General features: G+C 46.6%; 1 long non-coding RNA gene across 1 annotated transcript; it reads right to left on the bottom strand.

Moving 5' to 3' along the window:
* Positions 1 to 40267: 40267 nt before the first annotated feature.
* On the bottom strand, positions 40268 to 54432 carry LOC121003507. Its single transcript, XR_005779492.1, has 3 exons — positions 54419 to 54432; positions 47639 to 47644; positions 40268 to 40379 (listed from the first exon to the last, which is right to left on the bottom strand). It is a non-coding gene; the product is annotated as an uncharacterized LOC121003507 (long non-coding RNA).
* Between the last annotated feature and the right edge of the window lie 17657 nt (positions 54433 to 72089).

Below are 72089 nucleotides of genomic sequence, written 5' to 3'. Positions count from 1 at the left end.
TTTGCGGATCCGATCCATCTATCAGTGGATCCGTAAAAATCATGCGGACATCTGAATGGAGCTTTACAGGGGGTTGATCAATGACAGGGGTGTAATCAATGACAGGGGGGTGATCAGGGAGTCTATATGGGGTGATAACCACAGTCATTGATCACGCCCCTGTAAGGCTTCATTCAGACGTCCGTATGCGTTTTGCGGATGCGATCCATCTATCAGTGGATCCGTAAAAATCATGCGGACATCTGAATGGAGCTTTACAGGGGGTTGATCAATGACAGGGGTGTAATCAATGACAGGGGGGTGATCAGGGAGTCTATATGGGGTGATCACCACAGTCATTGATCATGCCCCTGTAAGGCTTTATTCAGACGTCCGTATGCGTTTTGCGGATCCGATCCATCTATCAGTGGATCCGTAAAAATCATGCGGACATCTGAATGGAGCTTTACAGGGGGTTGATCAATGACAGGGGTGTAATCAATGACAGGGGGGTGATCAGGGAGTCTATATGGGGTGATCAGGGGCTAATAAGGGGTTAATAAGTGACGGGGGGGGTGTAGTGTAGTGTAGTGGTGCTTGGTGGGACTTTACTGAGCTACCTGTGTCCTCTGGTGGTCGATCCAAACAAAGGGGACCACCAGAGGACCAGGTAGCAGGTATATTAGACGCTGTTATCAAAACAGCGTCTAAAATACCTGTTAGGGGTTAAAAAAAACACATCTCCAGCCTGCCAGCGAACGATCGCCGCTGGCAGGCTGGAGATCCACTCTCTTACCTTCCGTTCCTGTGAGCGCGCGCGTTCACTGGAAATCCCGGCTCACGCGAGATGACGCGTATATGCGTCGCTGAGCGCAGGGCTGCCACCTCCGGAACGCGAATCTGCGTACAGCGGTCTGGAGGTGGTTAAGGCCTCTCGTCTCATCAGGACTTTCCATAGGTCCCATCCTGAGAAGGTGGGCTCTGAGTGTCCGGATTCCACTCCTAGAGGGAGGGGTACTGTCACAGCCAGACAGCTGAGAAACGCTCACAGGAGCTTTTCAGATCCTCCTCCTTGAATTTCTTTGTTTTGGTTTAGTTTCTCATCTCGTTAGTCTATCTCAGCTGTCATGCAGTCGGATTGATTGCTGCCCTTTAAATGCCTCCCCATAATGCAGTAGTGTGCGGCTGATACAACTTCCTGAAGTGTGTGCGCATGCTGTCCTCAGTCCTCAGTCCTCAGTCCTCAGTCCTCAGTCCTCAGTCCTCAGTCCTCAGTCCTCAGTCCTCAGTCCTCAGTCCTCAGTCCTCAGTCCTCAGTCCTCAGTCCTCAGTCCTCAGTCCTCAGTCCGTTAAGTGCTGGTTATGTATTTATGATTTTGTCTTTTCTGGATCCAGGAGACCCTGACTCCCTCCGTGTCAGTGTAGGGAGCCGGTGGTCATGTCCCTTCACTATTGTAGGGTCTTCAGGTAATAGATAGCCGAGGAACGTGGATATGCGGCCATCCACCTTTGGGGTGTTCGCATAGGCTGAGCAGTGAGGGAGAGCGGCAGGTCTATTGCAGGGGTCTCCCTTTGTTCCTTAGTTGTGGATCCAGAGAGACATTGTTTATTTGGTATTGTCTTGTCTCCTGTACACCATCCGTGACATTCTACAACTGAAAGTGAAAAATGTCATTTTTTTGCAAAGAAAATCGTTAAATTTAGATTAATAACAAAAAAAGTCAAAATGTCAACAGCAATGAAATACCACCAAATGAAAGCTCTATTAGTGAGAAGAAAAGGAGGTAAAATTCATTTGGGTGGTAAGTTGCATGACCGAGCAATAAACGGTGAAAGTAGTGTAGGTCAGAAGTGTAAAAAGTGGCCTGGTCATTAAGGGTGTTTAAGCTAAGGGGGCTGAGGTGGTTAAAAGGCCAAATCTGTGCAAAGATGTGGATTCATTGTAATTTTCTGTCAGGTAGTCATACGTTGTGATGGCAAAGGCAAAAAAACTCTCCCTTTTTGAACGTGGTCGGGTTGTTGAACTGCATAAGCAGGGTGTCACGGCATATGGTGTGGTTTGTGACACTTTCTTTACTTGCTGTTGCCCGTGGCAACGTGTGGTGTTGTGTGCATGTGGTGGCAGTGTCTCGGCCTTCTGGCTGTTTCCCAGGTCACAGTTGCCTCGCATGCCGTTGCCGGCGGTAACAGGTCGAGTGTGATAGTGGTTTGTACACTTCCCCTTTAAGTGGTTTCTAGCCCTTTCCTGGTGTTGGAAGGGTTAATTCCCTTTCTAGTGTGTGAACACTGGGTGTGTCTGTGTGTGGGTGTGGCTACTTGGGCTATTTAGCCCCTGCTGGATGCCTGAATCTGAGGTGTACTCCAGCCATGTGTTTATGCTGGAGTCATCCTCCTGGTATTTTACCATCTATCCAGTAAGGCCACCCTTGTGGTCATAAGATATGTTTAGACATTGTTGTTCTGTTGTTATTATATGTCTAGTGGTGTCTCTATGTTTATTGCAGCTTATGGTTCTCTGGGTTCCTGTGTGCTTTGTGTGTGTGCTGTGTCCTTTTGTGTTTGGTGTGGACATTAGCACTTGTGCACGGGTTCCAGTCTGTGTGTCTGTGGCAGGTAGGTGTGGTACTAGTTTCACTACCTGCCATTGACATATGTCTGTCACGGCTAGTGTTGAGCGCGAATATTCGAATTTCGAAATTTTTTCTCGAATATCGCAATTTCGAGATTTCGCGAATATTTAGAATATAGTTCCATATATTCGCGAAATCGAATATTCGTATATTTTTATTTTCTTATGCAGAAAAAAAATCGTACGATTAAAATAATCGTACGATTTTTTTTTATTTTTATTTTTTCCTGTATAAGGCAACGTTCCTATGACTATGGCCAGGCTAATATGTGTATTTGATGAAATTTCTTAATATTGCTCTAACTTCGTCTTTTAGAATATTCGTAATATTCTAAAAGACGGAGTTAGAGCAATATTACGAATATTCTAAAAGATGAAGTTTCCGAAACGGAAACAAAAAAAAACTGAAAAACGGATCAGTGAAAAACGGAACGCAAAACACTGAAATGGACATACTGTAGTGTGAAAGAGGCCTTAGGCCTATTGCACACGACCGTATGGCTTTTTCAGTGTTTTGCGGTCCGTTTTTTACGGATCCGTTGTTCCGTTTTTTGTTTACGTTGCGTTTCCGTTTTTCCGTTCCGTTTTTCCGTATGGCATATACAGTATACAGTAATTACATAGATAAAATTGGGCTGGGCATAGCATTTTCAATAGATGGTTCAGCAAAAAACGGAACGGAAACGGAAGACATACGGATGCATTTCCGTATGTGTTAAATTTTTTTTGCGGACCCATTGACTTGAATGGAGCCACGGAACGTGATTTGCGGGCAATAATAGGACATGTTCTATCTTTCAACGGAACGGAAAAACGGAAACGGAATGCATACGGAGTACATTCAGTTTTTTTTGCGGAACCATTGAAATTAATGGTTCCGTTTACGGACCGTATACGGAACTCAAACGGCCAGTAAACGTGAAATAAAAAAGGCCGTGTGCAGGAGGCCTAAAAAGGATTACTTAATACCTCCTGAATGGCATATCTGTTTATAATAGATCAGACTCAGCTATTATAAAGATATGTATGCCTATAAGCAGATATGCAATTCAGGAGCATGGAAAAGCTAGGTGAAAAAAAATCATCACCCAGCTTTTCCATGCTCCGGAATGACATGTATAAATTATACAGTATACAGTATAATAGGTGAGGTGAGCCAATGCTGATTTACTTACCGCCTATGAGTTGTTTTCTGGGCAGTACACTGAAGGCTGCTGAACGCGACTCACCGCTGGCAGCACCCCTGACTCCCCGCAGGAAGAATTTTGAACTTCCCACGCACAGCAGCCGTCACGGTCTTTCACTTTACGGCATTGCCTAGGCCCCAGGTGAGGAGTCTGACGTGACGACGCAGCGCGGCATGCACAGCTGACCTGTCACCTGAGCTGATCTGTCAGTGTCCTGGTGAGTTGTGTAAAGGGCCGGCCTGGGAGATTTCTCCTTGCGCACAGGCCCTGTCATCATCTGACAGTCGGCACGGTTTGGTCCTACTAAAGCGCCGCCAGGCAACCTCAGCGAGGCGGCCTATGCGGGCTGCTGGGCCTATTTTCATGCAGGGGCCTGGAGCTGCAGCTCCATCCGCCCCTACGTTAATCCGGCCCTGCCCCCTCAGCATGTACTTCAGCATGTAAACAAACAATGACAGAACCATGAAAAGGTTGACATATGTGTTTTAACTTGATGAAATCTAGTTTAACCAAATTATATCCTGATGGGTTTTAATATTTTTTTTTTTTTTTTTTTCATTAACTCGGATAACCCCTTTAACTTAAATCCTAACTGCCAACTGACGGGCGCTGTAGAGTTCACAGTTAAAGGGCCGGTCAACGTGAAATTTACTGTTAAAGGGGCGACCCTTGCAAAAGTCACTGTTATTTAATATATATTTGCAATAAATAAATACCCGAGCAACGCGGGGTCCACAGCTAGTTTATGTATTAAATAACAATATAAAAACATACGAAAGCAAGTGATTAAACCAAATAAAATATTTATTTTAAAATACAAAGTATGTAAAATATAAAAAAAAAACTAAGGCAAACTTTGAAGTTCATGCTGGATCTCCATCTCCTTCTGTATCCTCATCTGCTCCTCCAGCTTCTTGTAGGCATCATCCAGCTGACGCTGATGCCTTTGTAAGCGCCCCTGAAGAAGCCCTATATTTTTTTTTTCGGCTTTTATAGCCCGCATGGCCTTGCCTTGGGATTTCTGATGCTCAAGGAGCCGCTTTTTAAGTTTTCTAATAACTGTTAGGATAAAAAAAAATATTTCAATGACTTCCAATTATGATGAAGGCAGTTAGTGGTTTGTGTGGAGTTTTTGTTACAGTACTGTCCATTTATAGAACCAAATTTTTTTAAATTACAGTTTTGAAAATTATATAGTTGTTTATTTAGTATTTCAATATAGTATAATGTTATTTAGTGGGTTAATTAATGCAATATCATTACAGTATAATAGTATTTAGTGTTTTTTTTTAGATGAAAGAACAATCTACACTTTTGTGTAGCTAAGCATTTCTGTTGCCCATGGTCAATATGAATAACACATGAAAGTTCTCATCTTAAAAAATATCACTTCTAATACAAAAGAGCTATAAGATTTTATGAATGGAAAAAGAAAACAAAACTTTTTTAAAAGGGCTTTTGAACACACTACAAAATCTAAATAGTCTTCATATAGACATAGTCGCGGCACCAGGTCTCTGAGATGCCATCAATTTAAAGACAATAATATGTACTCAGCCCCTTATCTGCAAGATAATAACGGACTTATTATGATGGTCTTTGATATGTTTGTATCTTATATTTCAAATGTCCATTCATTCCATCATGTCTCCCTTCTTATTGTATATAAGACAGATGAAGGGACTGTTGAGTTCTTGGAAGCTCGCTATGTGACATGGTAATTATTATTTGTTGGCCATTAAAAGGTATCAAGCCAGCACAACTCTTATTTGGTATTTCTTAATGAGAGTACAGAATTACTTTGTTATAGTTATGTAATGTTTAATGTGAATTAGTTCGGTACTTTATGGTTTTAATATAAATTACAGACTTTTTTTATTTATTTATCTACTTTTCGCAAATTTCAAACATTTTAGGCCCTTTTTCTTATAAATATTGTATGGATATTGAATTATATAGCTGTGTGCACATATTTACCCTCCTGGTTGGGGGTGTAGACCTCCTTCTCGCCCTTTTCTGGAGGTGGGGGGGAGCAATCCTCTTGTTGGGATGGTCCAGGCTGCTCCTCCTCTGCCTGCTCAGCCGACTCTTTCTCCACACCCGTTGCGACCACCTTCTTTGATTTCCTGGGTCTAACAGAAGGAACAGCAACCCCTGTAATCACAGAATGTTAAGAATTTAGACAAACAACTCATAAATCATAACAAATGTAAATATTTTAAAAAAATCCTATATGGAGGGATCTGCATAGGATTCTGATTATCCACACGGTGGATTTGACTCATTTTGGTGTTATATAACATGCCAAAACCAGTTTTACAGATGGATAAAACTGGCCTAACTTAAAAGGTAGGGTGACGTAACAGGGGTTTTTTCTTTGATGGTATTATGTTGGGTATAATAATTTTTTGGGATGTCATCGTTATACTGTCTGCCCAGCCGCATTCTTAATACAATCTTACCTTTCATATAGCATTTAATTTGTGGTTTATGAGGTTAATTTACTGGGTGAGGTGTGTGTGTGTGTGTGTGTATATATATATATATATATATATATATATATATATAGTAGAAAGGCACAAGGGACTATAATAGATGGAAGATATGTGTCACCGAGGATCCTGGCCTCGGTGAAGTAGGAGCCACTAGTGCATATGTCCGCAGCAGTTGCTGACGGACACTTTGGTAGTTACTAGTTAGCATAGCTGTGAAAAGCTAACACGGGATGGCTCTTATTGGGAGTAGACATAGAGTTGAGCGGGTGACTACTCCACACAATCTAGGCCAGGTTTTGAATGGCTTACAAAAGTCAGCAAGAAGGGTCAGGTGGGGATGATTACATGGCTGACAATGGAGCTCTGGATGGCTGGGTGTTTGTGTTTGGAACTGAGTGAAAGACCAGAGGGTCTCTGCTTGGATACAGAGGACAATGCAAGATACTCTGTGGGATTTACGGTACTGTGCCTTACTTGTGTAATTGTTTTTTATTTAAGTGTCGGCTGGAGTAAGCCGATTAATGCTGCCTGTTGATTGCTTGTGTGCCAACAATAAAGGACACTTGTTATTTGAAGATTTCCATGGAAAAATCCTTCTGTGTATTTATCTGAAGGCTACCATTTGTGAATCCTTACAATATATATATACTAGTCAATGACCCGGCGTTGCTCTGGTATTTATTCATAGCAATTTTATATTAAATAACAGTGACTTTCACGTGACCGGCCCTTCACGTGACCGGCCCTTTAACAGTGACTGACGGTGACCGGCCCTTTAACACTCATTTTCATGGTGACCGGCCCTTTAAAAGTGAGTTTCACGGTGACCGGCCCTTTAAAAGTGAGTTTCACAGTGACCGGCCCTTTAACGTTGAACTCCGCAGCGCCCGTCAGTTTGCAGTTAGGATTTAAGTGAAAGGCTGGGAGGCTTGTATTGGCTAATGCAGTTCATTTTTTTTTATATATCTCGTGAACGGTACGTCCTAGAGAGCTGAGACCCCACAAGATTTCATTCCAGGTAGCAAGGAATGCGTATACCACGAATCATTGAAATTGATTGTTGCGTTTTTGAGCAACATACATAAATACATACATACATACATACGTATATATATATTCTTGAATCCCATGAAAATTGTAGGGGGGGATGTATGTAATGGTCGGGGACTTTGACCTGAATAGTTAATCATGTTTGCAGTTTATGTAGATATAAACAAAAATACCTATATATATTTATGCGTGTGAAACGTATGAAACGTATGAAATCATCCGGTGACATCATACATCAGTACCGCGCTGGTATAACAATAAATATACAATCTCAGCGAGGGAGAGATGTATGATGTAACCGGAAGATATTGTACATGTCACAACAGGTATTAAGTAATCATTTGAAAAGGGATGAAATACGGATGTAGTAGAGGTAACACACATGCTTTATGAGACGTGTTATGTAAACTTAATGCAATTAAATGTGTTACGCTATTTTTTAAAATGCCTTTTGTTTCAAGATTACGGGATGAATTAATAAATCTGAGAGGTTGTGTGTTAACCATGCTACATCTGTACGGATTAGCAGCATTACTGAATATATACATTACTGAGTGTGGTAGAGAGAGATACAAAATTCATGTAAGCATTGTACCTGGGCGCAATCGCTGACTGTACTCCTTTACTAGTTCCGGGTGAAGGCGTTTGAGGTCACAACATTTTTTCTGTATAGCTTCCTTCTCGACCTTTTTGCCGTGTTTGAGATAAAGCTCAGTCCGGACAGATGTTATAATTAGGTCTTTTTCCTTATGTTTCTTTGTCATGTGATAACCCCGCTCCAGAAATCGCTGAAGGATAAAGATGAAAGCATATTATCCCCATTGTTTTATTATACAAATCAAAAAAAATATATCCTCAACAAATACACAAAAATGAAGTTACGCCTTTGAAGGGGAAATATTATATTTATTGTTACGGTTATAAGATCGGATTGTATTGCGATTGTATGTGTGTGAGGTCTGAGCAATCAAATATTAGCCAGCTAAGCTGCGATGTACCTGTCTAGTAAGTGACGGTCCGGTATGGGGTGTAAAGCTGGTTTGCATCCCCGTGATGCTCCCTGGGTAACGCTAAATTAAAAAGCAAATACTTTTTGTCCAACAAAAAAACCTCATGGACATAAAATTCAATCTATATATATATATTGTGTGTATGGTATATAGTGTGTGGTATATATTGTATGGCAGGAAAACGGACGTGCTATGTGCATGTGATAGATATTTATCTTTTGTCCATGCATACATGCTACTGACATAGTGCTGCGAAGTAACAAGAATACTTAGGGTACTTTAACACTTGCGTTTTTCTTTTTCGGCATTGAGTTCCGTTACAGGGGCTCAATACCGGAAAAGAACTGATCAGGTATGTCCCCATGCATTCTGATTGGAGAGTAAACCGTTCAGGATGCATCAGGATGTCTTCAGTTCAGTCGTTTTGACTGATCAGGCAAAAGAGAAAACCGCAGCATGCTACGGTTTTCTCTCCGGCGAAAAAAAAACGGAAGACTTGCGTGAACGCCGGATCCGGCATTTTTTCCCATAGGAATGAATTAGCGCCGGATCCGGCATTCAGAATACCGGAATGCCGGATCCGTCGTTCCGGCATGTGCATGCGCAGATCGGTAAAAATGTGAAAAAATGTACAAGACGGATCCGTCGGTCCGCATGACAAGCGGAGAGACGGATCCGTCCTTGCAATGCATTTGTGAGACGGATCCGCATCCGGATCCGTCTCAGGCCTCTTTCACACTTGCGTCGTCCGGATCCGGCGTGTACTCCATTTGCCGGAATTACACTCCGGATCCGTAACAACGCAAGTGTACTGAAAGCATTTGAAGACGGATCCGTCTTCAAAATGCGTTCAGTGTTACTATGGCAGCCAGGACGCTATTAAATTCCTGGCTGCCATAGTAGTAGGGGGGAGCGGTATACTTACAGTCCGTGCGGCTCCCCGGGCGCTCCAGAATGACGTCAGAGCGCCCCATGCGATCACGTCATCCATGCGCATAGGGCGCCCTGACGTCACTCTGGAGCGCCCCGGGAGCCGCACGGACGGTAAGTATACTGCTCCCCCGCTCCCCACTACACTTTACCATGGCAAACAGGACTTTAGCGTCCCGGCAGCCATGGTAACCATTCAGAAAAAGCTAAACGTCGGATCCGGTAATGCGCCAAAACGACGTTTAGCTTAGGGCCGGATCCGGATTAATGCCTTTCAATGGGCATTAATTCTGGATCCGGCCTTGCGGCAAGTGTTCAGGATTTTTGGCCGGAGCAAAAAGCGCAGCATGCTGCGGTATTTTCTCCGGCCAAAAAACGTTCCGGTCCAGAACTGAAGACATCCTGATGCATCCTGAACGGATTTCTCTCCATTCAGAATGCATTGGGATAATCCTGATCAGGATTCTTCCGGTATAGAGCCCCGACGACGGAACTCTATGCCGGAACACAACAACGCAAGTGTGAAAGAGCCCTCACAAATGCTATCAGTCAGCGGCAGATCGGCGGATCCGGCGTGCAGTTCCGACGATGGAACTTCCCGCCGGATCACACTGCCGCAAGTGTGAAAGTACCCTTAGTGCATCAATCTGTAATATCTACTAGGGTCCATTCACACGTCCGCAAAATGGTCCGCACCCGTTCCGCAATTTTGCGGAATGGGTGCGGATCCATTCATTCTCTATGGGACCGGACGTGAAGCGGAGAGCACACTATGTGCTCTCCGCTTCTGCATTTGCGGAGCGCGCTCCCGAACTTCCGGGTTTCGGCCCCGAACTTCCGGTCTGCAGCTCCGCAAAAGATAGAACATGTCCTAATTTTGTCCGCAGCTGCGGACAAGAATAGACATTTCTATAGCGGGTGCTGGCCGGGTGTGTTACGGATCCGCAATTTGCGGGTACGCAACACACCACAGACGTGTGAATGGACCCTTATTGGGGGGGGGAGAAAAAAATAAAATAAAAAATAATCAATGTAGTTTTTATTGGGATATACGAATATTTTGCAACAGACGATCCACAAATGAATAATTTCTACATTGTTCTATTGTTGCAAAATATTGTTCTGGCATGCACGCAATATATAATAAAATACAGTACTGTAATACAATATTACTTACAGTTAGAATAATCTTTTCTTCATCCTCAGTAAAGCTTTTTCGAGCCATTATTAAATTTTCAATAAGAATTTATCTTCAGGAGACAAATTCAAAAGCACTCTAGCCGAAGCAAAGTGAAACCGAAACCAGGTCATGTGACGCTATTACGTCATACTCTCGCGTTGTTTTGTTTCAGATTTTCGGGTACAAATCGGGAATTCGAATATAAAGCAATTGATTCCACCCGTGACCCTACTTCTTTCATTCAATATAGCAATTATTCGAGAGAAAAGAATCGAAATTTTGAATATTTTTTTTTTTTTAACTAGTACATATGTTCGGCATACTGCTCCTCGACAAGCGTCCTCGTCACCATAGGAACGAGGACGCTGTGGGTTAGAATATACCAGCGGATCTGAGTGCAGAAAATACTCAGATCCGATGGTATATTATATAACCCACAGCCGTTGCTATGGTGACGGGACGCTTGTCGGGGAGCAGTATGCCGATTAAGTACACATCGAAAAAAATGATTCGAAATTACGAATATATTCTTAATATTGCTATAGCTTCTTTTATTAGAATATAACGAATATTCTAAAAGACGGAGTTAGAGCAATATTCCGAATATTCTTAAACGCGAAGTTAGAGCAATATTAAGAAATTTCGTAAAATACACATAGATTGTAATTCATCTAATATAGTGCTATAATTATTATTTTTTTTTTGCCTAATTTTTTTTGCCTCTTCTGCACTTTAGTTTTGGGAAATATGTACACTATTAAAAAAAAAAGGATATAGCACTATTAGCTAAATTACAGTCTATATATGTATTTTAACGAATATTCTTAACATTGCTCTAACTTCTTCTTTTAGAATATTACGAATATTCGAAAAGACGAAGTTAGAGCAATATTAAGAAATTTCGTAAAATACACATATTAGCCTAGCCATAGTCATAGTAGGAACATTGCCTTATATAGGGAAAAAAAATTCGTACGATTAACTTAATCGTATATTATTCTCGAAAATAAAATATTTACGAATATTCGATTTCGACGAAAATTCATTCGAATATTCGCGAAATATCGCAAAATCGAATATGGCACCTCCCGCTCAACACTAGTCACGGCCATGCCCATGACCGTGACTTCTTTACCGCATGCAGTTGCCTGCGGTTTTGTATGGGTGTTCAACCATGGGTGAGGGCCGCTTGTCTGTGGCCTCACTTGTGGTTGCCGCAGGCAACTAGTGTTGTATTTAGCAGCCTGAGCGTCGCTAGGCAGCTTGCTGCCCTGGCATGCGGTCTCACCTGACTTTCTTTATGTTAGGTGTGTGTGTTGTGTGCACGGTGTATTATGTATTGTGTGCACTTCCCCTTTATGTGTCTTTCCCTTCTGTGGTACTGGAAGGGTTAACTTCCTTCCCAGTGTGTGTGATGTCACTGGGTGTGTTCAGTGTCGGACTGGGGTGCCTAGGGCCCACCAGTGGAATTGATTTTGGGGGCCCACCCTAGAGCTGGAGATATAACTTGTTCATTTTTCAGTCTCGCACACATGAATGTATGCATTTTAGCACACAATACAGTAACAGTATGCTAAACAGAACAGTATTGTGCACTGCACTATATCAAATAGTTTCTCTTTAAAGGGAGTCTGTCATCACAGTTTCACCTTTTTAACCCTTCCCATAACTTTCTAGCAGCATTACAGTTGATAAAAACGTTACCTTTATAAGCAATCGTGGACTTATAAAACTGGCAAAAATCATCTTAGTAGGATGTGCAAATGAGGGCTCGCAAGTGCCCAGGGGCCGCGTCAACCTCGTAGGTGCCCAGGCAGCTCTGCCTTATCGTCGCTTCCCCCCGCCCAGTCTTTCCCTCTGCCAGCCCATCTTCTTACTTCTTCTTTCGCCGAGATCCTGCGCACTGAGTCCGTTAGCCGGCGCATGCGCATTAATTACTGTGATGCCATACCAGGAATGGAATGCGCCGGCCGATGGACTCAGTGCGCAGGCGCGGGATCTCGGCGAAAGAAGAAGTAAGAAGATGGGCGGGCAGAGGGAAAGACTGGGCGGGGGGAAGCGACGATAAGGCAGAGCTGCCTGGGCACCTACGAGGTTGACGCCGCCCCTGGGCACTTGCGAGCCCTCATTTGCACATCCTACTAAGATGATTTTTGCCAGTTTTATAAGTCCACGATTGCTTATAAAGGTAACGTTTTTATCAACTGTAGTGCTGCTCAAAAGCTATGGGAAGGGTTAAAAAGGTGAAACTGTGATGACAGACTCCCTTTAAGCAACTCATTTAGTTGATAACTGTATCTGTTATTTACAGTAGTGTGGACAGCGGTCAGACGTGGACCTTCCATGTCCTAGATGAACCACCCAGTCCCCCAGCCTAAACAATATCCAAAGTGAAGGAAATGTTTCCTGCATATTCAGAAGGATAAGTTTATTGAAGTGCTGGCAGTAGTGCCCCGGCCTCCTCTCAGCTCACCAAGGTCAGCGCCGTACATTGTATAGAGGCTGTGCTTGGCATCATGTTCAGCCCCTTTCACCTCTATGCAGCTGAGCTGCTCCTAGGCCACTTGATCAATGAACGTGACGTCATATGGCCCAGAAAAATCACAGAGAAGGGCACAGGGCTCACAGGAGCCCCGGTGCCTTCTCAAACAGCTGATCGGCAGTGGTCCCAGGTAGGGATCGACCGATTATCGGATTTACCAATATTATCGCCGATATTCAGGATTTTCAAAGTTATCGGTATCAGCATCTAACCTTGCTGATATGCCGATAACGAATCGCGAACATGGATCGCGCTGCTATCAACGCGATCAATGTTCCCTCAGCAGCACACCAGTGAGAGGCAAGAGGGGAGGAGGAGGGGAGGGGCTGTGGCCATTGCGCCACCAATGATGTTAACTCAGTTATTAATTCAAATATAGGAGGCGGGTGAATCATATAGCTGCACCTGAGGGGTTAACTGTTGCGGATCGCAGCTACCACTCATAGAGGTCAGGTGTCGCTATATTTGAATTAATGGGCAAGTTATCTTCATTGGTGGCAGTGGCAGCTTCTGATCAGAGCCCAAGCAGTGTAATTGCGGGGCTCTGATCGGTTACCATGGCAGCCAGGACGCTACTGACGCCCTGGCTGCCATAGTCAGCTCCCTGCTGCTGTGTGTACTATGCACAGGGCAGCAGGGAGAGTGTGACGTCCTATTCACCCTGATAGAGCTCTATTAGGGTGAATAGGACAAGGGATCCAGGTTCTAGCCCCTAAGGGGGAAATAGTTATTAAATTTAAAAAAACACCAAAATATTAAGTATAAATATTTAATCTTAGATATATAATGGCATCTCTTCGTTTAACAACAGATTTGTGTAGGAATTTTTTAATTTTTTTTCAAAAATGAAAATGCACAAAATATTGGTATAAATTATCGGCTATCGGCCTGAAAGTTCACAGGTTATCAGCTCTAAAAAAATCAATATCGGTCGATCCCTAGTCCCGGGTATCAGACCCCCACCAATCAGATACTGATGACCTATCCACAGTCATATGTGACTGATATCAGCAGCTCCTCTTATAACGCTCCAGCACTGATATAACCTCCAGAGACATTACATCACATGTGACTGATATCAGCCGCTCCTCTTATAACGTTCTAGTACTGATATAACCTCCAGAGACATTACATCACATGTGACTGATATCAGCCGCTCCTCTTATAACACTCTAGTACTGATATACCGTATTTTTCGCCCTATAAGATGCACCGGCCCATAAGACGCACTTAGGTTTTTGGGGAGGAAAATAAGAAAAAAAATATTTTTAACCAAAAGGTGTGCTTTTGGTGGGTTTGGAACTAATGGTGGTCTGTGGATGGCACTATTACTGGGGATCTGTGAAGGACACTGTTATGGGGGGGGATCTGGGGATGGCACTGTTATGGGGGGGGATCTGGGGATGGCGCACTGTTATGGGGGATCTGTGGATGACGCACTGTTAGGCCTCATGCACACGACCGTTGTTTTATTCTGTGTCCGTTGTTCCGTTTTCGTGATTTTCTGCGGACCCATTGACTTTCAATGGGTTTGTTGAAAACTCGGCTAATGCACCGTTTGTCATCCGTGTCCGTGATCCCTGGTTCCAGTCCGTCAAAAAAATATAACCTGTCCTATTTTTTCCACGGAAAACGGTTTGCGGATCCATTCAAGTCAATGGGACCGTGAAAAAACGCGGAGGCACACAAGATTGTCATCCGCGTCCGCGTCTGTTTTTTCCCTATCATTTGCATGGCAAACTTGACTTAGATTTTCTTTTACTTTCCTTCATGTCTGGTGATCCTCCAAAAATAAATGAAGACACACGGAAACAAAAACGGAAACGGATCACGGAACAATGGAACCCCATTTTGCGGAAGGGAACACAACAACGGTCGTGTGCATGATGCCTTAAGGGGGATCTGTGGATGACGCACTGTTATGGGGGGGGATCTGTGGATGACGCACTGTTATGGGGGGATCTGTGGATGACGCACTGTTATGGGGGGATCTGTGGATGACGCACTGTTATGGGGGTATCTGTGACGGACACTGTTATTGGGGGGTATCTGTGGATGGCACTGTTATGGAGGGGGATCTGTGGATGGCACTGTTATGGGGAGGGGGATCTGTGGATGGCACTGTTATGGAGGGGATCTGTGGATGGCACTGTTATGGAGGGGGATCTGTGGATGGCACTGTTATGGAGGGGGATCTGTGGGATGGCACTGTTGTGGAGGGGGATCTGTGGATGCCACTGTTATGGAGGGGATCTGTGGATGGCACTGTTATGGAGGGGGATCTGTGGATGGCACTGTTATGGAGAGGGATCTGTGGGTGACGCACTGTTATGGGGGGATCTGTGGATGACGCACTGTTATGGAGAGGGATCTGTGGATGGCACTGTTATGGAGGGGGATCTGCGGGTGGCACTGTTATGGAGGGGGATCTGCGGGTGGCACTGTTATGGAGGGGGATCTGCGGGTGGCACTGTTATGATGGGGGATCTGCGGGTGGCACTGTTATGGAGGGGGATCTGCGGGTGGCACTGTTATGGAGGGGGATCTGTGGGTGGCACTGTTATGGAGGGGGATCTGTGGGTGGCACTGTTATGGAGGGGGATCTGCGGGTGGCACTGTTATGATGGGGGATCTGCGGGTGGCACTGTTATGGAGGGGGATCTGCGGGTGGCACTGTTATGGAGTGGGATCTGCGGGTGGCACTTTTATGGAGGGGGATCTGCGGGTGGCACTTTTATGGAGGGGGATCTGCGGGTGGCACTGTTATGGAGGGGGACCTGTGGGTGGCACTGTTATATATGTGCCATCCACAGACCCCCCCCATCCCTTAACAGTGCCATCCACAGATGTCCCCCATAAAACTGTCATCCACAGATCCCCCCCCCCACCGCTCCAGTATACAAATATAAAATGTCTGATTCAATTAAAAGTTATTACACATGCCCCCTCACTCCTAATATTACTGTACAACGCAGGCAGGCCGGGCGGCCAGCGCGTCACTCACTGACGTCACGTGCCTGCGCCGCCTGCTTGATTCATAAAGTAGGCGGCGCAGGCACGTGACATTAGGGAGTTATGCTGCCGCCCGCCCGGCTGTTAGGGTGTATGGTAATATTAAAAGTGTGTGGGGGGGCATGTTTAATCACTTTTAATTGAATGAGACATTTTATATTTGAATATTGCAGCACCGGAGCGGCGGGGCCGGAGTACAGTGACCGCACCCAGTCCCTCCCCGCTCTCGTATACATCGCAGCCTGTAAAAATGTCAGCATTCACCCCATAAGACGCAGGGGCATTTTCCCATTTTTTGGGGGGAAAAAGTGCGTTTTATGGGGCGAAAAATACGGTAACCCACAGAGACATTACATCATATGTGACTGATATCAGCCGCTCCTCTTATATCGCTCCAGTACTGATATAACCTCCAGAGCAGGGGCGTACATACAGGGGTCGCGGCTGGGCCCGGCACTCCAGGGGGCCCGGCCGCCTGTGGACCCCTGGCCCCGCCCTGCAGTAGTGCTGTGCCTGCCTGTATAAGGGCTGTTTCACACGAGCGAGTCGATTGCGGGAATCACGCTCCGTGTGTGAGTATGAACCTCCGCTCTGGACATAGTGACATAAAGCTGTCAGTATGATTCTGTGGAAATAAGGTGAAGCAGAGACACATAGTATTATACATCATGATAATGCCGTGCGCTCCTGCAAGTCCAGAGCGGAGGATCACACTCACACACGGAGCGCGATTCCCGCAATGGACTCGCTCGTGTGAAACAGCCTTAATCCGGGCGGCCGACCCGGGGCCCGCCGCCCAGTGTTGCGTTTCTGCGCTGCAGTGCCAGGCCAGGCCAGCCCTACCCTCCTTGAGTGAGAGTCTCCCCCCCCGATTCTCCTCCCCGTGCGGGTGCCGCGTGCCTAGTCATTTCCTGTTGGGCGGCCGCACCGGACACAACGTTTCCCTAGGCTGCGCAGGCGCACAACAACGCCGAGACGCAGCAGGAAGAAGGCACCGGAGAGCGTGAAGAAGCCGGTGCCGGTTCGGAAGTGAAGATAAGATTTGTAAAAAAAAAAAAAAAAAAGGTCTTGATAATTTCTCAGCACATTTATGGTGAGTGAGTTCAGAGTAGACTCAGAGTGGGGTCTGATGGGGGCTTTATAACTAGCTCTGCTATATTTCTGTAGCCTGCAACCTCTGACTGCCCAGTTGGGCTGAAACTACAGAGGTTGCAGGCTACAGAAATATAGCAGAGTTAGGCTACTTTCACACTGGTGTTTCTGGGTCCGCCTGTGAGATCCGTTCAGGGCTCTCACCAGCGGTCCAAAACGGATCAGTTCAGCCCCAATGCATTCTGAATGGATGCGGATCCGCTCTGAATGCGTCAGTTTGCCACCGTTCAGCCTCCATTCCGCTCCGGAGGCGGACACCAAAACGCTGCTTACAGCCAAACGGATCTGTTCTGAACGGATACAAGCATTTGCATTATAGGTGCGGATCCGTCTGTGCAGATTCGTTTTGGTGTCCGCCTGGTGATGCGGAGCCAAACGGATCCATCCTGACTTACAATGTAAGTCAATGAGGACGGATCCGTTTTCACTGACACAATATGGTGCAATTGAAAACGGATCCGCCTCCCATTGACTTTCAGTGTAAGTCAAAATGGATCCGTTTGCATTATCTTTTTTTTTTTTTTCGTGGTAATGCAAACGGATCCCTTCTGAACGGATACAAGCGTTTGCATTATCGGTGCGGATCCGTCTGTGCAGATACCAGACGGATCCGCACCTAACGCAAGTGTGAAAGTAGCCTAAGGCTGCATTCACACGTCTGTGGTGTGTTGCGGACCCGCAAATTGCCCCCATAGAAATGCCTATTCTTGTCCACAAGCTGCGGACAAGAATAGGACATGCTCTATCTTCTTGCGGAGCTGCGGACCCAAAATCAGGGCCGCACTCCGCAATTGTGGCTGCAGACAGCACACTGTGTGCTGTCCGCATCCATTCCGTCCCCATAGAGAATGAATGGGTCCGCACCCATTCCGCAAAATTGCGGAAAGGATGCGGACCCATTTTGCGGACGTGTGAATGGAGCCTAACTCTGCTGCTGGTGGAGGGAGGTTGGGGGGGGGGGGGGCGGCGACGGGGAGGGGGGCCCCATGGTTCAGTTTTGCACCGGGGCCCCATGGATTGTGTGCACGCCACTGCTCCAGAGACATTACATATTATGTGGGGGTGAGGGGCTGGAAAAGTGTGAAATGCCACTGATGAGAGGGAAGAGGGGGACACTGGGAGACATGACTTCTTGCCCTGTATAAAGTATAGGTGAGATAGTTGGTGGGAAAGGTCTGTGAGAGGCTGGAACAGGGACACAAGATGTGCAGCAGGGGCAGCAGCTTCAGGACTCTCTTCCCACTTCCCTCCCACAGTAACTTACCCCAGTGCTGCTGTGTGGAGTAGTGGGACCAGTGAGAGAAGAGAACTTTATACTGGAGGCACAGTGACTCAGAGAGAGCAGCGTCTCCATCATCTCCTGCTGCTGCCCCGGCTCCTCTGGCTCCGCCCCCTCCTCACACATGATGGAATCTCACACTGCAGAGAGGAGGGGGGGGGGGGCTGTCCGCTCATGTCGGGTCGGTGAAGTTTACTTTGGAGAAAGGGACAAGCGCTGCAAGGTACTGTGCTGTCCCTTTCACCAAAGTACAATGATATGTGTGCCAGTGCTGCAGTCCGGCACCTGATAACAGCCAGGCGCCTGAAAGTATAGTAACTCCCCTGCCCCTGCTGGTGGCTCTGGCTGCAGTATAAGCAGACAGGCAAGGGGCCCACCGGGCATTTCACCGGCTTCCCGGTGAGCCAGTCCGAGCCTGGGTGTGTTCAACCCTTGGGTGTGGCCACTTGGGCCTATATAGACCCTCTCTTTAGCAGGGCTCAGGAGGTTGCTTCGGTCTTGCTACCTGGAGCAACCTCCTGTGTTTTATATCCGCCTGTGAGAGCCACCACTGTGGTCATAAGTTTAGGTTTAAGTTTAGCTAAGTCTGTGTGATGTTTGGTTTATGTTTTCCTGTATGACTCTGTGCTGCCATGTATCTGGGTTCCGGTGTGTGGATGAGTTTGTGCTGACTTCTGTTTGCTATTTGTGGACTTCAGCTTTCCTGCACACGGATCCAGTCAGCAGGGCTGTGGCAGGTGGCTGGAACTAGTGCAGCACCTGCCATATACATAGGCTTGCATTTGTTCCCCTTTTCCCAACAGCTTGGCCAGTGAGACTCCTGCTCCTCTGTGCCTAGGAGGAGTAGGTCGTCTTACCCTGACTCCTAGCGCAGGGACCGGACGGAGGGTGAGTTAGGGATCCGAGGTTCCTGCGCATGGGTCCTCCTACCTTTAAGGTCGGCCCATGCAGTTAGGAGTTAGGGTCAGGGTAGGGACGCTGTAGGAGGTGACCTGCTCCCTATCCTGTTCTCCTGGCTGAGCAGCCATAACATCATCTTGCACGCACGGCTGAGGATTTCCCCCATCCTCAGCCGTGACAATGTCTGTATAGGTTTCCCTTCTCCTTGCAGTCTGGCCAGTGAGACTCCTGTTCCTCCGTGTCTAGGAGGAACAGGTCGTCTTACCCTGACTCCTAGTCCAGAGATTTCCTCAGGGCTAGTAGGGACCCCAGGTTCCGGAGTATGAGCCCTCCTACCATCAGGGCTGGCTCATACAGTTAGGAGTCATGGTCAGAATTAGGGACACGGTAGGAGGTGACCTGCTCCCTGATCCTGTCGTCCTGGCCTAGCAGCTACCCTTATCTTTGACACCGCACGGCTGAGGGTTTCCCCCATCCTCAGCCGTGACACAGGGTCTCTCACAGCGCGCCATCGCTGCTGAGGTGGGACGCAGTAAGACAGTCATTTGGAATTTCTTAAATGATCCTGAGGGTTATGGAACAAAAAAGTCAAGTGGAAGACCCAAAAAAATTTCATCAGCACTGAGCCGGAGGATCCAATTGGCTGTCCTTCAAGACACTGGACGATCCTCGACCCAAATTAAGGCCCTTACTGCTGCTGACTGCAGCCCCATAACCACCAGACGGCATCTGAGACTGAAGGGCTTCAAAAACAAAAAACGTCTTCAAAGACCTCGTCTCCTTGAAAGCCACAGAACTGCTCATTTGGACTTTGCAAGAGAGCACCAAACATGGGGCATTCAAAGGTGGAAGAAAGTTTTATTCTCTGACGAGAAAAAATGTAACCTTGATGGTCCTGATGGTTTCCAACGTTACTGGCCTGACAAGCAGATCCCACCTGAGATTTTTCTACGCGCCACAGTGGAGGGGGCGCCATAATGGTCTGGGGTGCTTTTTCCTTCAGTGGAACAATGGAGCTTCAGGAAGTGCAAGGGCGTGAAACGGCCGCTGGCTATGTCCAGATGTTGCAGAGAGCATTCCTCATGACTGAGGGCCCTCGTCTGTATGGTAACGACTGGGTTTTTCAACAGGACAACGCTACAGTACACAATGCCCGCAGGACAAGGGACTTCTTCCAGGGGAATAACATTACTCATTTGGCCCATCCTGCGTGTTCCCCTGATCCAAATCCAATTGAGAACCTTTGGGGATGGATGGCAAGGGAAGTTTACAAAAATGGACAACAGTCCCAGACAGTAGATGGCCTTCGTGCGGCCGTCTTCACCACTTGGAGAAATGTTCCCACTCACCTCATGGAAACGCTTGCATCAAGCATGCCGAAACGAATTTTGGAAGTGATAAACAATAACGGCGGAGCTAATCATTACTGAGTTCATGTTTGGAAGTTGGATTTCTATTTTGGGGGGGTTTAGTTTTTTTTTGGAGGTGTGGTCCTAAACGTTTGATCAGCTGAAAAACAGCCTGTTTCAGTTTATTCGTTGTTTTCATTAAATTGAATGCTCAAAAAATGTTTTGTCTCACTCCCATTTCTTCTTGTTGTATGTTGAAGCTCTACTTGGAACCTTGTTAAGATCCAGGTACAATATGTGACGAAAAAACTATCTTAGAATGGCCTGGATAAGTCAAAGCGTTTTAAAGTTATCACCACATAAAGTGAAACTGGTCAGATTTGCAAAAAATTATCTGGTCCTGAAGGTGAAAATGAGCCCGGTCCTTAAGGCGTTAAGTAAAAGGCTTGCCGACTTCTATTGGCTAATGCATTTTTTGGGAATATCTCAGGAACGGTACGTCCTAGAGAGATAAGACCCGGTCTAAAACCTTCTCGGACACCTGATGTACCTGTGTGCCAAAGTTGGTGAAGATCGGTCCAGTTGTTTGGTCGCGCATAAAGAATGTCCAGACAGACAGACAGACGTCCAGACAGAAACTCATTTTTATACTATATATATATAAGAGAAAGACATATTATTACTGGTGCGATGGTCCTGATGAAGGTCGTAGGACTGGAAACCTTCACCTTTAGTTTGGCCTGAACATAACTAAAGAGAGCGGCAGCTGTGACTGGAGAGATAGACATAGACAGAGAGATATTTGGGAATCTGGTTTAGGAGCACTGTTTTGCCATGTTTGCCATGTTCTTCTCTCCACACATGTATGTGCATGTCTTCTCAAATCTGTGAAAATGCAGGAATGCATGCAGATTTTTTTCTTAGCAAATATGAATTATAAAACCTAAATCTATTATCCGATACAAGCAAAGATTTTGTTACAAACAAACCAAACAATTGGCCTAATTTATGAGCGCCTGGCCAGACCCCTATAATGGTTCACCGAGTGGGGAACAGAGAGATGGATGAGACGTTTTCTGATGAAGAGTTGGGGGTACAGTGTCAATTGCACTTTTAGGTGAAAACATCTGCCTGTTGACCGATTCTCTCTGGACTTCTCCTCATCAGGATTTCTCTGCAGTTTATTCTGCACATCTCTATTGAGTCAATTATTTGCAGGAAGATGGAAACCGGGATCTCCCAGCGGAATACACGGAGGAGTCGGAGGGTGAGGTGCGGCTTTGTAGACGGGGGAACTCCTGTTGGGCATTGGTAATTCTTTTACATATTAATATAGTTTATGTTCTAAAATTGTTATAATCCCTGTAATAAAAAATAATTGTGTAAAGTCCAACAAGGAAGTTCTGAGAGAAGCGGGAAGTCAAAGGGTTGACAAAACACATCAGGATTGTATTCCATGGGTGAGGAGGCAGTGTTTAAAGTATTTCTAACTATGGTATGTGTAAAATGTATCAATTATTAGACATGAGGTGTAACTACAGTAGAGTCCAGTGCACCCCACACCAGCTTATTGCACATGTCCCAGTTGGTGTCTATGAAGATAGAGAATGACTCAGACACAGAGACAAGGGTAAACTGTAGATCCCTTTAACACAGGGGTCGGAGAACTTAGGTGGTCCTTGTCAGGGCAGTTTCTAGGGAATTTTGCCAACAGGGCGAACAATACAAAAGCGCCCCCCCCATCCCCCCCCCCCCCCCCCCTCCCAATCACAAGTGACCTAACTTTCAAATGAAGTGATTAAAACACATTTTAAAAGGGCTTCTGTCACCCCACTAAACAGTTTTTTTTTTTTTGGGGTTACTTATAATGCCTATAATGCATTAAAAATGTGGCGCCTGCACCGTACCTGTCTTCAGTCGGCGCAGGCACACTGAGAGGCGGATGCTCGCTCGGTCGCTCCTTCCTCAATGCGCCTGCGCCGGGTGTAGATGTGACGTCATCGGCGCAGGCGCATTGAGGATGGAGCGACCGAGCGAGCGTCCGCCTCTCAGTGCGCCTGCGCCGACTGAAGACAGGTACGGCGCAGGCGCCAGATTTTTAATGCAAACAGGGCCAGCAGAGAAAGATCCCGTCCGCTGGCCCTGTCAATCAGCATGCGGAGGGGGCGTCTTTAGGATAGGAGGATGCGGCTGCTACCAGCAAGTAGTCGCCCTACTTGTTGGTAGCAAGGTAATTTGCATATTTTAAAAGTAAGTTTGTAACAGAATCTGCTGAACGAAAATGATTAATTACAGTATGTATGCATAAATCACAGTATAGGGATTATAAGTAACCAAAAAACAAAAAAAACTGTTTAGTGGGGTGACAGAAGCTCTTTAAAAGAATCAGTTACCCAAGGTAAACCCAGTGACTTACAGGCAACGTCTCCACAGATTTCAGTTTGTTCACATTCCTTTACTTTTCAGTTAGTTTCCAGAAGCTCCTGCGCAGACGTCTTCGGCCAGGGGTGTGCACATAAAAGGAGACCACTATTAATAAATGGCACAGGGTAGAGGAGGTCTATTACAGATTTTGCATTAGGGACCAGGGAATTTAGCTGATGACTTTGGCTTGTTGTTTCTGCAGTCTACCCCGATCCTGTATAGCAAATAACCCCCTATATAGCTGCCCTCTTTAACATTGCCACCCTGTAGTGTCCACCAATACTATGCCCGGTGCTGCCCCATCTGCCTACACTAGTTTACTTTCAAACTGCTGAGAACAAGATAAAATAATAAAAGTAGTGAAACTTTTTTGACCCCACCGCTCACTTCTCAATCACTGGCTGCAGTCGTCTCATGTCTCCGTGGAGGGGGACGTAGAAGTACATAGATCAGCGAGGACACGGGAAGTAGTGGAAGGAGTGGACACGGATCAGAGATGTGTAACTAATAGGTTTGAGCACACCCGAACTGTAAGGTCCGGGTTCGTACCGAACTTTAGGATTTTTGGACCCTGGACCCCAACCCAAACTTTTCAGTAAAAGTTTGGGTTCGGGTTCGGTGTTCGGCAAGTTAATGGCGCTTTTTGAAAGGCTGCAGAGCAGCCAATAAACAAGTGTTTTACTCTTGTGCCCTTAGAATCCATCATAGCCATGCCTACTAATGGCATGGCTATGATTGGCCAGTGCAGCATGTGACCCAGCCTCTATATAAGCTGGAGTCACATAGCGCTGCACATCACTCTGCTGTGCTTAGTGTAGGGAGAGGATGCTGCTGCAGTGAGGGAGAGAATAGGAGAGAATCTTTTATCAGAAGTGCTTCTTAACTCAGCGATCTACAGCGATTTTATTTTGTGGGTGCAGTGCACAATTTTTTTACCCTGCCCTGAACCCAGTGACAGAGAAAAATAACTTTTATCCGTCTGTTAGTTAGGTGGGCGGCCATTTTATGCAAGTTCAATGCACCAGCACAGCATATGTGCATTTGTGACAGTCAAATACAAGCTCGAAATACTGCAATAATATTCTGGGTTTAAAAAAAACCTATTCCTCTTTATGACACCAGCACTGCCTTACTGTCAGTGAACTTAATTGTTGACTATTGGCGGTTACATTGTCGCCTGACATAAACCATCTGTTAGTTTGGTGGGTGAACGCAAAGAATGAGGAGAGCGTCAAATAAGGGACGTGGCCCCGGTCGTGGTGCTGCTGGTGGAGCTCCTGTTGCAGGGAGAGGACGTGGTCGATCACGCACAAGTGAAACACCTTCCTCAGGTGCGAGTAGGCCGCAGCGTTATTTGGTCGGGCCTAATGCTGTTCTACGAATTGGTGAGGCCAGAACAAGTACAGGCGATAGTAGATTGGGTTGCTGACAGTGGATCCAGTTCCTTCACATTGTCTCCCACCCAGTCTCCTGCTGAAAGACCACAGATGGCACCTGCAGCCGATGTCCATCAGTCTTTCACCTCACCCCCTTGCAAATCAGCCAAGCAGTCTGAGCCCCAAGTCATGCAGCAGTCTCTTCTGCTTTTTGATGACTCTGCTGGCGGGGTTTCCCAGGGCCATCCACCTAGCCCTGCCCCAGAAGTGGAAGAGATTGAGTGCACCGATGCCCAACCACTTATGTTTCAAGATGAGTACATGGAAGGACCATTGCAGCACGTCTCGGATGATGACGAAACACAGGCGCCAACTGCTGGGGCTTTCTTGAATATAATAAATCAACACTCTCCACCTGGTCAACACGCAGAGAGAAATGTAGGTAAAATATACATATATTTCATATAAGAATAAACCATGGAAAAAAAAATTAAAAGGAAAAAAGGTAAGAAGCATGCATAAAAATCGTACATAAAAATCGTACATAAAATTAATACATAATAATATTGTTATTAAAATGCATACACTGGATGACAAAACACAGATACCAACTACTGTGGCCTTCGAAAGTGTGCAGACCGACAAGGAGGGCAGGGGTGAAGACTGGGTGGAAGATGATGTGGAGGACAATGAGGTCCTCGATGCCACATGGAATCAAGGTCATGCGAGTGACCTGTGTATTTCGGAGGAAGAGGCGGTGGTCGCACAGAGCCACCAGCACAGCAGAAGAGGGAGCAGGGTGAAAAGTGTTCTCAACCTGAGCACAACCTGCATTACCAGGCATTTAAGTGCAAAGCACGAGCTGCAGTGGAGTAGACACCTCAAAAACCGAGAAAGGTCTCTGGCTCCTCCTGCTTCCTCTTCTGCTGCAGTCTCGGCCTCTTCATCCACCTCTGGAGTGACAGTGCCACCCGCCACCCTGCAAACAGAGGATCTACCAGCAACGCCACCATCTGGGTCACCAAGCATCTCCACAATGTCCCGTGGAAGCGTTCAGCTCTCCATATCCCAAACGCTGGAGAGGAAGAGGAAGTACCCCCCTACCCACCCGCGATCACTAGACCTGAATGCCAGAATTTCAAAATTACTGGCCTTTGAAATGCTGTCATTCCATCTGGTGGAGACGGAGAGTTTTAAAGGCCTTATGGCGGTGGCTGTCCCACAGTACGTCGTGCCCAACCACCACTACTTTTCCAGGCGAGCCATCCCTTCCCTGCACAACCAAGTGCGGGACAAAATCAGTTGTGCACTGCGCAACGCCATCTGTGGCAAAGTCCACCGAACTATGGATACGTGGACCAGTAAGCACAGTCAGGGCCGTTATATCTCCATAACAGCACACTGGGTAAATGCAGTGGCAGCTGGACCTTAGGAGGATAGCAGTTTTGCGCATGTCCATCCGCCACCGAGGATTGCAGGGCGCTTCAGTTTGCCTCCTGTTGCTTCCTCCTCCTACTCTGCTTCCTCATCCTCTACCAGCTCCTCATCCGGTCAGCGTAACACCTTCACCACCAACTTCAGCACAGCCCGGGGTAAACGACAGCAGGCAGTTCTAAAACGTTACTGTTTGGGGGACAAACCCCACACCGCGCAGGAGCTGTGGACGGGCCTTGAACAACAGACCGATGAGTGGTTGGTGCCAGTCAGCCTCAAGCCCGGCCTGGTGGTGTGCGATAATGGGTGAAATCTCGTGGCAGCTCTGGGACTAGCCGGTTTGACGCACATCCCTTGCCTGGCGTATGTGCTGAATTTGGTGGTGCAGAGATTCCTTAAAAATTACCCCGATATGTCAGAGCTGCTGCATAAAGTGCGGGCCATCTGTGCGCGTTTTTGGCGTTCTTACCCTGCTGCTGCTCGCCTGTCATCGCTGCAGCATAACTTCGGCCTTCCCGCTCACCGCCTCATATGCCACGTGCCCACAAGGTGGAACTCCACCTTGCACATGCTGGAGAGACTGTGCGAGCAGCAGCAGGTGATAGTGGAGTTTCAGCTGCAGCACGCACGGGTGAGTCGCTCTGCGGAACAGCACCACTTCACCACCAATGACTGGGCCTCCATGCGAGACCTGTGTTCCTTGTTGCGCTGTTTCGAGTACTCCACCAACATGGCCAGTGCTGATAACGCGCTTCTCAGCATAACTATCCCACTTCTATGCCTCCTTTAAAAAAAACGCTGCTGGCGATGATGGAAGAGGATGTGGCACAGGAGGAGGAAGAGGGATCATTTCCAAGGATTTCAGGCCAGCCATTCACAAGTGGCTCCGAGGGTGGGTTCCTGCACCCACAAACGCCAGGTACTTAATTGTCCAGCCAGGGAACGGTTCTAGAGGATGATGAGGTGGAGGATGAGGAGGAGATTGAGGAGGAGATTGAGGAGGAGGAACCGTGTTCACAGCAGAGTGGCACCCAAACTAGCTCATGGCCATCACTGGTGCGTGGCTGGGGGGATAGAGTGGACACCGACGATACACCTCCCACAGAGGAAAGCTTGTCGTTGCTTCTGGGAAGCCTGGCACACATGCATCTTGTCGTTGCCTCTGGGCAGCCTGACACACATGAGTGATTACATGCTGCAGTGTCTCCGCAACAACCGCCGAGTTGGCCACATTCTAACTTGTGCTGATTACTGGGTGGCCACACTGCTGGATCCCCGTTACAAGGACAACGTACCGTCCTTAATTCCATCACTGGAGCGTGATCGTAAGATGTGCGAGTACAAGCGCACGCTGGTAGACTCGCTGCTGGTGGCATTCCCACTTGAAAACGGGGGCACAGTGGAAGCACAAAGTGTAGGAAGAGGAGGTGGAAGAGGTCGCCAACGCAGCTGGGGCAGTTTTTGGCTGTGATATACCACTGCTCTACTTAGTAGACAGGAAAATACCTTTCACTAATTCGTCTGTTACATTGTTGGGTGACAAATGCTCATCTTTTGCGCTTTTGTGGCCTACACTGCATTTAGGACAGTACAAATCAGGTGAGGCCAGAACAAGTACAGACTATAGTAGATTGGGTGGCTGACAGTGCCTACAGTTCATTCGCATTGTCTCCCACCCAGTCTGCTGCTGAAAGATCAGAGTTGGCACCTACAGCCCATGGCCATCTGTCTTTCACCTCACCTCCTTGCAAATCAGCCAAGCAGTCTGAGCCCCAAGTCATGCAGCAGTCTCTTCTGCTTTTTGATGACTGCTAGCAGGTTTCCCAGGGCCATCCACCTAGCCCTGCCCCAGAAGTGGAAGAGATTGAGTGCACCGATGCCCAACCACTTATGTGTCAGGATGAGGACATTGGAAGACCATCGCAGCACGTCTCTGATGATGACAAAACACAGATGCCAACTGCTGGGGCTTTCTGCAGTGTGCAGACTAACAAGGAGGGCAGGGGTGAAGACTGGATGGAAGATGATGTGGAGGACGATAAGGTCCTCGACCCCACATGGAATCAAGGTCATGCGAGTGACCTGTGTAGTTCGGAGGAAGAGGCGGTGGTCGCACAGAGCCACCAGCACATCAGAAGAGGGAGCAGGGTGCAAAAGCATCTTTTACATTCTTGGGTGACATTTTACCATTTTTGCTATGAATAAACCCCTGCTCTGCATAAGTGTAGTGTCCCACTAGGTAAATGTGGGCACTACACAAGGGTCAATTGGGCCACGTGGTAGTCCTACTCCTGAGGGACAATGGCAGTATATTTAACCGTCCATTTTAATGTATTTTCTATATGCTCTTGTGTGTATTTTCCCCCTGTGATATGTGCAGCAGGCCTATTAGGGTGTAGTGTAGCATCCTAGACACTAGAGGGAGATAAGGAGCCCCTAGTATAAATGTTCAGGCCCAGACAGGGAGGAGTTAGTCTGTAGTCAGGAGTCTGTGGAGACAGAAGTGAGAGGGCACCAGCCAGAGAGAAGCTGAGGGCCCCCTCCTGACATGCAGCTAGATAGTCCAGGCTTCTAGTTGCCACCAGGAGGCTAGTGCAGAAGTCTAGCCTGCCTGAGGTTTTTCCTGAGCCTATGTGTAACATCAGAAGAGAGTCACCCCATGAGAAGGGTTTGCCTCCTGGGAGAAACCTGCAGTTCCCACAAGCCAAGCAGAGCCAGCTAGTCAAGTAAGCTGAAGGGCAGAAGGATTATAAGTGTAAAGCAAGGATAAATACGTGAGGAAGATTTCTACCAAGGATAAAGCCAATATTAGGGCATACGGGCCTTGGAATAAGAGCAGACAGGAGTTCTAATGAACAGTGTACACTATTTCTGAGGAGAAGGTACAGCCTGATCTGAGTGTGTTGTTGTTGCCCTCTGAGTATCTTGCAAGGAACAGTATACCTGCCATTATTGTGAAAGCCTGCTTGTGAAGTGAACCTGATATATGGAACTGTATTGACACCCAACTGTACAAAGTTGAACTGTTGCTAGTAAAGTAAAGTTTGGTTCACCATACCATCGTGTTCCTCATTTACTACAACTATAAATCGGTGTGCCACCGTTACAGGCACTGGCGTCACGTTTCTTAAAGGGACCTTGCCCCAGGCAAATTAAACACCTGCAATATCCAGGGCACCTCATCCACTATCAGGCCTGGTCCCAAAATACAGAGTGTGCCCCAGAGGTCTCCTGTGTTAGCCTCTCCTTCACTGCCGTATGCCTGTCCAGGGTTTTCCTACAAAACTGTGAGTAACCCTCGCTTGCCCGTTAACCGTGACCTCACAATCGCAATACCCTGTGGGTCTGGCTACTGCATAAGTGACAGGGACATACATTTCTAAAAATCGTCTGTTAGATTCTCAGGTGACATTTTACCAATTTTGTCGTACACAAACCCCTGCTCTGCATAGGGGACAGAGACCGAAATTTTTTTAAATCGTCTGTTCCATTGGTGGGTGACATTAACCCATTTTTGCAGATGAAAAACCCCTGCTTTGCATAGGTGACAAAGAATTACATTTCGAAAATTTGTCTTTAATTGCCGCGCGCCACCTCCTTTCATTCGATCATTCAGCTTTAACAACTTGTCCCACATTTCAGCTCAATCACATTGCAGCCATTGATCTCCCTTGGATGTGGTCCCTCTTTCTTACGCTCCCTCTCTGGCGTGGAACCCTGATTCGCCGCTAACCGTGATCAACATGGTAGGCACAGAAAAGAACATCGTAAGTTGATAGAGAAGATATCCAACTGGATCGAAGACATCACGGGGACGTGCGACATGGTGGAGCAGTATGTGTGCACACGCCTACACAAACTGACTGATAGTTTTGCCCCCTTCAACTTCTGGGTCTCCAAATTGGGCACAAGGCCTGAGCTTGTCCTGTATGCCTTGGAGGTGCTGGCCTGCCCTGCAGCCAGTGTACTCTCTGAACGTGTTTTTAGCACGGCTGGAGGGGGTTATCACAGGTTATATTTCCCAATGTTTTGGGGTGTACCCTAATTTAAACAAAAAAAAATTAAAATTAAAACAAGAAACCAGTGTAGGCTCCCTCCTCCTCTTCCACCGCCACATCCACCCCCTCCTCAACCTCCTACTCCATATGGACCTTCTCCTCCTAGATCAAGATTAGTATTTTTAATTTTTATGTATTTTATGTTATTTTAAGTCATTTCCCTATCCACATTTGTTTGCAGAGCACTTGTCATGCTCTTAACCACATTTTGCTGCCATTTACAGCCCTCGAGCTCTTTCTATGACTTTTTTAGAGCCATTTTAGTGCTCCAAAGTTCGGGTCCCCATTGACTTCAATGGGGTTCGGGGTCAAGTTCGGGTCCCAAACTCGAACTTTTTTGTGAAGTTCGGCCAAACCTGTTGAACCCGAACATCCAGGTGTCCGCTCAACTCTAGTCACTACTTTTATTTTCACATTGAAATCAGTTTTCAAAAATGAATTCTACACGGCTGGATAAACCATTAACAGAGAGCCCACATGAGATCCCAAAATTAATGCAGACCTCCAGACCAGATCTCAAAATTAATCCAGATTCCAGATCAGCCCCCAAATTTATACAGAGCTCAAATTTATTCAGACCCCTGACGCCCCCTATAACCTCCACCTCACACCTTAGTACACGAAATGCAGCCCTCAGACTAGAAAAATATATATACTTAGTGTACTTAACTCTCTGCTGCTCCTCCAGGCGCCATCGCTCTTGGTTTAGCACTATGTCCTGACATCACACAGCGCCAGGTCATAGTGCAGAATGGTGCCGCAACATTATCTCCCCTTATACACTGACCAATCCCATCCTCCATAGTATCTGCCCACATACACTTAGCACCCCCATCCTCCACAGTATCTCCCCTCATGTACTAATCACCCCCCCAGCATCTCCCCTCATGTACTGAGCACCCCCTCCCCAGCATCTCCCCTCATGTACTGAGCACCCCCTCCCCAGCATCTCCCCTCATGTACTGAGTGGGCACCGCAAACATGCCTCCATTTAGTACTTCTTCTTCTGTCATATTCTCCCATGTCACAATGTGATTCTTCATGTAAGCTCCTTTACACAGGCCTAGTCAGGGTGCACTAGACTTGTTTCTCCACAAGATGGGGCAGTGTCAGTGCATATACAGTACAGACCAAAAGTTTGGACACACCTTCTCATTCAAAGAGTTTTCTTTATTTTCATGACTATGAAAATTGTAGATTCACACTGAAGGCATCAAAACTATGAATTAACACATGTGGAATTATATACATAACAAACAAGTGTGAAACAACTGAAAATATGTCATATTCTAGGTTCTTCAAAGTAGCCACCTTTTGCTTTGATTACTGCTTTGCACACTCTTGGCATTCTCTTGATGAGCTTCAAGAGGTAGTCCCCTGAAATGGTCTTCACTTCACAGGTGTGCCCTGTCAGGTTTAATAAGTGGGATTTCTTGCCTTATAAATGGGGTTGGGACCATCAGTTGCGTTGAGGAGAAGTCAGGTGGATACACAGCTGATAGTCCTACTGAATAGACTGTTAGAATTTGTATTATGGCAAGAAAAAAGCAGCTGAGTAAAGAAAAACGAGTGGCCATCATTACTTTAAGAAATGAAGGTCAGTCAGTCAGCCGAAAAATTGGGAACCCAATTCGCCGCTAACCGTGATCAACATGGTAGGCGCAGAAAAGAACATCGTAAGTTGATAGAGAAGATATCCAACTGGATCGAAGACATCACGGGGACGTGCGACATGGTGGAGCAGTATGTGTGCACACGCCTACACAAACTGACTGATAGTTTTGCCCCCTTCAACTTCTGGGTCTCCAAATTGGGCACAAGGCCTGAGCTTGTCCTGTATGCCTTGGAGGTGCTGGCCTGCCCTGCAGCCAGTGTACTCTCTGAACGTGTTTTTAGCACGGCTGGAGGGGGTTATCACAGGTTATATTTCCCAATGTTTTGGGGTGTACCCTAACTTAAACAAAAAAAAAATTAAAATTAAAACAAGAAACCAGTGTAGGCTCCCTCCTCCTCTTCCACCGCCACATCCACCCCCTCCTTAACCTCCTACTCCATATGGACTTTCTCCTCCTAGATCAAGATTAGTATTTTTAATTTTTACGTATTTTATGTTATTTTAAGTCATTTCCCTATCCACATTTGTTTGCAGAGCACTTGTCATGCTCTTAACCACATTTTGCTGCCATTTACAGCCCTCAAGCTCTTTCTATGACTTTTTTAGAGCCATTTTAGTGCTCCAAAGTTCGGGTCCCCATTGACTTCAATGGGGTTCGGGGTCAAGTTCGGGTCCCAAACTCGAACTTTTTTGTGAAGTTCGGCCAAACCTGTTGAACCCGAACATCCAGGTGTCCGCTCAACTCTAGTCACTACTTTTATTTTCACATTGAAATCAGTTTTCAAAAATGAATTCTACACGGCTGGATAAACCCTTAACAGAGAGCCCACATGAGATCCCAAAATTAATGCAGACCTCCAGACCAGATCTCAAAATTAATCCAGATTCCAGATCACCCCCCAGCATCTCCCCTCATGTACTGAGCACCCCCAGCATCTCCCCTCATGTACTGAGCACCCCCAGCATCTCCCCTCATGTACTGAGCACCCCCAGCATCTCCCCTCATATACTGAGCCCCCCCCCAGCATCTCCCCTCATATACTGAGCCCCCCCCAGCATCTCCCCTCATGTACTGAGCACCCCCCAGCATCTCCCCTCATGTACTGAGCACCCCCCAGCATCTCCCCTCATGTACTGAGCACCCCCCAGCATCTCCCCTCATGTACTGAGCACCCCCCAGCATCTCCCCTCATGTACTGAGCCCCCCCCAGCATCTCCCCTCATGTACTGAGCACCTCCCAGCATCTCCCCTCATGTACTGAGCACCCCCAGCATCTCCCCTCATACACTGAGCACCCCCAGCATCTCCCCTTATGTACTGAGCACCCCCCAGCATCTCCCCTCATGTACTGAGCACCCCCAGCATCTCCCCTCATATACTGAGCACCCCCCCCCCCAGCATCTCCCCTCATACACTGAGCACCTATAGTGTCCCACTACGTGATAGTGGGCACCGCAAACATGCCTCCATTTAGTACTTCTTCTTCTGTCATATTCTCCCATGTCACAATGTGATTCTTCATGTAAGCTCCTTTACACAGGCCTAGTCAGGGTGCATTACACTTGTTTCTCCACAAGATGGGGCAGTGTCAGTGCATATACAGTACAGACCAAAAGTTTGGACACACCTTTTCATTCAGAGTTTTCTTTATTTTCATGACTATGAAAATTGTAGATTCACACTGAAGGCATCAAAACTATGAATTAACACATGTGGAATTATATACATAACAAACAAGTGTGAAACAACTGAAAATATGTCATATTCTAGGTTCTTCAAAGTAGCCACCTTTTGCTTTGATTACTGCTTTGCACACTCTTGGCATTCTCTTGATGAGCTTCAAGAGGTAGTCCCCTGAAATGGTTTTCACTTCACAGGTGTGCCCTGTCAGGTTTAATAAGTGGGATTTCTTGCCTTATAAATGGGGTTGGGACCATCAGTTGCGTTGAGGAGAAGTCAGGTGGATACACAGCTGATAGTCCTACTGAATAGACTGTTAGAATTTGTATTATGGCAAGAAAAAAGCAGCTAAGTAAAGAAAAACGAGTGGCCATCATTACTTTAAGAAATGAAGGTCAGTCAGTCAGCCGAAAAATTGGGAAAACTTGGGCTATTTGACCATAAAGGAGAGTGATGGGGTGCTGCGCCAGATGACCTGGCCTCCACAGTCACCGGACCTGAACCCAATCGAGATGGTTTGGGGTGAGCTGGACCGCAGAGTGAAGGCAAAAGGGCCAACAAGTGCTAAGCATATCTGGGAACTCCTTCAAGACTGTTGGAAGACCATTTCAGGGGACTACCTCTTGAAGCTCATCAAGAGAATATCAAGAGTGTGCAAAGCAGTAATCAAAGCAAAAGGTGGCTACTTTGAAGAACCTAGAATATGACATATTTTCAGTTGTTTCACACTTGTTTGTTATGTATATAATTCCACATGTGTTAATTCATAGCTTTGATGCCTTCATAGTCATGAAAATAAAGAAAACTCTTTGAATGAGAAGGTGTGTCCAAACTTTTGGTCTGTACTGTACAGGGAGTGCAGAATTATTAGGCAAATGAGTATTTTGACCACATCATCCTCTTTATGCATGTTGTCTTACTCCAAGCTGTATAGGCTCGAAAGCCTACTACCAATTAAGCATATTAGGTGATGTGCATCTCTGTAATGAGAAGGGGTGTGGTCTAATGACATCAACACCCTATATTAGGTGTGCATAATTATTAGGCAACTTCCTTTGGCAAAATGACTTGACAGGCTCAGAAAAGTAAAAAATAGTGAGATATCTTGCAGAGGGATGCAGCACTCTTAAAATTGCAAAGCTTCTGAAGCGTGATCATCGAACAATCAAGCGTTTCATTCGAAATAGTCAACAGGGTCGCAAGAAGCGTGTGGAAAAACCAAGGCGCAAAATAACTGCCCATGAACTGAGAAAAGTCAAGCGTGCAGCTGCCAAGATGCCACTTGCCACCAGTTTGGCCATATTTCAGAGCTGCAACATCACTGGAGTGCCCAAAAGCACAAGGTGTGCAATACTCAGAGACATGGCCAAGGTAAGAAAGGCTGAAAGACGACCACCACTGAACAAGACACACAAGCTGAAACGTCAAGACTGGGCCAAGAAATATCTCAAGACTGATTTTTCTAAGGTTTTATGGACTGATGAAATGAGAGTGAGTCTTGATGGGCCAGATGGATGGGCCCGTGGCTGGATTGGTAAAGGCCAGAGAGCTCCAGTCCGACTCAGACGCCAGCAAGGTGGAGGTGGAGTACTGGTTTGGGCTTGTGGGACCTTTTCGGGTTGAGGATGGAGTCAAGCTCAACTCCCAGTCCTACTGCCAGTTTCTGGAAGACACCTTCTTCAAGCAGTGGTACAGGAAGAAGTCTGCATCCTTCAAGAAAAACATGATTTTCATGCAGGACAATGCTCCATCACACGCGTCCAAGTACTCCACAGCGTGGCTGGCAAGAAAGGGTATAAAAGAAGAAAATCTAATGACATGGCCTCCTTGTTCACCTGATCTGAACCCCATTGAGAACCTGTGGTCCATAATCAAATGTGAGATTTACAAGGAGGGAAAACAGTACACCTCTCTGAACAGTGTCTGGGAGGCTGTGGTTGCTGCTGCACGCAATGTTGATGGTGAACAGATCAAAACACTGACAGAATCCATGGATGGCAGGCTTTTGAGTGTCCTTGCAAAGAAAGGTGGCTATATTGGTCACCGATTTGTTTTTGTTTTGTTTTTGAATGTCAGAAATGTATATTTGTGAATGTTGAGATGTTATATTGGTTTCACTGGTAAAAATAAATAAATAATTGAAATGGGTATATATTTGTTTTTTGTTAAGTTGCCTAATAATTATGCACAGTAATAGTCACCTGCACACACAGATATCCCCCTAAAATAGCTAAAACTAAAAACAAACTAAAAACTACTTCCAAAAATATTCAGCTTTGATATTAATGAGTTTTTTGGGTTCATTGAGAACATGGTTGTTGTTCAATAATAAAATTAATCCTCAAAAATACAACTTGCCTAATAATTCTGCACTCCCTGTATATAGCTTAGCTCAGACCTAAGTTAGGCAGTTGAGTTCAGAGTTCAGTTCAGTGCAGAGTAGAGCTGAGAACAGTCCAGTTCACTCATGAAGCTTAGTCAGAAAGCAGCAGCCATGTAGCTGAATATCTGGAGGGAGGCTTAGTCACAGCCTCTCTGCTCTGTCCCTGTCGGCTTCACAGTCCAGGGTTAAGGCCTGCAATCATTCTACCTAGAGGTGAGCTGTAAGTTTGAGTTGTCTGACATGGCTTTCTCTGTGGAGCAGATGATAGTTATGATCCAGGAGAGAATTGAGTTGTGGGACACTCGTTCAGAATTGTACCACGACCGTGTCCACAAGGATAGGTCATGGTGCGAAGTTGCTGAAATCCTTATGCCGGACGAGTGGGCAAAGGGTCATAACGAGTGGCCAAAGTCCATAAAAGGATTAGTAAACTTATATTTTAATATTTCTAGATTAATTTTTAATTGAAATTAAATTGGGTTAAGGTTTACTAGCATGTGCGGCATGCTCAGAGAAGTTTGCAATCTTCTCTGAGCATCCTGCACGTGCTAGACACTACATGCATGTTCACTAGATCAAACTGACATCCTCTTTCTTTTTTTTTTTTTTTTATCTCCTAACAAAAAAGCAAAATAATTTTTTATTAATTTTAGTTTTTTATTTAAATCACAGTAAAAAATCTTAAGACCCGATGGCATTCCTGCCGGGATCAATTCCGCCGCGAAGAAACAGCACGTCAAAGCAAAAGTGGCGATAGCGGTGGAAAGAAAAAGAAACCGTATCTCTACACACAGAAACTACTATTTTTGAAGCCGATCTTTGAGATGAGACCGTAAATTGGAATATTGTTGATTTTTGGGATTATACATTTACTAATTGCCAATCCACATAAATATATTTCTAATAATTTTATTCTCTTATAAAGGACCGTCGACAGCCTCGAAGATGAGCCCGCAGCAAGCCAACAGTCTGCAGAAAGCATTCTAGTGATGTCACCACAGGAGCCCTCCTCTCCATCTCACACTCCACCAATGGCTGTAATACCACCACCAGAGATATGAACACCCGAGGTCCCACATCCACAGGCAGACATTACCACAAGGGGTTCAAAAAGGAAAGCCTGTTTCCGGTTCAAGTACTCGAGACCTGATTGATTGTCAGGTTCTTGAGTATTTATCCCGATACAAGCCAGAAACTCCAGAGGACAGCATTGTGCTGGGCCTGGGGCCTTTCTTACAAAGGGTACCCAAATCCAGACAGCATATGTGCGTGTCTTCCTTGACAGCTGTTTTGGAGATATTTGCAGGCCCAACTATGCCAATGAGAGTGTTTAACTTCCTCAATGATGCTCGGAAACAATTGCATCAGCCTGTCCAAGTGCTACACGGGTCTTCCAGCATCCCACTACCTCCTCTTCGTACCAGTATTCGTACTCTCGGGACCTTTATGACTTATGAATGATGTATTTTTATTTTTTTCAGTTATACATTTTTTGGGGATAACCTCAAAAAAAATTTTTTTATGTTTTGTTTTGGTTTATTCAGAAAAGGTATAGTCAAAAAAGGTATATTACCATGTGTTAGAATAGCACAGTGGTGGAACAGATATGGAACGGGTGCCAGAGGTGGCACTTAGTGCCCATGTGGGTTTTGGGTTTGCCATTTGTGTGTGTGTGTGTATATACAGTACAGACCAAAAGTTTGGACACACCTTTTCATTCAAAGAGTTTTCTTTATTTTCATGACTATGAAAATTGTAGATTCACACTGAAGGCATCAAAACTATGAATTAACACATGTGGAATTATATACATAACAAACAAGTGGGAAACAACTGAAAATATGTAATATTCTAGGTTCTTCAAAGTAGCCACCTTTTTGCTTTGATTACTGCTTTGCACACTCTTGGCATTCTCTTGATGAGCTTCAAGAGGTAGTCCCCTGAAATGGTCTTCCAACAGTCTTGAAGGAGTTCCCAGAGATGCTTAGCACTTGTTGGCCCTTTTGCCTTCACTCTGCGGTCCAGCTCACCCCAAACCATCTCGATTGGGTTCAGGTCCGGTGACTGTGGAGGCCAGGTCATCTGGCGCAGCACCCCATCACTCTCCTTCATGGTCAAATAGCCCTTACACAGCCTGGAGGTGTGTTTGGGGTCATTGTCCTGTTGAAAAATAAATGATGGTCCAACTAAACGCAAACCGGATGGAATAGCATGCCGCTGCAAGATCCTGTGGTAGCCATGCTGGTTCAGTATGCCTTCAATTTTGAATAAATTCCCAACAGTGTCACCAGCAAAGCACCCCCACACCATCACACCTCCTCCTCCATGCTTCACGGTGGGAACCAGGCATGTAGAGTTCATCCGTTCACCTTTTCTGCGTCGCACAAAGACACGGTGGTTAGAACCAAAGATCTCAAATTTGGACTCATCAGACCAAAGCACAGATTTCCACTGGTCTAATGTCCATTCCTTGTGTTCTTTAGCCCAAACAAGTCTCTTCTGCTTGTTGCCTGTCCTTAGCAGTGGTTTCCTAGCAGATTTTCTACCATGAAGGCCTGATTCACACACAGTCTCCTCTTAACAGTTGTTCTAGAGATGTGTCTGCTGCTAGAACTCTGTGTGGCATTGACCTGGTCTCTAATCTGAGCTGCTGTCAACCTGCGATTTCTGAGGCTGGTGACTCGGATGAACTTATCCTCCACAGCAGAGGTGACTCTTGGTCTTCCTTTCCTGGGGCGGTCCGCATGTGAGCCAGTTTCTTTGTAGCGCTTGATGGTTTTTGTGACTGCACTTGGGGACACTTTCAAAGTTTTCCCAATTTTTCGGCTGACTGACTGACCTTCATTTCTTAAAGTTATGATGGCCACTCGTTTTTCTTTACTTAGCTGCTTTTTTCTTGCCATAATACAAATTCTAACAGTCTATTCAGTAGGACTATCAGCTGTGTATCCACCTGACTTCTCCACAACGCAACTGATGGTCCCAACCCCATTTATAAGGCAAGAAATCCCACTTATTAAACCTGACAGGGCACACCTGTGGAGTGAAAACCATTTCAGGGAACGACCTCTTGAAGCTCATCAAGAGAATGCCAAGAGTGTGCAAAGCAGTAATCAAAGCAAAAGGTGGCTACTTTGAAGAACCTAGAATATGACATATTTTCAGTTGTTTCACACTTGTTTGTTATGTATATAATTCCACATGTGTTAATTCATAGTTTTGATGCCTTCAGTGTGAATCTACAATTTTCATAGTCATGAAAATAAAGAAAACTCTTTGAATGAGAAGGTGTGTCCAAACTTTTGGTCTGTATATAATATACATACAATGTATTTTTCAAATGAGGTATTATTTTTTTTTAAAAACCATTAATTAAAAATTTAAATGTTTTTCAAAATAACCTTAGCTAGCAAGCCCACATTAAGGGTTCTCATTGTCTTGCAAGTCCCTAATCTAATCTAACAATATGGGAACTAACTAACTATAACCCAAGTTTTATCTACGACGTGATAATGAACCCTTCTCTACTAATGAAGTAATCAGCAAAGAGTTCTCGAACTACTAGTCCAGCAGATCCAGGTCTTCCATGCGGATTATGGTCTAATCCAACAGATGTGATTGTCGGAGAAGGGGCCACTTCAGTTTCGGAGGGTGCATCATGAAAAAAATCACACAAGCCTGTATCACCAGGGTGGCATTTTGCGGACTCATTTGCAAGGATGACATGAACACTCCATTTATTGGACAGTATTCCAAAAGCACATTCAACATATCGACGTGCACATGGCAGACGATAATTAAATACGTGCTTTCGGTCATCCAAATCGCATCTAGGAAAAGGTCGCATTACATGTGGAGATAACGCAAACCCTTCGTCAGCCACGATTACAAATGGAGCGGCTGAAGCAGAAGATTCGGGTAGTCAGTTGAGCTCTGGCAAGGATAGTTGGTTGGCGTGAAGCTGTTCACCCATTCTAGAAGAACAGAAGATGCGGGCGTCTGCTGTCCTTCCATAGGCCCCAATATCAACAATAATAAATCTATAATTACTGTCAACAGCACTATAGAAAAATATTGTTTGAAATTAAAATATTAGGACCCTGAGTGAGGCGGTTTTCTTAACACGTATGTGTTTGCCATCCAATGCCCCTATGCAGTTTGGAAACTGCACAGATTGATAAAACCCATCAGCAATTCTAAGCCAATCTTCTGCCTTGGGTTGGGGCATCACCGCATCTCTGAGTTGCTGCCAGATAAGTTGACATGTGTGACAAACGATCCCAGGTATAGTTGAGATTCCCAGCAGAGACTGCTGGTATTCAGGGAAACACGGGAAGAGTAATACCTTTTACTCACCCTTGGCCCCTTTACCCAATCTTGACCCATAATAAACAACACCGACAGCTGTGTCACTTTATTGCTGGGTGGTGATCGGCCATAGCTTCTTTATTAAAGCGGAAAACCTTAATTAACCATAATATCTGAGCAGTATGCCAAACGCTGGACTCCCAGCAGGCAAGTTAAACCGTAATCATCAGAGCGGTATGCCCACCGCTGGACTCCTAGCGGGCAAGTACGCCATCTGCTCCCACCAAATCTCCGCTGTACTCAAATGCCGCCAGCTGTGACTTCATAAACTCAACCAGAATTCACAGCTCTCAAAAGCCAAAATCATCGGAGCGATATCCAAACTGCTGGACTCCCAGCGGGGGCTCTGAAGAATAGAAAAAACTAATCAGAATAACCAAATATCCATAACTGATCATAACCATGCACCATGACCCGCCTCTCAAGAATAACCGCAAAGGGAGGGAGGGCCAATCTGCTTCCACTTGCAAGAGGAAGTGACCGGAACAGGGGAGGGGTATATGTGACCTTCAGGATTCCTGCACCGCCCCCATCCTGTCTAAGGAGGATCCCCAGTGAATGAACTCTTAATGGCCCCCTAATCTGCCACCTATTTAACCATTAACATGTCGGGGCCAGCTCCCTAAATGCCCTAGGGGGGAATGGTGAGGACCATTAGTCCCTAAGCACCCTCCCTATACAGTTGAGCACTTGCCAGACTGCTGGTATTCAGGCAAACACAGGAGGGGGTACCACCTTTTACTCACCCTTGGCCCCTTTACCCAACCTTGACCCATAACAAACAACACCGACAGCTGTGTCATTTTATTGCTGGGTGGTGACCGGCCACAGCTTCTTTATTAAAACGGCAAACCTTAATAAACCATAATATCGGAGCAGTATGCCAAACGCTGGACTCCCATCGGGCAAGTTGTACCGTAATCATGAGAGTGGTATGCCCACCGCTGGATTCCCAGCGGGCAAGTACGCCATCTGCTCCCACCATATCTCCGCTGTACTCAAATGCCGCCACGGAGGAGACCCGTTCTCCCAACAGGGCTCCGACCACCACCCAGCAGAACAGAGTCTGTTTAAACCTTTCTTACAGGCTTGAAAAGGAATTGTCCCGACTAACAACCGGAAGACGCCATCAGGTCCCATTAAAAACTAATGCCAATAAGAAAACGGGTTGATCAAAAAAGAGGGGTGTAGATACCCGTGATGAGAACATAATCCAACCCCATTTAAAAATACTAGTCAGACCACACATGGAGGACTGTGTACAGTTCTGGTTTCCCATGAACAAGCAGACATAGCAGAGCTAGAGAGGGTTCAGAAGAAGGCATCGAAAGTAATGACTGGAATGAGGGAACCACAGAACCCTGAAAGATTATCAAAAGTAGGATTATTCACTTTAAAAATATACGACTGAGGGGGGGTCTAAATACTATGTATAAATATATCAGGGGTCAGTACAGAGATATCTCCCATCATCTATTTATCCCCAGGACTGTGACGAGGGGACATCCTCTGTGTCTGGAGGAAAGAAGGTTTGTACACAAACATAGAAGAGGATTCTTTACGGCAAGGACAGTGAGACTATGGAGCTCTCTGCCTGAGGAGGTGGTGATGATGAGTTCACCAAAAATTCAAGAGGGGCCTGGATGTATTTCTGAAGTGTAACAATGGTACAGGCTATAGCTACTAGAGAGGGGTCGTTGAGGACTGTAACCACTACACTATATAGCTGCAACTATACGAACTACCGCCCCTTGATCTATACCTTTGTATTGTATTCCTAATGCCTTAACATATATGGCCCAGAACAACCCACCTGGGAGATTAACACCAACTTCCTGAAAAAGACAGGGATCATCATATGTAAGGACACATGAGGTCGTGAGCTCCGAAATAGACAAGGGGCATTACCTCAGCGTGGGACACCAGCATCACCGCGCCCCTGGTGAAACTCTTTACCAACCACCTACCGGAAGAAGTTATGACCACCTGAATTCCCGGATCCCTTTACAAAAGACTTCCACCTCTCGACAAACAAAAAACGCCCACCGGGCCTGTGGTCCTCTCTCCGAACCGCACAGAAGATATACAAAAGGCCAACCATCAAACCGCTGAACGCCACGAACAGGGCCGTCTTTACCAAGGGGCAAAAGGGGCAGCTTCCCCGGGCCCAGTTGCTCCTGGGGGGCCCAAGGCAGCAGCCTCTTGAGCCCTGCTAGCCACTGCCCCGGGTGTCAGGCTGTCAGCTACACAGGGGGTGCTGCCATGCCATGCCTGCCGGCACTGAGTCCAGGCATCGTACTGTGTTAGAGCTGTGAATGTGATCTAGGACCTTAGATGACATCACCATGTGACCAGTAACCTAGCAATATTACTGGTCACATGGCTATGAGGTCATCACAGGTCCTACCAGGAGTGTTGCAGAAGTTAACTGTGGAGCTTTTTTGTGTGAAGATTACATCAGAAAAAGGTGACAGGGCTGTTATGTTAATATACTGTAAACTACTGTATAATGGGGTGCTGTATACTGTGTGGGGGCCTGTATACTGTGGGGGCCCGTATACTGTGGGGGTGTCTGTATACTGTGGGGGGGTCTGTATACTGTGGGGGGGGTGTATACTGTGGGGGGGCCTGTATACTGTGGGGGGGGGCCTGTATACTGTGGAGTGCTATACTGCTGTACTGTATACTGCGGGGGTCTGTATACTGTATACTGTGGGTGCTGTATAGTGTGGAGTGCTATACTGCTGTACTGTATAGTGTGGGGGGCTGTATTGTGTATAGTTTGGGGTGCTGTATACGGTGAGGTGCTATACTGCTGTGTTGTATACTGTGAGGTGTTGTACACTGTGGGCTGCTATACTGCTCCACTATATACTGTGGGGTACTGTATAGTGTGAGGTGCTATACTGCTGTACTGTATAGTGTGGGGGGCTGTATCGTGTATAGTTTGGGGTGCTGTATACGGTGAGGTGCTATACTGTGGGGTGCTATACTGCTCTACAATATACTAAGGGGTACTGTATACTGTGGGGTACTGTATAGTGTGGGGTGCTATACTGCATACTGTGTGGTGCTAAATACTATAGGGTGCTATACTGCATACTGTGGGTTGCTGTATACTATAGGGTGCTATACTGCATACTGTGGGGTGCTGGGGTGCACTGGAACACTAGGGTGAGCCGAGCCCTGGTCTCCTTCCTGCAGAGCGGTGCTCACTTCCAGCCTGAGCCCAGCTGCCCAGAGCACTGATCCTGAGCCGCTGGAGTCTTCAGAACTGGAAGTATTTACAGTCATTCACTGTACTCTACCAGATGTGTGGATTTTTTGTGTGTGTGTGTTGTGGTGGAGGGAGTGATTGCCTGCTAGGTTGTGGGAAGGCGGGATCCAGGGGGCCCAAGTAAATTTTTGCCCAGGGTCCAATCAATATTAAAGACGGCCCCGGCCACGAACCTGGAAGAAAAAAACAATTAGCCCGAGAAGCAACACACAGAGGATCGTATAACTAGCCACAAAATACCTATATTTCATCCAAAAGATTTTTTTGATTTTTTATTATTATTATTTATTTATTTATTTGAAAGACCAAGGTAAACTGTAAAACCACAGAGGGAAACCACGCTGTGGGAAAAGGAATTGAAGCCCCACCATAGGTAAATCATAAACAAATACCCAACTAACCGGCCAGACCGGACCGAAATCGGGCGGAGGGGAGGTACACACCCCTTTAAAATTTACTGGATTGTCATGTGTAGACGGACCCCAATCCCAAGAGACTATTACCCCGTAAGAAAACCTGGGATAACACCCCCACAACCAGTGCGGCCTCGAATGAAGAGACAAACACCCCGGATGAAATATCAATCAGCTAGAACAGAAGGCTGAAGGAGACGAGACATGACTTTCCAAAGTAAATACTCCCTAACTACGGCCGTATCGCCTACCGTACAATGGAACGATACATGCAAAATGATACTTGGAGGGTCAGCATGCCGACCTGTGAAGACCCGTCAAGAGGACCAGTCAAAGTGTCTGACCTGCCTCAAAACCTAGATCTGAACGGGGAATGAAAGGTTGCAGTTTTACAGGTTTTGCAGGTTCCATGAATTGTGTTTGTACCTCTTTAAGGCTCTACCCTGAGCAACGTCTACGAACGGACCTGGCTATCCGCTTCCGGCTTACCATCTGATTATACCTGCGACTACTGATCCTGCAATATCCACCCAACTAGGGGCAGCCCAGCTTCATACAATCCCTGCGACTGCTGCGTCCCAATACCGCCCTCTTGGCGACCAGCCCAGCTGTACTAGAATAAAGTCACTTACATCGTGTACATCTCCCTTAAATTCGTCCCTACTGAATCCCACCGAACTTTAACTCCTGTAACACTGGACATGAGGCAATTGAAATACCACCAAGCTAAAAGTTTGTGACGGGATTTGAAAATAGTAAATATACAAATTTAATCTCCATTTCTGAAATGTTTCTGTCAGGATTCAAACTCCCAACCTTGTGTACTAGAGCAAGAATGTTAACCACTACAAAAGAGGGATTTTTTTACTGCGCCCAGCCCCCGTATATATGAACAAACCCTGCCATATATGCCAGTATTGAAAGTCCAAATAGAACAAATTCATGTTTGTTTGTTTTTTGTATGACACACACACGGCCTAGTGCCCAAGGTAGGTGCACAACAGGCAGTACTACTTTACACAGGAAAGCACCCGAATATACCACTCCCTTATACACTCCTATGTTTATTATATTTTATTTCATTTATTTATGTATTTATTTTTTTAATTCTTTAACCACAGGCCTCCGTCAATATGTGAAATAACCACGTCATCTCATGTCATTTTTTATAAAAAAATATTATTTTATTTTTTATAAACATATACCTCTCTCCTGGGCATGAACCAGGGGTGGCTATACTCAAGAAAGGACACTATACCGATGGCTATAGCTGTACGTCGCCAGACTCCTGCTAAAGTAAAACCCAACTCTTCGGATCGTGTGGATGAACAATACTCGAAATTGAACTTTCCGTATATGACAAGTAAAACAACTGGTGAACTTCCGTACAACCAAGTCTGGACTCAACTCATTCCTACACCATACTATGAAGCTACCCATTCGCACCGCCGCGGAGGCATCCCATCTCTAAAAGGGGAATATACAGGGTGGGCCATTTATATGGATACACATTAATAAAATGGGAATGGTTGGTGATATTAACTTCCTGTTTGTGGCACATTAGCATATGTGAGGGGGGAAACTTTTCAAGATGGGCGGTGACCATGGCGGCCATTTTGAATCCAACTTTGGGGTCATCTGAAGGCAATTGTCTATGCTGTGAAGATACGAGATGTGCAGCACCTGAAACTACGGATACTGGAAGCCTGTGCTAGCATTTCTCCTGCGGTGTTGCTATCAGTGTGTGAAGAGTGGGAGAAGAGGGTTGCATTGACAATCCAACACAATGGGCAGCACATTGAACACATTTTATAAGTGGTCAGAAACTTGTAAATAACTCATGAAAGAATAAAGTTACGTTAAAACCAAGCACACCATTGTTTTTCTTGCGAAATTCCCAATAAGTTTGATGTGTCACATGACCCTCTTCCTATTGAAAAAACAAAAGTTGGATTCAAAATGGCCGCCATGGTCACCACCTATCTTGAAAAGTTTCCCCCGTCACATATACTAATGTGCCACAAACAGGAAGTTAATATCACCAACCATTCCCATTTTATTAGGGTGTATCCATATAAATGGCCCACCCTGTAGTACAAACATATGGCGACACTATATATCACAAACATAAAACCTATAGTGTACCATCTATAGAAGGAGCATATAGCGTACTAGATCTATGAGCGGATATAGTACTAAAGTTTCTAACAGGGATATGAACTCACAACCCTGCCCATTAGAGACAATGACCTGATCCAAGCAGCTATAAAGCAGCAAGCTACTGTAAAAGGAGATTATAGGAGTTGTAAACCAAGAACGCTGCACATGAAATTACATTAACACTGAGCTATAAGAATGACTCGGAGGGAATGGGGAAGGTTGTTATCCAGGAGTACCATAGTAATGACTCCATCTCTATACAAGAACCTCCCGCTCCCCAAGCCCCAGTGCATTGGTACTTACCAGGCGTAGTCAGGCATGGTGCCACCGAAGTAGCAGGCACAGGAACCTCATCCTGAAGGGCCGCTCCAGTGACCAGACTGAGAACCCTGGATGGATGGTAGGCACCTGCCTCTTACGGTTTTTGATTGCAACATCAGACCAGACTCCTCAGATGAACCCGACATTCCATCCGAAGACGACGGTGAGCGCCGCCTAGAGGAACTGGAGTGCCTACTTCTACCAGAAACCCTGAAACGGCGACGGGACTGGCAATTGCGGGACCCACTTCAGCCTTGCCTCCTGGCCACCTGCGAGAAGGAGGAAAAAACAAAGAGCCCCTGCTTCTGCGCGCTTGGAGGGGAGGGAGGTATCCCCTTTAAAGGCAATATTATATAGTGCTGTGGCTGTTCGCATGGTGCGGCAGCTCCCGGCCAGTTCTGTGAATAGGCGCGGGGGGGGGGGGGGGGGGGGTATGTGCCAGAGGAGAGCCGATAATGCTCATAAATGAGCCAGCCAACCCTTACCCTCCACATGAAAACTCGCCAGGAGGCCCTTGAGGCTGCATCTCCCGCGGAAACTTGGAGTGGACAGAGCAAACGGAAAGGAACATACCTCACCAATTTTGCTTCCACTTGCAAGAGGAAGTGACCGGAACCGGGGAGGGGTATATGTAACCTTCAGGATTCCTGCACCACCTCATCCTGTCTAAGGTGAATTAACCCTTAATGGCCCCATAATCTGCCACCTATTTAACCATTAACGTGACGGTGCCAGCTCCCTAAATGCCCTAGGGGAAAAAGGGGGGAATGGGGAGGACCATCAGTCCCTAAGCACCCTCCCTATACAGTTGGGCGCTTGCCATATTCATAATGCAAGGAGGCAAAAGAGTTCCCAGTTGTAAGGAACCTGTGAAGAGAGAAAATACATTTACATGTATATACAAGTAAAATCGGCATCGGCGTGAGAAAAATCGGCATGTTTGGTACAATCAGTGTTGTGTAGATTGTATTATTGTATTATTTCCCTTATAACATGGTTATAAGGGGAAATAATAGCATTCTTAATACAGAATGATTAGTAAATTAGGGCTGGAGGGGTTATGGATCGTGTGATCGTGTGATGGATCGTGTGATAGACCATGTGATGAGCGCAGTGACGTCACCACAGGTCCTTTATCCAGGTACTGAAGAAAGAAGACAGGAGAGAAGACGGGCTGCGCTAACAAGTGGATTAAGGTGAGTTAAATAATTTTATTAATTTTTTTAACCCCTCCAGCCCTAATTTACTAAGCATTCTGTATTAAGAATGCTATTATTTTCCCTTATAACCATGTTATAAGGGAAAATAATACAATAATACAATCTACACAACACCGATTGTACCAAACATGCAGATTTTTCTCAGGCTCGTGCAAAACGCATTAAAATGTTTTGCACTCGCGCGGAAAAAATTGCACATTTTTCTGCGACGCACCCGCATCTTATCCGGCCCTAAAACATGACGCCCGTGTGAAAGAGGCCTAAGACTTTCATATTTTACAATTCTAGTCTGAGCAGAAGCTTTCTTATCTATTACAAGAGCCTGTATTTCACTGAGGACTTGCATTTCCCTTCCCCCATAGGTATGGGAGATTGTGCTTAATGCCGGACTGTATCAAGAGACTGTTTAATACTTTGGATGTATTGTTATCAGGAATTGTCTTCAGTAAAGTTCCACCCTGGATTTCATCCTTCCTGTCTCAGTCTCAAGTTCCTCAATTAATACTACAGTAAATGGTTGTACCTCCATACAAAAGGTACTGGCGTCACGACTACAAGGGACCTTGCCACAGGCACATTAATACAGACCATCAAGGGCACCTCAAACCACCATCTGGCCTGTGTCCCTTACACCAGAGTGTGCCCCAGAGAATTCCTGTGCCGTTCTCCTCTTCACTTATGCGAGCCTGCCCAGGGACAACGTAACCGTGAGTAACCAGAACTGTACTTACCTCGGCCCACCTATCGCTCACACCGTGACCTCACACATAATTCCCCTGCTAGGTCTGGCATAACGCACACACCCCCCAGCATCTCCTCATGTACTGAGCACCCCCCACCCCTCCCTCATGCTCAGGCTCCAGCTGCCCGACTCCTCCCCAGTTAAAATCCTCCTCCCTCCCTTAGTGCCTTGTCCTCTTCTTACACAGGCCCCGCCTCCTTGCCTGACGCACTCCCGCAGGCCCCGCCTGCTCACTCACACGCTCTGCACAATGGAAGCGCTCATTAGTTGGGTCCTGGCCTTGCTGCTGATCAGCTGTAAACACCAGTGACCGGCGCAGCCTTCTGCTTGTTGAAGCGATGTGCCCCGTGCGGTGGCACCCCTCGCCTGTCTCTAGATATGGCCCTGGTCCTTGTTTTCTGGTGTAGGGTTATGTGAACATATGGAGAAAGATTTTGATGGATTCATGGCTAATGAATGTTATGTCAGCAGTCTGTGCCCACCACCCAGGGGAGGACTGGGAACAAGAAGAGGCCCTGGAGAAAAACTAAAAGTTGCCTCATTTGTGGGAAGGTCTAAATTGACAGAAGGTGGGGCAACAGAAGTAGGCGGGGCCAGCAATACCATCCTGCAGCACAAAATACTACATAAGCAGAACCAAAAACCATACTGCGGCACAAAATACTGCCACCCACCCCACACTATGAAGCTGTATCATTGTACTGAGGACGGCACTATCATTATATTTAGGAGGGCCCCTGCGGCCACTGTAGGGTCTATGGCCAATCCACCCATCCATCAGTCCTGCGGCATCTCTCTCCTCCCACCCAACGGGACCAGCTGCTGTAGTAGCGATGTTCACTCTACTTCATGCAGGCTAAGGCCTCCTTTCTGTCTGCAGCCGTATTGGCCAGTGTATGTGCAGTACTCTATCTTTCCCAGCCTATGGCTTGCCACCATGAGGTACTTAAGGCACCTTCTCTTATGGGAGGGTTACTAAGTGAAAGGTTTTGAAGCTTGATACTGTAGTTCCTGCGAAAATGTTGTTGTTACTCTGTTCTGATTTCCTCTGTTTGACCTCTGCCTGTTGACTGGATTTGACCATCTGCTAGCTGACTTGACCTCAGTTTGATCTCCATATCTATCTGACCTGACCCTTGGACTGACTCTGGGTTGCACAAACCCTGCCTGCCCTGGCGTCGGTCTGTCCCTACCATTTTGCCTGATGTCTTGGTGCTCTAGACAGGCTTTGCCACCTATGAAATGGGACGATTCTAGTAGGTAGCAGCCTGCTGGTTCCCCTTCAGTGGAGTCCAGATCCCTGTATATAGAATAAAGGGCAAATACCAGGGGGCCACTAATATAGTGCCGATATAGGTTACGAATCTTTGCCCCCATCTTGGCTAATGTAGACTTCACAAAACCATTTGTACCATCAATAAATGTGTGACAGATCCATCTGTATAGACCTATATTGCTGGTTCGTCTGTTTGCCTTCATTTCGCTGGATTTCCTGTCCGTAGGCCCCTGTTCGTGTGTTTCCCCAAATACCGAACGGACGGCCACCCAGGAGAGGAGTGTGCTGCTAGTTAACCTAAATGGCCTCATTGTTCACAAAGGACTTGAACTAACTTGAACTCCTGGTCTAATTCGTGGCATTGTGGGATGTTAAATGTCTGTGTATTGAAAAGGGTTCTGACATTGTATGTTTAAATGGGGATTTCTGTTCTGTTGTCCCCACATGTGTATTGGTGATTTCCCTCTGTCTTGAGAGATAATTGGATTACTCCTCGGGTGTCTCCAGGGCAGAGAGGAGGAAACCATGATGCATTGTGGGGATGTATTGTCTCTGTAGTGCTGCATGTCTGTCCTGTGTCACAGTCTCCATTCTGGTCCCCTAGGGGCGTTTCCACCAGATGGGGACCTGCATAAATACGGGCGGGTAGCCCTCAATAAATCATTCCTGCTTGACCCTCAAAAAATAAATAAATAAATAAATAAATGTAACGGACCGTTTCAGCAGACAAGGGGTTAAAATCCGTTTAGGCGATATGCCCCTTTCTGAGAGACAGGCACAGCTACCACAATGCATCATGGTTTCCTCCTCTCTGTCCTGGAGACAACCGAGGAGCAATCCAATTATCTCTCAGGACAAAGGGAAATCGCCAATACACATGTGGAGACAACAGGACAGAAATCACCTTTTAAACACACAATGGGACAATGGCACAATGGGACAATAGAAACACACCCAGCATATTCCTCCCCTCTGTCTATCCACTCAACTATCTCCCAAGCTGACAAGCTATACTTATTATAAATTGTTACAACTTTGTGAGTTTACATTGTCCATACATTTAACTTACATCAATTTAACCAGTATAACCTGGGGATAAACCTATCCAAAATTCACTTGAATAGGTTCAGGGGTTTAAAAGTTAGTATGGGCCATAATCCTGAGGCAAGAGGCTGGTAAACAGGCCTCTCCAAAACCCAGTGGCGAGGTTGGTTTCGCCACACATCTCCCCCTCCCAGGGAAAACTAACCAGGTACCTGACCTCACGGTCAGTACCTGAGTTAGTCTGGCAGTCCACCCACAACCCAATACTGGACCTGTTGAATTTGGTAGCCTGTCTCTGTCCAGTGAGTCCACCAAGGTTATGTTGGTAGCTGATACTCCCGGTCTCTGTGTTGCTCCCTGGCTTGGGGTGGAGGTTGCTTTGTGGGCAGGTATCAGCGGTACTCTGCCCTGGTTGTTGGAGGGGGAGACCGACTGTCTCTACCCCCTGTGCTGTAAGTGCAGAGACCACGGTCCCATCTGCACTGTTGTGGGGCTTACTGTCTCCCCCTGGTGCGTTAAGCTGCCGCTGGGGAGAGGGGGTAATGAGCTCCTCTCCCATACATACTTCCAGCCGCTGGGAGGGCGACCGACCGTCTCCGCTCCCAATACAGTGTCCTGCTGCTGGGGAAAGGAGACTGGGCTCTCTATCCCACTGCTGCCACCAATGTAACGGACCGTTTCAGCAGACAAGGGGTTAAAATCCGTTTAGGCGATATGCTCCTTTCTGAGAGACAGGCACAGCTACTGCAGAACACCCAACTCCCGAACTGGATACAAAATAGCACTCCAAACTGGAACCTCACGAATAGCTGCTAGCAGACGAACAGGAATCAGCTTACACTCCTGGCAATCAGTCTCTAACAGCATACAGTGGATCCCCCCAATAACGAGATAAGGCTCCGTGTTGAGGGTCAAGCAGTGGTCTGAGGTGCTGGCACACCCAGCCTGGTTTTTATTACAGTTGTTGCAAATACAGGTCCGCCAACAGGGAGGTATAAAACAACCAAGCCCATCTGGTGTACACGCCCCTAGGGGACCAGAAGGAAGACTGCGATACAGGACAGATATGTAGCAATTTAGGATACAGACACAACACATCCCCACAATGCATCATGGTTTCCTCCTCTCTGTCCTGGAGACAACCGAGGAGCAATCCAATTATCTCTCAGGACAAAGGGAAATCGTTAATACACATGTGGGAACAACAGGACAGACATCACCATTTAAACACACAATGGGACAATGGCACAATGGGACAATAGAAACACACCCAGCATATTCCTCCCCTCTGTCTATCCACTCAACTATCTCCCAAGCTATACTTATAAATTGTTACAACTTTGTGAGTTTACATTGTCCATACATATAACTTACATCAATTTAACCAGTATAACCTGGGGACAAACCTATCCAAAATTCACTTGAATAGGTTCAGGGGTTTAAAAGTTAGTATGGGCCATAATCCTGAGGCAAGAGGCTGGTAAACAGGCCTCTCCAGAACCCAGTGGCGAGGTTGGTTTCGCCACAAAATGAAAAACTGAAGAGACTGGAACTGTCCAGGTCCGGGAGTCATTGCCTATGTCAGCAGAACACTGAGGGATGAAGTGAGGAAACCCTTAAATTACAGCTCATTGAAGCTAGAAGTGTGGAGTTTAAGCTATGGACTGACCTATTTGGACCCTGTCTGGCTGGGCAACATAGACAAAGATGGACAGCCAGGTTGGCCAAGTTCAAGAATGGGAAATACCACCACAAACCAATAGAACCTGTAAGAGGCCCCATTTATGGGGCATTAGAGGATACAGGGCCTTTCTATTTTATGATCATTGAACACAGCACAACAACACAAGCTTTATTTTGGCCATTCAGTGATGACCTTGAGAAGCCATCCTGAAATATACATATGAAAGATGCAAGACTTAGTCACAAATATGAGATTTCACGCATTTTCACACGTATTCTCGCAGGGTTCACACTGCCCGATATACCTTTCAGTAACAGGTTAATACCTGGGGCTACTTAGGAAGTTTCCACAACAAACTGAGTAACTGACTACCTTTAGATGGATGAAAATTATGCTTACTTACTTTCACTAGATCACCCTGTAGCATAATGCTACGTTCACTTCCCGCCACAGGAAGAAGTTCACCGTCTGTGTCACTGTGGCTGACGGCCCTCGCATAGTTCTTTTGGGATTCCTTACTGATCTGAGGCAAACACTATTCTGTTGTCAGTAGCAAAGATACAACAATCTGCAACAGACCAGGCCACGAGTGTGGTGGCTTTATGTGGGGATTTGCTGGTACTCACAGTTTAGCAGAGTTACCTGGCCCGGCGTGCAGTTGCGGAAAGGAAGGCAGCAGATTCCTATGGGGCACACTCTGGTGGTGAGGGATCTCCTGCCAGATGTTGGTTGAGGTGCCCTTGGTGGTATAGAGTTTAAGGTGCAGGGAAGGCAGGGTCCCTGATGTGGTGACACCAGCATCCTTGGGTGCAAATGATGTGGTAAAAGAAAGAGGAGTCTGTTTGAATAAATAACTGAAACATTTACTAAGAATAACTTGCCTTGAGGTAGATGTACAGATTATTGCAGTGAAAAGTGCTAGTTGTAATCCATTCACAGGACATCACAAATTAGTTGTATCTGTAAGGGCTCTTTTACACAAGCCGATCCCGTGAGTGAAATAGAGAGAAAAACCGCGCTCCGGACAGCAGATACAAGGAGCATTAACATGATTGATAATGCTCTGTGCCTCTCTGATCTTTTTGCTACAAAATCACAGTGAGATAAAGTTGTCACTGTGATTTTGTAGCAAAAAGGTGACAGAGGCACGGAGCATTATCAATCACGTTAACGCAGCGGATTCCACGCACAGCATCCACTCGTGTGAAAGAGCCCGAATTCTAGTAACAGGCTCTTGGTGCGGTATTATTATTATTTTTATTATTAATTATTAAAGCGCCATTCATTCCATAGCGCTGTACATGTGATAAGGGGTGCACATACATAATACAGACAAGTGCACTAATCATAAACAAGACAAGTTACAAACTGGTACAGAAGGAGAGAGGGCACTGCCCGTGAGGGCTTACAATCTACATGGTATGGGAGAAGGACACAGTAGGTGCGGGTGAAGCTGGTCATGGCGGTATAGAGGCAGCGGAGTCACTGGTTGTAGGCTTGTCTGAAGAGGTGGGTTTTCAGGTTTCTTTTGAAGGATTCCAATGTAGGTGAGAGTCTGATATGTTGGGGTAGCGAGTTCCAGAGTATGGGGGATGCGGTATAGACTCTGGTCACACTCAGGCTGTTGTATCTGTAATTCTAGTAACAGGCTCTTGGTGCGGTATAGACTCTGGTCACACTCAGAATGTTGTATCTGTAATCCTAGTAACAGGCTCTTGGTGCGGTATAGATTCTGGTCACACTCAAGCTGTTTTAACTTCAGGCTGACTGTCTATCTTCCAGGTGTGGAGCATACATCAATAAACTTCTGTCTCACATGGCCGGTACATATATCTTGCCTTCCTGGCTTACTCACAATTTCCAATAATCCGTCTACACTGTCCTTTGAGGAATGCAGCGCCAAATACAGCTTGTACTTCACTATAGAGTCTGAACAATCACTAACTCCTATCTCACATTGGGTGCTAATAAAGTCTGCAGGCTGGGGTAATACTGTCACCTCCACTAGTCTCTCCTTATACTCCTCAACACTCTGGTTTTCTGTTATTCCTCTCTTTAGGCTTTACCCTTACAATGCAGAGGGGTAGCTACTTGTCAACTCTCCTTTACTTCTGGGTACAGAAGGCTTAGATTTGGTTAGCCGGCTACTTTGTCTGACTTTGCGGTCTGGCTGTGGCGTCTGACTCGTGTCTGACTTGGGATTAGCTTCCCTTGGCTGCAAACTGAACTTCCACTGACCTGACTGCACTGAACTGCTCTCAACTATACTGCACTTCCTTGACTCCCTTTGCCTGCCTTATCATATATATATTATATATTTATATATTTATTTATTTATTTATTAGTGCCATTGTAGAACACGAGCCTGTTAGAAGAAATTACAGCAATATACATACATGTTATAAAAAAACAAACATTCTGTAAATATCCTTATGTATACAGGGCCCCACTACTATTACGGAGTGGGACACTGCAAGTCCAACTAACTTCTCTTTAGGGAACAGCTCTTATACCAGGTTCCCTTTATACTTGGGGACTGTGTGCTGTAAGCTGTACAGATTTGTACACAGCCCTTGCTCTGAGACTTCAGCAGCTCATGTATGGTGCCCAGCTTCTTCCCCCTCAGCCTGTAGACACTTCTTTGTCTGCCATCCTTTTGCTCAGGGCACTTGCAGACTCTCCTCTTTGCACACAGTAGCAACAGTTCCTGTCCAAGCTCAAAAGCCTTCCCCTGCTGTGTCCCTGAACTTTGGTTCTTGCTGACCGATGGCCCTTAAATACTCTGGCAGCAGGGAGGCACCTAGTCTCTGCTGCCTGCGGCAAAAACTGAAACAGTGCCCCCCATCAATGATAATTTTTTAACCTAACTCATTCCCTTCAGCCCATGGCCCTTTGGCTGCCCCGCCTCTTGCCCCTAGCTGGTGCTGCCTGAGGCGATCACTTCACCTGGTCTCATTGGTGGTGCACCCCTGTCTGGCAGGCTCTGCATGCAGGTAAGGGGCAGCTTCTCTGGGTGTCACAACTGCAGCATCCACCAACCTGGGCTTTATGGTAGAGCAGCCAGAAAGAAGCCTCTCCTCAGTAAGAGAGACATACTTACCAACATCTGTTGGTAAAACCAGGGCATATAAGCCCCATCCCAGGAATGCCCTGGATCAACTTGGGAGTGCCCACTTATGGATGGTGTTTGTGTTAACCCCGCCTATTTTCAGCCTGCAACAATGCAAATTTGACGGGATTGTCTCAAAGAATCGGGACAGTTAGGGTTGACACCCGGCTGGTATCTCTTCGGCCAAGCCGGGATTTTAGTGCCCCTGTTGGTGCCTATAATTTTTTTTTATTGGCAATTTTTATTTTCCTATATGGACTGTTACTAATGAGTACTTCTCATTAGTACATCCTTTATCCCACCCCCCTTTTGTGTTAAGATGAAAAAAAAAAAAGCACTCACCTCCTCCATTTATTAGCGCAGCTGACTGGAAGCTCAGGACAGGACCTGCGAAATGTCATCACGCTGGAGCGCAGGTCCTGTCCTGAGCTTCCAGTGAGCAGCGATGTTCACCACAGCGCCTTCAAGTGGAGAAGGTGAGTTCTTTTTTTTTTTTGCGCATCGAAGAGAAGGGGGAATTACTATTACTGGGGGGAGGCACAAATGGGGGCACTACTGGTGGCATTACTATTACTGGGGGCACTAATTGTGGCATTACTATTACTGCGGGACACTAATCGGGGCATTACTATTTGGGAGACACAAATGGGGGCATTACTATAACTGGGGGGCACTACTGGAGGCATTACTATTACTGGGGGGCACCAATTGTGGCATTACTATTACTGCGGGACACTAATCGGGGCATTACTATTGGGGGGACACTAATGGGGGCATTACTGGGGGGCACTACTGGGGGCTTTACTATTACTGTGGCAGCACTAATGGGGGCATAACTATTAATGGGGGCACTAATAGGGGAAATTTTATTATTGGGGTATTATGGGGGCATTAATAGTACTGGGGACACTAATCGGGGCATTACTATTACTGGGGGCATTAATATTACTGAGGGCACTAATGGGGGCATTATTAATTCTGGGGGCACAAATTGAGCATTAAAATTATTAAGGCACTATTAATTCTGGGGGAGCTAATGGGGGCATTATTAATTCTTGGGGGACACTAATAGGGGCATTATTAATGCTGGGGGGGGCACTAATGGAGGCATTACTATTACCGGGTGCACTAATAGTGGCATTATCAATTCTGGGGGGCATTATCTATTCTGAGCAGCACTAATGGAGGCATTAATAGTACTGGGGGCACTAATGGGGCACTATTAATACTGGGAGCCACATTATGAAATAGCGACCTCACACCTCTTTGGGGTGTGGCTTAACTTGGCCAGTATTTTTTTTGTTAGGAAAGGTGGCAACCCTAGAGACAGTCCAGCAAATTCAGGATAGTATAATACATATGAAAGACACCTGGAGGTTGTAAAAAAGCATCTACAGGGCTCTCAGACTATGAGAAACAAGATTCTTTGTTCTGATGGAACCAAGATTGAACTTTATGGCCTCAATTTTAGGTGTCATGTCTGGAGGAAACCAGGTGCTGCTCAAAAGCTTCCCTCTACCATCCCTACTATGAAGCATGGTGGAGGCAGTATCATGTCTGGGGGAAACCAGGCGCCGCTCATCACGTGCCCAATACCATCCCTACAGTGATGGTGGTGGCAGAGTCAGGCTGGGAAGGACAGGGAGACTGGTCATGTTGGAGGGAAAGCTGAATAGAGGAAAGTCCAGAGATATTCTTAAGGAGAACCTGATCCAGAGCTCTGGACCTCAGACTGTGTCAAAGGTTTACCTTCCAACAAGACAATGACCCTAAGCATACGGCCAAAACAACACAGGAGCAGCTCAGGGAGAATGCTGTATATTTCCTTGAGTGGCCCAGCCAGAGCGCTGAACCCAAATAGAGCATCTCTGGAGAGACCTGAAAAAGGCTGTCCACCGATGGCCCCCATCCTACCTGACAGAGCTGGAGAGACTCTGCAGAGAAGAGTGGTGAAAATCCCCAAATCCTGGGGTGCAAACCTTATGGCATAATCTCCAAGAAGACTGGAAGCTGGAATCACTCCCAAAAGTGCTTAAACTATGTCCTGAGTGAAGGGACTGAATACTTGTGGGTAGAGTTGTGCGAACACCTGGATGTTCGGGTTCGAGAAGTTCGGCCGAACTTCCCGGAAATGTTCGGGTTCGGGATCCGAACCAGACCCGAACTTCGTCCCGAACCCTATTGAAGTCAATGGGGACCCGAACTTTTGGGCACTAAAAAGGCTGTAAAACAGCCCAGGAAAGAGCTAGAGGGCTGCAAAAGGCAGCAACATGTAGGTAAATCCCCTGCAAACAAATGTGGATAGGGAAATGAATTAAAATAAAAATTAAAAAAATAAAAATGAACCAATATCAATTGGACAGAGGTCCCATAGCAGAGAATCTGGCTTCACGTCAGCAGAGAATCAGTCTCTTCATGCCATAGCAGAGAATCTGGCTTCATGTCACCCACCACTGGAACAGGCCACTGTCACACATTTAGGCCCAGGCACCCAGGCAGAGGAGAGAGGTCCCGTAACAGAGAATCTGGCCTTATGTCAGCGCAGAATCAGTCTTCATGTCATAGCAGAGAATCAGGCTTCATGTCACCCACCACTGGAACAGGCCACTGTCACACATTTAGGCCCAGGCACCCAGGCAGAGGAGAGAGGTCCCGTAACAGAGAATCTGGCCTTATGTCAGCGCAGAATCAGTCTTCATGTCATAGCAGAGAATCAGGCTTCACGTCACCCACCACTGGAACAGGCCACTGTCACATATTTAGGCCCGGCACCCAGACAGAGGAGAGAGGTCCCGTAACAGAGAATCTGGCCTTATGTCAGCGCAGAATCAGTCTTCATGTCATAGCAGAGAATCAGGCTTCACGTCACCCACCACTGGAACAGGCCACTGTCACACATTTAGGCCCCGGCACCCAGACAGAGGAGAGGTTCATTCAACTTTGGGTTGCCCCGCAATATAATGGTAAAATGAAATTAAAAATAGTATTGAATGAGGAAGTGCCCTGGAGTAGAATAATATATTGTTAAGGGGAGGTAGTTAATATCTAATCTGCACAAGGGATGGACAGGTCCTGTGGGATCCATGCCTGGTCCATTTTTATGAACGTCAGCTTGTCCACATTGGCTGTAGACAGGCGGCTGCGTTTGTCTGTAATGACGCCCCCTGCCGTGCTGAATACACGTTCAGACAAAACGCTGGCCGCCGGGCAGGCCAGCACCTCCAAGGCATAAAAGGCTACCTCTGGCCACGTGGACAATTTGGAGACCCAGAAGTTGAATGGGGCTGAACCATCAGTCAGTACGTAGAGGGGTGTGCACAGGTACTGTTCCACCATGTTAGTGAAATGTTGCCTCCTGCTAACACGTTCCGTATCAGGTGGTGGTGCAGTTAGCTGTGGCATGGTGACAAAACTTTTCCACATCTCTGCCATGCTAACCCTGCCCTCAGAGGAGCTGGGCGTGACACAGCTGCGTTGGCGACCTCTTGCTTCTCCTCTGCCTTCGCCTTGGGCTTCCACTGGTTCCCCTGTGACATTTGGGAATGCTCTCAGTAGCGCGTCTACCAACGTGCGCTTCTACTCGCGCATCTTACTATCACACTCCAGTGCATGAAGTAAGGTGGGCACATTGTCTTTGTACCGTGGATCCAGCAGGGTGGCAACCCAGTAGTCCACACACGTTAAAATATGGGCAACTCTGCTGTCGTTGCGCAGGCACTGCAGCATGTAGTCGCTCATGTGTGCCAGGCTGCCCAGAGGTAAGGACAAGCTGTCCTCTGTGGGAGGCGTATCGTCATCGTCCTGCGTTTCCCCCCAGCCACGCACCAGTGATGGGCCCGAGCTGCGTTGGGTGCCAGCCCGCTGTGAACCTGCTTCATCCTCATCCTCCTCCACCTCCTCCTCATCCTGGTCCTCCTCGTCCTCCAGTAGTGGGCCCTGTCTGGCCACATTTGTACCTGGCCTCTGCTGTTGCAAAAAACCTCCCTCTGAGTCACTTCGAAGAGACTGTCATCGCCACTGGCCATGTTGGTGGAGTACTCGAAACAACGCAACAGGGCACACAGGTCTCGCATGGAGGCCCAGTCATTGGTGGTGAAGTGTGTCTGATCCGCAGTGCGACTGACCCGTGCGTGCTGCAGCTGAAACTCCACTATGGCCTGCTGCTGCTCGCACAGTCTGTCCAGCATATGCAAGGTGGAGTTCCACCTGGTGGTTACGTCGCATATGAGGCGGTGAGCGGGAAGGCCGAAGTTACGCTGTAGCGCAGACAGGCGAGCAGCGGCAGGGTGTGAACGCCGGAAGCGCGAACAGACGGCCCGCACTTTATGCAGCAGCTCTGACATGTCGGGGTAGTTGCGAATGAACTTCTGCACCACCAAATTCAGCACATGCGCCAGGCAAGGGATGTGCGTCAAACCGGCTAGTCCCAGAGCTGCAACGACATTTCGCCCATTATCGCACACCACCAGGCCGGGCTTGAGGCTCACCGGCAGCAACCACTCGTCGGTCTGTTGTGTCTATACCCCGCCACAACTCCTGTGCGGTGTGGGGCCTGTCCCCCAAACATATGAATTTCAGAATGGCCTGCTGACGTTTACCCCGGGCTGTGCTGAAGTTGGTGGTGAAGGTGTGTGGCTGACTGGATGAGCAGGTGGAAGAAGAGGAGGAGGAAGCTGAGTAGGAGGAGACAGGAGGCAAAGAATGTTGCCCTGCGATCCTTGGCGGCGGAAGGACGTGCGCCAAACAGCTCTCCGCCTGGGGCCCAGCCGCCACTACATTTACCCAGTGTGCAGTTAGGGAGATATAGCATCCCTGGCCGTGCTTACTGGTCCACGTATCTGTGGTTAGGTGGACCTTGCCACAGATGGCGTTGTGCAGTGCACACTTGATTTTATCGGACACTTGTTTGTGCAGGGAAGGCACGACTCTCTTGGAGAAGTAGTGGCGGCTGGGAACAACATACTGTGGGACAGCAAGTAACATGAGCTGTTTGAAGCTGTGTGTGTCCACCAGCCTAAATGACAGCATTTCATAGGCAAGTAGTTTAGAAATGCTGGCATTCAGGGCCAGGGATCGAGGGTGGCTAGGTGGGAATTTACGCTTTCTCTCAAATGTTTGTGAGATGGAGAGCTGAACGCTGCCGTGTGACATGGTTGAGATGCTTGGTGACGCAGGTGGTGGTGTTGGTGGTACATCCCATGTTTGCTGGGCGGCAGGTGCCAACGTTCCTCCAGAGGCAGAGGCAGAGGCCGAGGCGGCGGCAGCAGAAGAGGTAGCAGGGGGAGCCTGAGTGACTTACTTGTTTTTAAGGTGTTTACTCCACTGCAGTTCATGCTTTGCATGCAGGTGCCTGGTCATGCAGGTTGTGCTAAGGTTCAGAACGTTAATGCCTCGCTTCAGGCTCTGATGGCACAGCGTGCAAACCACTCGGGTCTTGTCGTCAGCACATTGTTTGAAGAAGTGCCATGCCAGGGAACTCCTTGAAGCTGCCTTTGGGGTGCTCGGTTCCAGATGGCGGCGGTCAGTAGCAGGCAGAGTCTCTTGGCGGCGGGTGTTCTGCTTTTGCCCACTGCTCCCTCTTTTGCTACGCTGTTGGCTCGGTCTCACCACTGCCTCTTCCTCCGAACTCTTAAAGTCAGTGGCACGACCTTCATTCCATGTGGGATCTAGGACCTCATCGTCCCCTGCATCGTCTTCCACCCAGTCTTGATCCCTGACCTCCAGTTCAGTCTGCACACTGCAGAAAGACGCAGCAGTTGGCACCTGTGTTTCGTCATCATCAGAGACGTGCTGAGGTGGTATTCCCATGTCCTCATCATCAGGAAAAATAAGTGGTTGTGCGTTAGTGCATTCTATCTCTTCCACCCCTGGGGAAGGGCTAGGTGGATGCCCTTGGGAAACCCTGGCAGCAGAGACTTCAAACAGCATAACAGACTGCTGCATAACTTGAGGCTCAGACAGTTTCCCTGATATGTATGGGGGTGATGTAACAGACCGATGGGCTTGGTTTTCATGCGCCATCTGTGCGCTTTCTGCAGAAGACTGGGTGGGTGATAATGTGAACGTGCTGGATCCACTGTCGGCCACCCAATTGACTAATGCCTGTACCTGCTCAGGCCTTACCATCCTTAGAACGGCATTGGGCCCCACAAAATATCGCTGTAAATTCTGCTGGCTACTGGGACATGAGGTAGTTGGTTCACTAGGACGTGTGGCTGTGGCAGAACGGCCACGTCCTCTCCCAGCACCAGAGGGTCCACTAACACCACCACGACCATGTCCACGTCCACGTCCGCGTCCGTGTCCCTTATTAGATGTTTTCCTCATTGTTCCCGTTCACCACAATTTTGAGAATGGCAAATTTGGGAATGCTTTTTCAACCCAGAACAAAAAGTGTGCTTTTACGGTCACTACAAATAACTTGACCAGCTAAAACAGTACAGATTTGGTTGAATAGAAATATGAGGCCTGTTTTTTTTTTGCGCTGTGTGACAGGTATAGGTTTAATCACAGAATCAGACTTCTATCTGCACGGTAGCGTGTGTCTTAGGTTTTTCTGAATGACACTATCAGCACCTTCAATGTAAGATTTCCTTTTTGGGATAGATTTCAAGTAGGCCTCATATAGCAGAAACTAGTTATTTTGAGAATGGCAAATTTGGGAATAGTTTTTCAACCCAGAACAAAAAATGTGCTTTTACGGTCACTACAAATAACTTGACCAGCTAAAACAGTACAAATTTGGTTGAATAGAAATGTCAGGTCTATTTTTTTGGCGCTGGGTGACAGGCTCAACTTGCCCCTGATGTAGTATATGGCCAAAAAATAACCACACTATTGATGGTTAAATGCACTTGGGTGACACAGGCTCAGCCTGCAGCTGATGTAGGATATAGCACAAAATAACCACACTATTGATGGTTAAATACACTTGGTGATAGCTTGTGCTGGCGCACCACAAGTCACAAAATGGCCGCCGATCACCCCAGAAAAAAGTGATCTAAAAACGCTCTGGGCAGCCTCAAAAAAGTGAGCAAGTCGATATTAGCACTTCAATGATCCACAGCTGCAGATCGATCACAGAATGAAGTCTTTTGGAGGAGTTAATCTGCCTAATCTCGCCCTAACGTCGCAGCTGCAACCTCTCCCTACGCTTGAATCAGCAGAGTGACGTGCAGCGCTACGTGACCCAAGCTTATATAGAGGCTGGGTCACATGCTGCACTGGCCAATCACAGCCATGCCAATAGTAGGCAAGGCTGTGATGGCCTCTTGGGGCAAGTAGTATGACGCTTGTTGATTGGCTGCTTTGCAGCCTTTCAAAAAGCGCCAAGAAAGCACCGAACACCGAACCCGGACTTTTACGAAAATGTTCGGGTTCGGGTCCGTGTCACGGACACCCCAAAATTCGGGTTCGCTCATCCCTACTTGTGCGGTATTTAATTAGGCTGCATATATATGTGATTACTGCAGCAATAACCATGGTGTAGCAGCAATCTACCAGTGTGCATTAAGGTGAAATTGAGTGTCAAGTCTCAATCGTCCATTTCCGTATATTTAGTTTCCACATGGTTGGAATAAAAAAAATTTGGGGGGGATTTTTAAATTTAATTAAACCGGCATATATATGTGACTACTACAAAACACAGGGTAGGGCAGCAATCTGAGTGATAACGAGAAATTGAGCATCAGGCCTCAATTGTCTGCGTTTCCGTGAATTCTATTTCCACACACTTGGAATTTTGACTTGTTCCATTTAATTAAACCAGCATATAGGTGATCAACACCAGTGCACAGGCCAGCACACAAAAGTATCTGTGAAGGATAACAAATTTTGGCCTAAATCAGTTTTCCTTTATTTTTGTGTTCATAAACAAGTTTCTAATCGATTTTTGATTATATTCAAACTAGCAGCATATATATATATATATATATATATATATATATATATATATATATATATATATATATTATCACCTACACAGCTCAGAGAGCAACCACACAGAGAGTAATTTTAATTAATTATTCTTTATTGGATATCCAACATGATAGATGGTATATCAATTAAAAAACATATAAAAAAGACAGTACATACTGGGAACAGATCGGTGTTACAATAAATGTATAAAAACAGAGTAAGCTCCAAACCAATAAGGGACTAGTATCCCCCCGTACACAGTAGCGCAGTATCAGCTAGGTGGGGCACATATAGCAATAGAGGCATCCAGAGCATACATACACCAACACTCCAAACATTTAAGGGAGTGTAAGCCTGGATGCCGCCCACAACAAGCGGAGACTGCAGGAGATAAGGGGGGAAAAAAACACTGTTTAAAGTGCAAGTGCAATAAATACCTACTGACCCTGGTCTGAAACAGCCGCCCGACGATCGTTTCGCAAAGTGCTTCCTCTTGGGGCCCCAAGAGGAAGCACTTTGCGAAACGATCGTCGGGCGGCTGTTTCAGACCAGGGTCAGTAGGTATTTATTGCACTTGCACTTTAAACAGTGTTTTTTTCCCCCCTTATCTCCTGCAGTCTCCGCTTGTTGTGGGCGGCATCCAGGCTTACACTCCCTTAAATGTTTGGAGTGTTGGTGTATGTATACTCTGGATGCCTCTATTGCTATATGTGCCCCACCTAGCTGATACTGCGCTACTGTGTACGGGGGGATACTAGTCCCTTATTGGTTTGGAGCTTACTCTGTTTTTATACATTTATTGTAACACCGATCTGTTCCCAGTATGTACTGTCTTTTGTATATGTTTTTTAATTGATATACCATCTATCATGTTGGATATCCAATAAAGAATAATTAATTAAAATTACTCTCTGTGTGGTTGCTCTCTGAGCTGTGTAGGTGATAATACGAATAACTCCATGCGAGATATTTATGATATAGTTGTTTTTTGGTGCTTCATATATATATATATATATATATATATATATATATATATATATATATACACATACAGTACAGACCAAAAGTTTGGATACACCTTCTCATTCAAAGAGTTTTCTTAATCCAACAGCATTCGGTAAGCGAATTACGCACCTAATATTATACTGTTTATAAGGCGTTACCACACATGAGGCGCTGTGTTTTTTTTTTCATTTTCTTTTTCTTGTCTACTTTGAAGAACCTAGAATATGACATATTTTCAGTTGTTTCACACTTGTTTGTTATGTATATAATTCCACATGTGTTAATTCATAGTTTTGATGCCTTCAGTGTGAATCTACAATTTTCATAGTCATGAAAATAAAGAAAACTCTTTGAATGAGAAGGTGTGTCCAAACTTTTGGTCTGTACTATGTATATATATATATTAGGAAGGCGCAAGGGGCCGTCATTGATGGAAGGCATGTGTCACCTAGATTCCTGGCCTCAGTGAGGTAAAAGCCAGTAGTTTTAAGTTCACAGCATATGCTGTGAAGATACGAGATGTGCAGCACCTGAAACTACGGATACTGGAAGCCTATGCTAGTATTTCTCCTGCGGTGTTGCTATCAGTGTGTGAAGAGTGGCAGAAGAGGGTTGCATTGACAATCCAACACAATGGGCAGCACATTAAGCACACCATTGTTTTGACCCTCTTCCTATTGAAAAAACAAAAGTTGGATTCAAAATGGCCAACTTCAAAATGGCCGCCATGGTCACCACCCATCTTGAAAAGTTTCCCCCCTCACATATACTAATTTGCCACAAACAGGAAGTTAATATCACCAACCGTTCCCATTTTATTAAGGTGTATCCATATAAATGGCCCACCCTGTACATGTCATTTGCCCTCCTTAACACCATCCACCCCATCCTGGGCCTCCCCGCTACTGTGATTTGTGATGCTGACCCCAGACAAGCCATCCATGTGGATCAACACACTTTTCATGTCCTTCCTCGTGATTTTGAATTTAAATCCCCTTTCCTGGACTTCCTGTGATGCCTCTGTTGAGAATACTTTTGTCTGAGTCTGGATCAACCGGATGGTCATGTGTTCTGTGCAATCTAGTACATTTATATTGCCTCTCTTGTTCTTCTATCTACATGTTGTATTGACATCTCTATGTTTATTTTATTTGCATCTAAGACCAATGTCATGTATTCACTGAGATATTTCTATATGCCCTTCCAGTTGTACTGAAGAAGACTATATGCCGAAAAACGTTTTGACTGGAACCGCTCTTTGAAATAAAAGCAGTTATCCAAACAGCAAAGTAGAGTACAGGAGTATGAATTTATATACAGGAAGTGATGACATACAGGAAGTGATGACATGCAGGAAGTGATGACATAGGAAGACAAGACACCATCATTTAGAATAACCTAGCCAGATAACAAACACATGTATACTATAATCTACCATTACCACTGGAGTTAATTTTATCCATCCTTGCTCAGTGAGCCCACAGCCCGGCGCATAGCACATGGACCATTCGCCGACGGAGACCTCTGCGCCCAGCAGCTGTGACAGGACATACACAGGAAGATATCCACTCCAATGGTTTACCCTGACACTGAGAGACATAATGACAATACACAATATATTAGAAACACATCCTAATAAAATTTCCACAACAATATATATGTGTCCAAAAATGTCTAGGCTAAGGAAGGGTTCCAAACAAAAGATCCAGAGCCAGATTGTGGGTACTAGCAGCACCAACAATCCGTCCAGAAGTAGTAGTAGTAGGCCGAAGTTGTCTCTGTTAGCTTTGGAAAGGTGCAACATTATAGTTGAAGAGAAAGAAGATGAGATTGTGGATTGGATGGCTCACTCCTCCTCCAAGCTGCAGCAGGATGACAAAGAGGTGACTTCAGAGTCTGACACTGTGCTGTCTTGCCAGGGGTCACAGTGTTCCTCCTTGCTTGCAACCCCAAAGAAGGCTTTCAGTGGAGTCTTCACTGCCCCATCCTAGAGGGGCACCTTCCTTTTTCCTAAGAAGTGGCAAGAAAACCCCACCACGCCCTACAGCAGATAGTAAAGAGTCTCCCTGTGGATGACTTGTCAGAGCAGTCAATGTTTGTACTGCCCAGAGGAGGACATTGGGGAGGAGGCTGGTGAAGTCATGCATACCTGTGTTTATAGTGGATTTAATAGTGGCACCTGTAGCCACAGCATTGGTCGTGGGAACAGCGACAGGGGCAGATGGGGAAAATGCAGAGTGGGGAGGGGGGCCCAGGAACCCATCATGCAGGGGTGCACCTACAATGAGGCGTTTGTCTAAGGCAGCACCAGGTAGGGACAAGAGGGGGGCAGAAGAAGGGCCATGGGCAAAAGGGATAGGTTAAGAAATTAGCATGGGGGGGGCGTTGTTTCAGTTTTTGCCTCCGGCAGCAGAGAGGCTAGGTGCACCCCTGCCATCATGATGTCTTACGGTCTGATAAATGCGGATGCATGGAATAGCCTTCCTGCAGAAGTGGTAGCTGAAAATACAGTGAAGGAGTTGAAGCATGCATGGGATAGGCATAAGGACTAAAGGTGGTCAGTCAGGTGAAGACAGGAGTGTCTCCCTGATTACTGCTCTTAGAACAAGATAATTAAACTAAAGGGGGCAGTAACTACTAAAATATGACTTTTAATGATTAATGAGTAAAACAACGGCCCCTACAGACACAACAAATGAGATACAAACATACACACACTGGTACAACAAATGTGACCAGTAACTAGAAAAATTGGTAGGTATGAATGATGGACTGGACCAAGATAGCAGGCCGAGCACGGCTGTATCACATGTAAATGAGTAAGCCCTAGTAACTCCCTGCTTGGCCTGGTCCGCCCTATAACCAAAATCCTCTAGACGGGGTCCAAAAATCCCCACAAGGGGTGGCCCAGACAGGAACTCTTAACCTATATAGATGACCCTACAAAGGCCCTCACAGGTAGAAAGAGAAAATGCGTCCAGAGAATCAAGGAAAACATACCAGATTACCAAAATAAGCGTAACCCCACCAGAGAATTATCCACAAGGGAGGATAAGGTGAAAGGAATACTCAAGTGTCCCGACGCGTTTCTTCACACAGAGTATGCCCCAGGATTCGTCAGGGGACACGGGGCAGCACTACAGTCAGGTTACGGCTGAATCTAAAGGTTATATCAAATACAGAAGCCAAATAAGTAAGACAGCATATATATGCCCCCACACCAACAGCCCACATAGGGCCATGGAGGCCAGTAACTTACTTTTGTATGGCAGCGGTCAGGCGTATGGCTCCAATTCCACCAGAGGGCTGTGACCCAGGGTGGTGGTGTTCACAGTGGTGGGGTGACCGGCAGTTGTTGTAGCGATAGACGCTCTTTTTATAGGGCTGTGGGGCCATGTGCATTATCCAGGCACACCGCCGGCGCCCCGTGTGACGTCACAACAAGTGCGTCCGTCACCGGGTCTTGTGACCGGAAGTGCCGCTTTAGCGCATGCGCAGAGAGGTCTCCCTGCGTTCCATAGGCCCGACGTGGAACGCACAGACGCGCTTCCGCATCACGTGACCGCCGCGATCTGCCCGCATCACAGGCCATCATAATATCGCGGGGGTCACATGATCGGAGCGCCGCCAGAACAATCCCAGGTGCACAGGCAGTAACCATATCAGGCTCCAACCGGACAACATCACCATGGGATATTAGGGATGGCATGCATAACCACTCCTTAGGATTACATGCCATAAAGATTAAGTCACCCCCCCTTCATTAGAAAATGACAATAGGAGGGGCTTATGACCCCAGTCATAGAGAGCTGGGAGTCTGACTATAAACTAGGTACAGGGGGGGGAGCGGAACACCGCTCATGGATCTGGTGGGACCACAACCTCCCCATCCCTCATATTCACAGGGTACTTGGCCGTGTCAGACCACTGTTCCCCCAATGGGACCAATTACACAGAGGTTATATGACCAAGACAAACTGTTTACAGGAATATGACTGAAAAAATGGATATTTAGAGAAAACAAGAAAAATTCTATTGTTCATTAAGGCCCTGAGGGGTGACTGTATTGAGGGTGAAGGTCCACCAACACTCCCTCTGTAGAATACGCTTATTCCAGTCTCCCCCTCGTGTGGGTCTTGGCACCCTCTCAATGGCCATGAAAGTGATGGACGAGGTGCGTCCATCATGTGCCGTCTGCACGTGGCGTGCTACGGGGGTATCCTTGTTGTTACGGATATCCCCGAGATGTTCCCCCATGCGTTTGTGTAGCTCCCTAAAAGTTTTTCCTATATAGCGGAGTCCACAAACGCATGTCACCAAGTAGATCACGCCCGCCGTGCGGCAATTCATGAAGTCCTTCACCTGGTAAACAGTGTCATCTGGTTCCCCAGTGAAGGACTTGCCTTGTGAGAGGCTGCCGCAAAAGCTGCAATGTCCACATCTGTGGCAGCCAGTCACAGGAGCATTCAGCCACGTCCGTGGCTTTGCCACGGGAGCAAAGTGGCTGTGCACAAGTCTGTCCCGCAAGTTATTGCCCCTTCGGAAGGTAAGTGAGACATTAGGGCCCAGCACATCCGAAAGGTCAGGGTCCATGAGAAGTGTCTTCCAGTGTCGTGACAGAATCCCCCTCACTTGAGAGGCCGCGGCATCAAATGTTCCTATCACCCGGACAGTACCTTGAGATTCCTTCTCCCTGCTGATTACAGGATGGAGAAGTTCTGTCCGAGTCCGTGATTAAGTTTTTTCATACGCCAGTCTGAGGGTCCTATCAGGGTACCCCCTCTCTTGAAACCTTGCTCTGAGGTCCCTCGCCTGGCGTCTGAAATCACCGGACTCCGAACAGTTGCGTTTCAATCTCAGGTACTGTCCGGTTGGGATCCCTCTCTTGAGGGGCACAGGATGGCAACTATCCCATCTGAGGAGGGAGTTGGTGGAAGTGGGTTTGCGATAGATGGAGGTACTAAGACCGCCCCTCCCGTCCCTACAGATCACCACATCCAGGAAGGGGAGGCGGTCCTCCACAATCACCGAGGTAAACCTCAGGTTGAAGTCGTTGATATTCAACTCCGAGATGAACCTCTCAAAGTTGCTCTCTGATCCGCTCCACAGTACGAAAATATCGTCAATGTAGCGTGACCAGAGAGCGACCATGTCGGCGAACCATGGTAACGGTTCAGCAAATACCACAGACTCCTCCCACCAGCCCAGGAGCAAGTTAGCATACGATGGGGCACATGAGCTACCCATCGCGGTGCCCCTGAGCTGGTGGTATACGCGTCCATCAAACAGGAAAAAATTGCTTGTCAATATAAACCTCAAGAGTTCGAGAGTAAAGGTATTGTGTTCCACAAATTGTTGGCCCCTGGTCTTCAGAAAGTGGCTGCTCGCTTCCAAACCTCGTTCATGTGGTATGGAGGAATACAATGCCTCCACATCCACCGAGGCCAGAAACCAGTGTGGCTCGATGCAGATGTCCTCCAATTTTCCTAAGAGGTCACCCGTGTCCCTAATATGAGACGGCAACGATGACACAAACGGGCGTAGCACCTTGTCCACGTAAATGCCACAGTTTTGGGACAAACTACCCACCCCCGAAACAATAGGTCGTCCCCTGATTGGGGTAGTCTCCTTGTGCACCTTCGGTAGACAATAGAATGTAGCCGTGACCGGATGGAGTGGATACAAAAATTCATATTCCTCACCACTGATGAGGGAGGCTTTCTTTGCTCTATCCAGGATGTGTCTCAGAGTCCCCTGCAGGCCGGTGGTGGGGTTGCTGGGGAGTATTTCATATCCCAACCCATCCTCCAGGACTGTGAGACACATTCTGCGATAGGCCGGCATGTCCATTATTACAATATTGCCCCCCTTATCTGAGGGCTTGATAACGATATCTTTATCCCTTTCAAGATCGGCAATCGCCATCCTCTCTTCCCTGCTACAGTTACATTTTTGTGGGATATGGTGTATAGTGGATAAGTCTGTGGTCACGTGTTGTAAAAACACATCCACACACGACACATCACCCATCGGGGGCATTCTAGTGTTTTTGTTTTTAAGGGCCGTGAAAGGGCCTAGCCCTTCTGCATTAGGCAACGGTCGGTCAAGGTTGTAGAGGAGATGTACATCCTTCAAAATATCCATAGGGACACCTAGCTCTCGGCTCTCTTTCCTATCCCTAAGCTTGTGAAACTTGTGCCACTTTAATTTTCGGGCAAAGAGGTGGAGGTCCCTCGTCCACCTAAAGGCATCAAACTTATTGGTAGGAACAAACGAGAGTCCGCGACCCAACAATTTCAGTTCCACTTTGGATAGAGCACGAGAAGAGAGATTAATTACCCGTTTGTCTGGTGAAGGAGGTATATCAGTCACAGGTGCAAAATCTATGACTGAGCGTTCCGACTCCTCAAGGGGTAATAATGTGCCCCCTGATCTAAAAAAGGGGAGCCAGATGCCGGTATCGGGAGAGTTTGAGGGGGGGGGGTTTGGGGATTCTGTCTAGGGCGATCGTTACGCCCCCTAGATCTATTCGACCCACGTCCTCGCCCCCTGTTTTTAGGGAATCTCTCTCTCTTTCTACGTCAGATGCCTCCGTGTCCGTAGATGAGATATCTGTGTTCTGAGTAACCGGTGGGTTTGTCAGAAACTGATATGCCCTATTATCCCGAAAGTCTTGAGAGTCTCGATTGAATTGTTTGTGTTTGCGGTCCTTTAGTTGATATTGAAACCGCTCCACTGCGTTCTGCAACTGGACCTCCTTGGTTGAAAACTCTGGTTCAGATTGAAATTTCTTGGCAATCTCAATCTGTTCGTTGAGACTGCTTTCTACTCTAGCCAGGACCTGCCTCTCCTCATCCAAGAGAAGCTGCATCAGTCTCAGGGAACTAGATGTTGCCTCCCTCTCCCACCTCTTCAGAAATTCAGGATTCCTAATGCGGTGTGCAGGAGACAGAGTGATACGCAGACCCCTGGGCACTATACCCTGTTTAATATAGTGCTCCAGGCCCTGTACCTCCCACCAGGAGCTGATATGTTCCCTGTAGAGGCGAGTAAGTTCCGAAAAGGCACCATTCAGAGTAGGGGTGTATTTCTTCTGAACAAATGTTTGCTCAGAAAAAAACACACTGGCCTCCGATACCCAAATGTTCCTGTCTAAACCTGTACTCAGAAATCCTGACATTCCCCTGTTGGATTAAATATGGACTAAAGGTGGTCAGTCAGGTGAAGACAGGAGTGTCGCCCTAGACAGAATAGCCCTAGACACTATCGCCCTAGACAGAATCCCCAAAACCCCCCCCCTCAAACTCTCCCGATACCGGCATCTGGCTCCCCTTTTTTAGATCAGGGGGCACATTATTACCCCTTGAGGAGTCGGAACGCTCAGTCATAGATCTTGCACCTGTGACTGATATACCTCCTTCACCAGACAAACGGGTAATTAATCTCTCTTCTCGTGCTCTATCCAAAGTGGAACTGAAATTGTTGGGTCGCGGACTCTCGTTTGTTCCTACCAATAAGTTTGATGCCTTTAGGTGGACGAGGGACCTCCACCTCTTTGCCCGAAAATTAAAGTGGCACAAGTTTCACAAGCTTAGGGATAGGAAAGAGCCGAGAGCTAGGTGTCCCTATGGAAATTTTGAAGGATGTACATCTCCTTTACAACCTTGACCGACCGTTGCCTAATGCAGAAGGGCTAGGCCCTTTCACGGCCCTTAAAAACAAAAACACTAGAATGCCCCCGATGGGTGATGTGTCGTGTGTGGATGTGTTTTTACAACACGTGACCACAGACTTATCCACTATACACCATATCCCACAAAAATGTAACTGTAGCAGGGAAGAGAGGATGGCGAATGCCGATCTTGAAAGGGATAAAGATATCGTTATC

Source organism: Bufo bufo, chromosome 6 (assembly GCF_905171765.1).
Source record: "Bufo bufo chromosome 6, aBufBuf1.1, whole genome shotgun sequence".
Taxonomy (NCBI): domain Eukaryota; kingdom Metazoa; phylum Chordata; class Amphibia; order Anura; family Bufonidae; genus Bufo; species Bufo bufo.
This window is presented reverse-complemented; position numbering and strand designations above follow the sequence as displayed.